General features: G+C 41.5%; 1 protein-coding gene across 7 annotated transcripts; it reads right to left on the bottom strand.

Moving 5' to 3' along the window:
* Window positions 1-21,336: 21,336 nt before the first annotated feature.
* LOC148029391 (Mitochondrial substrate carrier family protein) lies at window positions 21,337-62,933 on the bottom strand. 7 transcript variants are annotated; one of them, XM_087688203.1, is made up of 10 exons: window positions 62,811-62,906; window positions 62,221-62,364; window positions 39,766-39,876; window positions 39,612-39,673; window positions 39,220-39,456; window positions 38,962-39,132; window positions 38,812-38,861; window positions 22,429-22,558; window positions 22,307-22,344; window positions 21,337-21,672 (listed from the first exon to the last, which is right to left on the bottom strand). In XM_087688203.1, the coding sequence occupies exons 2-10, from the start codon at window positions 62,258-62,260 to the stop codon at window positions 21,576-21,578; spliced, it is 936 nt and encodes a 311-aa protein (XP_087544329.1). In that variant the 5' UTR covers window positions 62,261-62,364; window positions 62,811-62,906; the 3' UTR covers window positions 21,337-21,575. The 7 variants fall into 7 exon arrangements, with proteins under 7 accessions (XP_087544329.1, XP_087544333.1, XP_087544334.1 ...); XM_087688207.1 differs by lacking the exon at window positions 62,221-62,364 and adding an exon at window positions 40,076-40,237 and having other exon boundaries at window positions 39,220-39,463; window positions 62,811-62,901; XM_087688208.1 differs by lacking the exon at window positions 62,221-62,364 and adding an exon at window positions 40,124-40,237 and having other exon boundaries at window positions 39,220-39,463; window positions 62,811-62,901.
* Between the last annotated feature and the right edge of the window lie 9,156 nt (window positions 62,934-72,089).

Raw genomic sequence — 72,089 nt, 5'->3', positions numbered from 1 at the left:
GGTAGCTTTTCCCATGTCGCTTTCATAATCCACATCTTTACTCTCATTATCGTCCTTTTTGGACTCTGTCTCTGCCTTTGTAGTAGGGACTTTGTAAGAGAAGAATATGCTCTCTGTTTTTCTGCTTTTGCTTCTGTCTTTGGCTCTACTATGGCCATGTAATAAGGAGAGTAGTACATCCATGCATCTATCTCACTATTAGAGGTAATTTCAAAACTCATTCCTCATGTATTTCACTATATGTATACCCTCTATATCACGTGCATTCAAGGTCTATTTATAAATATGCGAGTAGTATTCATTTTCACTGTCTACACTTGTTATAAAATCACATCCATCATCTCTTTCTTGATACTTGCAATGGCTGAATTGGACAAATAGTCCTTCAAATTTTCTTCTCCTAGAGTACTGGTAGTAGGATTTTGGAAAGTCTCTATAATCATTATATAGACTGGTTGGATTGGTCCAAAGGGTCCTCTATTTTTATTATGATTTAGAGATCCTATTGAGATTGTTGGTTGTTGGTTCCAATTAGTAGGGTTCCACTATTGTTGATTTACCATTGGGAGAATTGTTTAAGGCCATTGCTATTGTGGTTGAACCATCATTTTGAGACACTATTGTCTGTGGCCAAAATAGATTTAGTACACTATATTGTGGCACTGTTTGCATCTGAGAGTAGGGGTAGGGAATAATCCACGGGATTGAATTTGGTGGATATACCATTCCTAGCCTTGGAGAAAGTAAGCTCCTCTTCTTGAGGTCATCAACAGCCTTGCTTCAACTTCATCATACAGTCTTGTACCTTCCATTATAGCTTGCAGGTTGACTAGTTTTCTTAGCTCCACAAACTTATGAACTTTTGGTTATAGGCCTCTAAGAAAAACTCTTTTCCGAATTCCTTCATCCAAGTTATGGTTAGTCCATCTCTTCACTATGGATTCCATTCTAAAGATATATGTTTCCACCCATTTTCCAAAGGACCTGTTTATGAACTCCTCTTGCATCCACTGTTCAAAACCTTCATGCTTGAATTTGGTGAGAAAGGCCACCTTCAGGTCATTCCCTGTTTAAAAAGTTATCATTGCTTGTCTCTCATACAACTGAAACATTGCATCTTTGAAAGTAGCGAGGAATATCGCCAACTAATGCTCCGAGATTTCGGCATTGTTGGCTACGCACCCTAGCATGAACTCAACTACATGAAGGGGACTCTCTTTCCAACATTTCTTATACTTCCTTCTTTTCAATGTCTCTTAATTCAGCTTTCGTTCCACTACATAGGGAAGGATATTTAGTTTTGAAGGTATCAAAATTCGTTCTTCTGAGGGTCGCCATAGCAACATTGTCCTAATAGGACGACTAACTTCAAAGGGTCTCAATAGCATAAGTTATGAAGAACGCTCTGCCTACTAGCTTAGAGTGGATTGCCAATTGGACAAATAAAAGGTTATCAGTATATAAGGCACCCCACATATCTTACTCTTGTATATCCAAAAACAAGTCTAAACTCTTTTTCTTCTTATTTTTGTGAACCTCCATTGACCACGACTCTTGAAGCTTCTTCACAATCTCCCACTTGACGATACCTTGAAATTCTTCAATGAAGACCAAATATTCCATTAGTACTCATTTTGACTATTTTCTCTTTAGTTTTGTGGGAAACAATTGGCTATAGTGATACAACTTTTGTACATTTAGAAGACAGTGGGATCAATCTATCACATAAAGCCTGCATCAAGATATTGACATGTTTTTGCTATTGAGAAATGTATTTGTAGAAAGTGGCTTAGGCAATAAACATCTCTAATTATTGAAGAGTAGCAAGAATTTTACAATTTTCATCTTCTTTTCTAACCACAAGGTGCTCCTCAAATTCCTATCTTTACTCATTGCCCATTTATCCTAGTCTAGCTCCTATGAAAGCCAATACCACTAATACCCAACAAAAGACCCAAGAGCTTGCCTCCAACTTGGTGGAATTGGAAGTTGTCACAATAACATGTGCCAAGAAGAGAACCCACAATTCCAAAAGAGAGCATTCCCTCTGTCAAAATGGTGAAGTTCAATCTTCCGAAGGAGAAACAGAAAAATACAAAACTAAACGATACAATACAAAGCGGTCCAATACTACAAAAGGATACAGAGACAGTTACATAGGCAGGACCAGAGGTCCAAGAGATAAAGGATACGGAACTACCCCTAGTGATAAAAGAACTATAGATGTTGCTGCTTTTAGAGGAAAAAGGAAAGATAAAAGTGGGCATTGTCCCATTCCCTAGCCAATTGGCCCGTGGATCCTATCAAAGAGTATGACTTAGTTAAATACCTAGATACCTTCAAACCATACCTAACATTTTGATAGTTGTGCTAATGATGTCCCACAACTACCAAAAGGAATTTAAAAGTATATTGATAAGAAGACATGGCCTAAGAATTTCTCCTACAGCTGCCTCTAAGTCCAATAAAGCCCCATAGCCTGTCCACTGAAGTGGATGTGACTAATGCCTTTCTGGATCCTAACACCCTGGAGATTGGCATGTGGGTTGAAGGATGTTTTATAGTAGATGCATTGATTGATAGAGGCTCATCATCAAACATAATGATGGATGTGAAAATAAAGGATTTAGGCTTGCAGGATATGCAGCCTACACAATGGCTTATTAGACTAGCAGACCAAAGCAGAATTAAGCATTTGGGCATTCTTATATATGTGAAGACAACTCTCGCAAGACAAGATTATTGGCTAGCCTATTTGATGGTAAAACCTAATTCCTACGGGACCTCATACCCTTTGCTTTTGGGAAGACTATGACTTTTTGAACTAAGAGAATGGAAAGATTGGTTCAAAGGAATCCTAACCTTAGGTAGAGAGCCTAAAAAAGTAGTGTTGAAGTTGTATGGCTCGCAAAAAGGTAATGGGTCCACCTCCATTGAAGTCTTAACAAACTCTTTCAATGAAGTAATGAGTGGCACATCAACAAAGATGAAGCAACTATCAAACAGAAATAAATGCACATTCCTTGACAGTGAGCACAGTAAGCCAACTCCCAAAAGAAGCAAAGTCCTTGTCGATGGGTGAATGCCTGCTACACCTGAACTAGGAATGACTTCTGAAATCACCTCTAACAATGAGATAGAGGCATGGATTTATTATTCTCCTTGTTACATGGCCATAGCAGAACTAGAGACAAAAGCAAAGCCAAACAAAAGGAGTAGAGCCACATGCAGAAGTAGAGGTAGAAGACAACATAGAGAATTTATTCTTCTCTTACAAAGCCCATGTTGAGGCCAGAGACAGAGTCTAAATATATGCACTTCAGGTTTTATGTGGATCATGAAGCTATGTCCTTCCTAATGAATAAGGCATCTAGAGTCTAAAGATATGCACTTCAGGTTTTATGTGGATCATGAAGCTATGTCCTTCAGGTTTTATGTGGATCATGAAGCTATGTCCTTCCTAATGAATAAGGCATCTAGATGTGAAGGGAAGAATGATGAGATGGTTACATCCATTCTAGAAATTTGATTTCGAAGTGTTCACTAAACTTGGTTGTTTCTATGTCCTATCTAATCATCTTTCATGAATCCCTCAAAGTGATAAAGGGGAACAAGATGATCCCGACCTTCCTAACACAACTCTATTTCTAGTAGAGACTGTGACTCCATGATATGCACACAATGCCAGCCTCTTAGCCACACAACAATACCGCCTTGGTATGTGTTGTAGAAGATAAGATTAGGATTGTGTTGAAGGCATGCCATGATGAGCCACGTGGTGGATAGTTGGTAGGAGAAGCAATAGCCAAGAAAGATCTACGTGTGGGATACTGGTGGGTGGCCAACCCTCCACAAAGATGCATACAATTACTGTAAGCATTGTGATGCCTACCAACAAATGGGAAAGCCCACAAAAAGTAGTGCCATGCCACTACAGCCCATCCTTTCCTTGAAGCCATTTGAGAAATGGGCATTGACTTCATGGGTCCCATTGACCCTCCAACCAAAAGGTAGTAGAACAAATACGTTCTTGTATGTACTGATTATGTGACAAAGTGGTATAAAGCCAAAGCTCTCAAGCATAAATGATAGTAACAACATGGATTTATTTCTATATGAGAACATTATCACCTACTTTGGCAATCCCTTCGAGCTTGTCAATGACAGAGATACTTACTTTCTAAACAAGATATGGAAGGGTTAACAGAGATCTACAAGATCTACCATCGTAAGTCCACATTTTACTACCCCAGAGCCAACGGCCAAATCAAAGTCACCAATCACATCCTTTCTTTCATCCTAACAAGGACAATTGCCACACATCATCGTGATTGGTATGATCAACTTATAGAAGCCCTCTAAGCATATAGAACCTCCCATAAGGCCACAACATGACAGAGAAACCTTTCGAGTTGGTCTATGTTATAGAAGCCATCTTTCCGATTGAGCTAGAATTGCCCTCTTTGAGAGTGCATATCGCCAAATGGTTAGGAGATGCAAAGTCCCTACAGTGCCATCTCCTACCCTTAGATAGTCTAGACGAGACTTGGAGGATGGCCTTATAGTGCATGGAAGCCACATAGGCCTGATGCAAAGTTTACCATGATAACTTCATCAAACAAAAAGAATTCAAAGAAGGTGATCTCATCCTTGCTTGTGATTCATGCTTTGGCAAGTTCCCTAGAAAGCTCTAACATCTCTGGATGGGCCCTTACAAGATACTTGCATTCAACCCTAATGGCTCTATTCAGATTCAAGCTCTGTAGATGCCTCTGATGATCCCTTCCTAATAAATGGCTATCACCTGAAGAACTATTACCCTCCCTACGGATCTTAACAATCATAACCAACAATCCCTTTTCCTCTTTGGCATCGCTCTTTAATGCTTCTCATGTTGCTTTTGATAGTCATCCTCATGTGGATTCTATTCATGAGGTGAATGATTTCTATTATACCTTCTATTTCAACTCTTGTCCTTCTTCTATTTTCTTTCCTTCCAATCCAACAAATGTGGCAGGGATGGTTTTGAACATTGGGATTTTTGTTATTGAAAATTGGAAAAAAACAACAATAAGCTAGGATGTCCACATCTATGGAAATTAATGTTATTCAACAATAAACAACAAAGAAACTCTATATAAGAAAAAGATAAACATATAAGCCTTGGATTTTTGAAGAAGCGGGTTTGCTCCACTTTTTGAAAGCTTGCATGCTTTGGATATTAGCACTAGCACATCATAGCACCTCAAACAAGCTCTCTCTCTCTCTCTCTCTCTCTCTCTCTCTCTCTCTCTCTCTCTCTCTCTCTCTCTCTCTCTCTCTCTCTCTCTCTCTCTCTCTCTCTCTCTCTCTCTCTCGGAGACCCCCCTTGGTCCCCATCACCAAAACACACACCCCCAAACATGGGTCCCACAAACTCCACCTAAGGCATTGAACTTGCCCACAGAGACTTGCCCGTTAAAATGTCGGGGTCTGCCAAGAAAGACCGGAGAGTGTCCCCACGTACATGAGGGGAAAAGAGTGAAAAATAGTCAGCCCTTTGGAATAGTGCCGCCACACACACCCCCACTCCACCCCTCCTAGCAAGAATGTCCCGCAGAATAGTTGGTGTGAGGAGGAATGCAAGGAAACTGCCTCCGCCTCCAACAAGGGGAAGTCGAAGGGAAATACACACACCGCCAAGCTCGTGAAGGAAGAAGCGGGCATACCTATCCAAGCTAGAGTACAAGTTTTATTAGCTTTTCCTAGGGCAGGACATCAAGGAGGCATGGAAGGCATTCCAAGCACCCCGAGTAGAGACACACATTACCTCCCCATAGACATGGCATAGCTATGCCACCTCACTATACCACGTGCCAAGACAACCCCCCTACCTCGGCCACTAGAGGACATGCCAACTACCTCCACCTTCTTCAGGACTGAAATAGTCCGTGATGCCATTGACAAACTCTAGAATGGTCACAGGCCGAGGATCACGCGGGACTAGTAGCAAAACATCTCTCATTTGGTAGAGATATCATTGCCCCCCTCTTAGCCCACCTATTCAACAAGGCACTACGTGAAGGCTTCCCAGTCAGTTGGTCAACTAACACAATAGTACAAATCCTAAAGGTCGGAGACCCCATGGTTCCCACAAACTACCAGATGGTCATGGTCAGCCATGTGCTGGCTAAGCTCTACTTATCCATCCTAGAGCATGAGCTAAGAAAATGAGCGCAGACACACCAACATCGGGCACGAGGGCAAGCCGGCCTTAGGAGAAGCTACTCTACACTTGACCACATCCTCACACTCTAAGCCATCATTAAAGAGAACATGGCACAAGGAAAGCGGGTGTACTACTACTTTGTGGACTTCTACAAGGCCTTTGATATAGTTCCTCAAGCCAGACTCATGCAGACATTGCAAGCGCTCGAAGTCCCAACAAAGATGAGATGGGGAATCCTAGCTCTATACGAGTTTGTCACTGGACAGATCCAAGCACCGAGAGGGCTGTCAGAGAAGATTATTAGCACTATTGGGGTAAAGCAGGGATGCTCCCTCTCCCCCACCTTGTTTGGGCTCTACATCGACGAGATATCAAACTAGGTGGACAAACTTGGAGGGGAGGGGTCCTGCGCGCCTAGGGGGGACACTAATACCCATGCTACTATATGGGGATGATAAAGTTCCCCTCTCTAGCACACCGAAGGGACTGCAGCTCCACCTAAACACATTACGGACCTTCTGCCCACCAAGACAAGGACCTCATAGTGAACTTGGGGAATACCAAGATCATGTATTCAACACATCCACCCAATGGATCCGTCGGTCGCTGCCCCACTTTAAATACAGAGAGGATATAGTCAAGGTGGTCCAAAAATACATTTACATGCAGATCACATTCTCAGGGCCAAGATTCACCCTGAGGAAGGCCGCAATGGACAAACTGACACACAGCTATGTTGTCCTGGGATCTATGGAAAGCCAATGTGCATGTCTACAATTTCAGGAACCTCGAACAAAGCTATGGCTCTTTGATACCTTGGTCACAATACCTAGGTTTGTGACCATTTGCACACTTCATGAAAGTACAATTCGTTCTTGCACTTTTCCCTCAACCTACTATTAAAGTCATGTTGGAAATCTTCAAATAAACTATGAACAATTGCATGTAATCATATTTGTCACATGATTGTCGGAGGATTTGGGTGGTGCCATGTTTTTAAGGCTCTTGTGCACAATCAATACAAGTAGTTGCATTGCCATAACTGGTTGTTTAACAACTTGAATTTCAATATTGACCAATTTTCTCTCTAATTGCATAATCTTGCTTTCCTTCTAGTTGACTCTAGCTACAAGTATTAAGACTTGCAAAATCAACAGGTGCTAGTGATAATGTTTTTTCTTATAAACTTTTCTAATCTCTCTAAACCATCTATCAAAGTTTGTTAGCATTGCCCTAAGAGAAATGCTTAAGCAGTCGGTGCAATTAGAAGGGAATTGGCATTCACTCTACATCCAATTCACCAAAGTTTGCTATGTAGGATGGTAAAAGAGTTTTTCCACCCTTTATTTTGCCAAAAGAAATGTTGCTTTTCATGGGTCTTTTGTTGTGGAGATAGGATTTTTGCTTTTCTTTTTGTGGAAACAAAAAATTATACTAGAGAAAAAGGTAAAAAGATTATGTAGATTGAGCTTCCCACCAAGATTTGCGCTTTTTTTAGCTTCAAGGGTTAGAGATTCTTAGGTCATGTTCCTATGCATGTACTTTCTATCTTTACAAACATACGTGCATCAATTGTCCATGGCTTCATTTTACTGTAGTAATAGCTAGGTTTAGCATTCAATTCTTTCGGGTAAAAATGAAATAATGTCATCTTTCAAATAAATGAGGATCATATAAGAATTGCAATCTATCAATCTCTCTCTCTCTCTCTCTCTCTCTCTCTCTCTCTCTCTCTCTCTCTCTCTCTCTCTCTCTCTCTCTCTCTCTCTCTCTCTCTCTCTCTCTCTCTCTCTCTCTCTCTCTCTCTCTCTCTCTCTCTCTCTCTCTCTCTCTCTCTCTCTCTCTCTCTCTCCACAGACACACACACACACCCCACCACCACCCCCCCAACTAAAGACTACCTCTCTAAGTGATCTTCAAGGCAACCCTCATACATGTCTAGGGTTCTAAACACCATGTAATCATGCATGGTGCACTTAAGAGCCATCGTGCTTGTATAATGTGGATACGATATACAACGTGATTTTTAAAGGCATGATTGTCTCAATGCCAATGGATATAGAGAAGAATTCTATGGAACAAAGACATGATATACAAGATAAGCATGGATGCCTAGAACAAATGTGTGCCTAGTCCAACAATAGGTGCTTAGTGTGCATGTTGCATATTTATAGACAATGGTTCATTATTAGGGTCTGTGTCACGAGGACGTGAAAATTTGATACTTTGCTTATGTTTAATTGACATTTGATTAAAGGATTAATCAAATGTGCAATTAAAAGATACACATGTATTGCACATGTGAGGTGCAAGCTACTTTTTCACAGTTGAAGGCCTAAGGACCCTGTGAAAAATATGGGTGTCAAAGGCAAAAGTTGTAACAAGTTACACTTGTTAGATTCTAGGTGAATTTTGTTGTCAGTTTGCCCCTAGGACCATTAATTGGCCATTAAGTGTCAGTGGTGGTGACACTAGGGACTAGGCATTAATTAATGGATTAATGCTTGTCCAAGGGTCAACTAATACATGGAACCACTTTGGGTTGCAAATGACCAAGCCAATTAATTTTTGGATGGGCAAGGTCAATTTTTTGGGGATGGATTAAGGGCTGAATAAATTTTTGGAATAAATTAAATGGCTGGAAATTGCTGAAAATGGATTAAGAAAGCTACCACTTGGCAAAACTTTCCCATGCAAGTGGAAAAAAGGCTAAATAGGGCTGAAGGAAGAGGGAAATCTCATTTTTTCATTTTGGAGCTGTTGGAAAGAGGTGTTGGACTATTATTGCCGGCTTTTGGGGCCATTTCCCAACCATTGGAGACCGTTTTGGTGATGGAGATTGCATATTCTTGACCTTGGGAAGCTGACAATTGTTGTTGATGCACTTTCTCTTCAAGATCACAGTCTCTGATGCTCCTATTGTTGTTGGTGCATCTGTTTGGGAATAGTACAGCAAGGCAGCAAACTGATTTTGATCAGTTCTTTGTGACAAATCTCAAAATTTTCTCTTTACATCATTCTCTCATCTCCTTTAGCCTATGCTCAGCTATTCTTAGCAATTCTTAGCCATTCGGAGGATATCTCAACCATTTTTGGTGGGCTGATTTGTAATTTCTGCAGTAAATCCTAATTTACAGTAGAAATTAAGGTTTAGCGGCCACCTTGGGATCCATGCCAGAGATTGAAGGCTTAAGGGATTGAAATCAGCAGCTAATAATTGAAGATTATCAAGGGAATTCAAGAGCCAACCCATCCCAAATTGATTTGGGACAACATTTGGCCAGCCAAGGGTCAAATTGGAGAAGTCCTGGGTGAATCAAGGGGCAAATGACCCAAAAGGCTTGCTTGTCATTTATGATAGCAAGAGCAATTGGTTAGAAGGAGGAGATTGAAGAATCTCAAGTTGCACTCCTTCCAATTGAATGAAAGCTAAAGAAATACCGCAAGGGGTGCCAGTTTTGGAGCCAACGAGGAGTCTACTGTCCAAGAATGTTATGATAAAGTGTGTATTTCACTTTATGTGCATTTATTTATTGCTGTAATTAACTCTTAAATCAGGTTATCACCACCTATTCCAAGAAGGAAGGCTAGTTTCATAGTTCCAATTCCGGGATACATTAAATCTCTTGATCTAGTGGGCCTGAGGCACCTGATTGCAAGCCAAAGCTTTGTGCTAGTGTTGATCTTCATGCTCAGCTGAGAAATTACAGCAAGATGTCTTCATACAGTGGGATGCAATCAAGCAGTAATGATGCCTCTCATGATGCACATTCACATGGGGAAGAAGGAAATGCAATGCCTGATCTTGGGCAAGGCATGAATCATGGATAGCATGCTGAAAATGTGGTTGACGGCCAAGATGTTGGACCCTCAATGTCAAAAGAGGATGATGATCAACAACGGGAAATGGAATTCGATGATGCATTCAAGAATCGAATGAGGGCAGCAGCCAATATCTTTGCTGAATTGGCAAAAGATCCTCAATTTACTCGGTTTTTGAACACTCCTACAAAGGACAACAAGGGCAAGAAGAGAAAATCCTCTTCTAGTACTTCGAGACAGCAAGATGCACCAATGAAACAAGCCAAAGCCTTCTCAAGATGCTCATGGTGAAAAGCAGTTGGTGCCAGTTGGGCAAGAAATGCAAATGCAAGTTCATGATGTAAATGCTAATCCTATGGTTTTTGGACAACAAGGTTTGCATGAGAATTTGGGGCAGCCAGCTTACTTTGGTGATAGCACAATTTTTCATGCTATGGTGGGTGAGCAACCGAATGTGGGAATGTATGGCACACCTCCCCATAACTTTCAACAACCAATGCATGGCTTGCATAACCCAATGTACTCCGGTATGGCTCATGGAATGCATAATCTGATGTATTGCGGCATCGGTATGATGCCTAGTGTGCAAAATCACGCATATGGGAAAGCATTAGTACCCCGTCGTACTTTTGGGGCTCAAGGAATAAGTGTTAGTCATGCAAATGCTCCGTTTAATGTTGGCTATCATGGAAATTGCCTCTACACTAGCGAATACACTATGCCTTTCATGTGAGCTTGTTGAGGCCTTTTTATGCTGATGTGCCTAAGGATGTATCTGCTGAAATTTAGTTCAATGTAGAGGAGCTGAATGAGATATTGGTATCTAAGCAGATTTTGGCACATACAAAGAAAAGGTCAAAGGTAAAGCTTCCATAAGCTATTGAGTGAAGTTTCACAACTATTCACCAATGGATGCTAAATGGATGGAAGAGGATGACTTGGCAAACCATCCTCAGTTATTGCAGCTTTACCTTGCTGCCTTTCAATTAGAGCCGACTTTGGATCAGGCTCTTTTAGGTTCATTAGGGCAAGGGTCCAGAGTACCACTTGATACTCAAGGGGGAGGTAGCACTTTCACTCCTCCAAGAATGGACTGCTCTTGTGTATAGTGGATCTCGAATGTATTCAGTATGCATCCAAGGTACTATGCTGACAGTATGTCTGCCATGAGGTCATTATTCAATGTACTAGTCACTGTGGTATGTATGCAGATGGGTATGGTTTTCACTGCAACTCTAAAACTGTACATTTTCATCAGGTTATAATCATGAGAGACTGATTATGGAGTGTTGATTTTCAGTGGTGTATGATCATCAATTTCAATGGCATTTAATTGGTTCTATGGATAGCAGCATGTGTATTGAATGCCATTGACAATTCAGCCATGGTTTTGGCTCGGTTTATGCTTTACTATGGTTGTGTAGTCAGCACTATTGAGAAACAAGAGTTTGGGATGCATCCGATGAGTTTCTAGCAACAGTTCTGAACTATTGTTGAGCTTTATGCGATGTTTATGCTAGTTGGAAATTTTCAGCAAATGGTGGGCATATGAGATAGTTAGCCAACAGTGGCCAATGTTGTGTTGACTATGATGCCTTGTGAAAATTCTAGTGCAATATTGTTTGCTTTGACACATTACAGTGCAATCGAGGACGATTACAAGGATTTCAAGGGGGTGGTCTGTCACGAGGACGTGAAAATTTGATGCTTTGCTTATGTTTAATTGACATTTGATTAAAGGATTAATCAAATGTGCAATTAAAAGATGCACATGCGTTGCACATGTGAGGTGCAAGCTACTTTTTCATAGTTGAAGGCTAAAGGACCCTGTGAAAAATATGGTTGTTAAAGGCAAAAGTTATAACAAGTTACACTTGTTACATTCTAGGTGAATTTTGCTATCAGTTTGCTCCTACGACCATTAATTGGCCATTAAGTGTCAATGGTGACACTCGGGACTAGGCATTAATTAATGGATTAAGGCTTATCCAAGGGTCAATTAATGCATGGGACCACTTTGGGTTGCAAATGGCCTAGCTAATTAATTTTTAGATGGGCATGGTCAATTTTATGCGCATGGATTAAGGGCTGAATTAATTTTCAGAATTAATTAATTCTAAAAATTAATTAAATGGCTGAAATTTGCTAAAAATGGATTAAGAAAGCTGCCAGTTGGTAAAACTTTCCCATGCAAGTGGGGGAAAGGCTAAATAGGGCCGAAGAGAGAGGAAAATCTCATTTTTTCATTTTGGAGATATTGGAAAGAGGTATTGGACTGTTGCCGCCAGCTTTTGGGGCCATTTCCTAGCTATTGGAGACCATTTTGGTAATGGAGATTGCGTATTCTTGACCTTGGGAAACTGACAATTACTACTGATACACTTTCTCCTGAAGATCACAGTCTCTGATGCTCCTATTGTTGTTGGTGCATCCGTTTGGGGCTGGTACAGCAAGGCAGCAACAACTGACTTTGATCAGTTTTTCGTGACAAATCTTAAAATTTTCTCTTTACATCATTCTCTCATCTCCTTCAGCCTATGCTCAGCCATTCTCAGCAATTCTTAGCCATTTTTGGTAATCTCGGTTATTTTTTGTGGGCTGATTTGTAATTTTTGCAATAAACCCTAATTTACAGCAAAAATTAGGATTTAGCAGCCACCTTCAGATCCGTGCCAAAGATTGAAGGCTCAAGGGACTGAAATCAGCACAGCTGATAATTGAAGATTGTCAAGGGAATTCATGAACCAGCCCATCCCAAATTGATTTGGGACAGCATTTGGCCAGCCAAGGGTCAAATTGGAGAAGAAATCCTGGGTGAATCAAGGGGAAAATGCCCCAAAAGGCTTGATGGTCATTTATGACAGCAAGCGCAATTGGTTAGCAAGAGGAGATTGAAGAATCTCAAGTTGTACTCCTTCCAATTGAATGAAAGCTAAAGAAATACCGCAAGGGGCACCAGTTTCGGGGCCAACAAGAAGTCTACTGTCCAAGAATGTTATGGTAAAGTGTGTATTTCATTTTATGTGCATTTATTTATTGGTGTAATTAATGGAAGGAAGGCTGGTTTCAGTCTGTCCCAAATTACTTGCTCACCGTGTGTTCAAAATTCAATCTCCACTACATACCGCTTTTGTGACTCTTGGTGTGAGAGGGAAGATCAAACCTAGAATGTTGAATGTAAGCACCTTCATTCCAAACCCAAAAATGTTGAATGCAAACATCCATGCACTTAGTATGTATGTTCGTCTATGAACCACGATCCCGAAAAAGTATGACATTTGAGTAGAGCTATGCATGTAGGCATGTGCCCTATGCACAAGGCAACTATGTACTACATAGCCAATGTCATGTACTTTGCTCCACACGATACAAATGGTGGTTCATTGCCATGAAGGGGATGCAATGGCCGTGGAGAAGGAGAAGAGGAAGATGCAGGAGAGAAAAGAACATACAATGTAGGTGCTGTCCAACTGAACTGACAGCCTTATTGCACTATCATATTATATATGAATAAAGAATGGGTGGTCACAGTGTACACGGGGAAGCCCAGAGACCTTTTACCCCAACAACCACCCACTAAAAGGCCAATGTGGCTACCGAGCGAAAACAAAGAAAAGAAAAAAAAAAGACAAGGTGAGGAATCATGACATCTCACCCAACGCCCAATCGGAAAGCAAGCTATGCAAGAAGTGTCGGGAACCTCTGCAGAAGAAGAGTCAAGCATCCCCGAGTCCATGACATCCAGGAGATAAGCGATCACGCAGCTCCATACAATGGAGTGATCCAAGAATGCTTCTCATGAAGCAAGCACAACTCATCAATGCACAGCTGTAAAGCATTAGAGTCACGCATATCATCAGCATGGCGCATATAAGACTGTGGAGAGCAGTCAAACTCTCCAAAGTCAATCACTAAAAGAGAACCAACATCTCGGACACTCGTCCAACAGGGTCTCAAGACTACATATGGCCTGAACGAAGCGGAAGACTGACATATGGCTAGTTGTCCAGCCTGCAAAACTACAAGAAAATAGCTCTCATGAGCCTGCAAGGGGTCTAGCTACTGACCACCAACATCCTGACCCTAACTGTTATGCATAGCTATGTCATCTAGGTCAATAAGTACCTTGTTTTTAGCATAAACAACTTGTTGTAATGGCACTATAGCTGCTGTAAAATCAACCATAAAGCGTACTGAATGCTCATCAAGAGACCTAAGAGGTGTCCGCATCTCATAAAAGACAGCATGACGGCTGCATATGACTTGCTGGGCATCCAAATCTCATAATCTATAGACCGCCTTAAAGTCACCATCTCCATAACCAAGTAGGATACATCTACGTGACATAGGCTCATGTGGCATACGTACAGATGCCTGGCAGCCAAACATCCTCAAGTAATCATAGGAGGGTTGCATGCCATTCCATGCCTCATGGGTTGTAATACCATCCAAGGTCAAGCATGGCGTCATGTTAACCAAATAGACTACCACCATAAAGGCCTCATCCCAAAAGCCATAAGACAACCCAGTTGTGCTAAGCATAAAAGCAACCTTTGCTTGTAAGGTCAGGCACGTGCCATGAGCAATCCCATAATACTGTGGGCACAAGAAATCAATACCATATTGCTAACAAGAGGTCCAAAAGCTGGGAGAGAGAGCATGACTCTCATAATCCATCTACAACCACCTAGGCCTGCTACCAGCAAAATCCATAAACCTGTCAAGCATAACTGCAGCATCCTCAATCTGCACCAAGGGAAAAGCCCAAACACGGTGGGTAGCATGATCAACAAAGGTCACAAAGTACGACGCTCCACCAAGTGACTGGGAAGGCATAGGTCCATATACTGCACAATGGACAAGATCTAGAGGAGCATGCCTCATACGATCGCCATAAGCCAAGGGGGCTCTGCAAGGACCAAGAGAACAATCAGGGCAAGCATCAAGATCTGTAAGTGACATATGAGGCAGCAATGAGTCTGAACGAGACAAGATCTCCATCTCTCTGTGGTGCATATGGCTTAGGTGATAATGCCATAACAATGCATATAGTATCCGGATAACTGCAACCATAGAATCTCCCACATAAGAGACATGCACTGGGTAATGAGAACCAACTCTAGAATTGCTGGCCAAAATCAAGCAACCACGACAGATCTTCCATGACCTATCCTGAAGAGAAATAGAGTAACTTGCATCATGCAACTGACTAACAGAAATCAAGCTCTTATTGAGTATGGGAACATGTAAAACATCCCTAAGCATAAGAAAAATCCCATTAGGCAAAGCTAGGTGTATGTCCCCTATACCAAGAATAGCATTAGTTTGCTCAAGGCCCAAAGAAATGCATCCATCAAACTCCTTATAAGTAGAGAACCATGCTCTATGTGGAGTACCATGGCAAGATGCCATAGAATCTAATAGCCAATCTGAGGCGTAGGCCGTATCACTGAGCAAGAAAGTTGTAGGGAAACTAGATGACAGGAGTACATGCTCAACTGCATCATCATGGGTAACAACATGTACCTGAACACTAGTAACAGTGGTAACACCCGCCGCATCTCCTGTATCTCTGACTCTCTGCTCATGTCAAGTCTATCTCTGTCTCTACTGCTCTCTAATCCATCTGAAACATTTTCTTTCAACATACGCAAGATTTCCACAATGGAAGCATACATTTGTAGAAGAAAAATCTATAGAAGACGACAAGGAATCCAAGTCATCATGAATAGGGCTATCCATAGCATCCACGGATCTCAAAGAGTCGAGGGCTGTCCCAATATAGGGAACCCGCTCATCAAGACAACTATTAGTAGAAGCACAAGCGGTATAAGCATGCTGCTGCAAGTACTCTTCCATCCTCACTGGAGAGGGAAGCACAGAAGCATCAACTAGGGATGCATAAGCTCCCACATGAAAAAGACTCGTAGCTAAGTGCATTACATAACCAACCACAATAGTGTAAAGACCAAGACATTTGTCAAAAGAGCATACAGTATTCAGTCATGAAATCAACACATAACCATAATGGCAAACATGACTCTGTAGTACATCAGACCACATAGTAGCATCCAAGTCAATGCAAGACCAGTAAGTGGCATAAGATCCTGCAATGGTCAAGCTCCAGGAGAAGCCTAAGTATCTGTACAACAACATCCAAATAAGTGGCTTTGTAAAGTACATGATAGTAGACAAAGTGCATAGTTGGGTAAGCATCAAGAGCAACTGCTCTCTAACTTGTATGGGCAAAAGCAACCCAACTAGCATAGAAGCTAGGCAACACAAAAGCAACAAAGTCATAACTGCTAAACCCAAGCACTATCAAAAAATCCACTTACCAAAGAGTAATCCGCAAAGAAGCAAGCATCAATGAGCAATGAAAGCTCAATAACCAACTGCCAAGACAATGGAGCAAGCACTACTCAAACATGTATCTGTATCCAAGTAAATTCAAGATCCATAATCGTGGCATTAAGAGCCAAATAGCATCCAAGTTGCATAAGTGATAAGCCAACCAAATGCAAGCTGCTTCACAAAATTCTCAAATGCAAGTCGATTCAAGCCCAAACATCTGCCATACTGCAGCCAAACCCAAAAGCATCCACATCAAACATCAGTCCCATAATGGGTAGCACGGGGCATAAACCTTGTCAAGTGAAATACCAGCTGTAAAAAAAAACAGTGAACCAAGAATTGAGCTCTACTCTTTGCTCAAGAAGCATCCGAGAGCATAAACATCAAAGTGGCATCATCCAAATACATCAGCATATCATCTCGAGTAGTCGGGAGCACCCATAAACCATAGGCATAACCAAACTGGAGGTAAAATAATCTGTCAACCAAGGTAGCATAAATCCCAACCAACAACGAAGTCTCCGCATCCAAATCAAGGCTCAATAGCTCTCAAATAGCATATCCAGGCATAAACCATGATGATCAAGCATCAATACATCCAACAGGACACCCGAATGTCAACAAAGAGCATTATGCATAAGCCGTCCTTGATATAAAACATTGCTACCTAAACAATGTACAGCAGTAAATCTCTGCATAAATCGAGCTATGGAAGCTCAAACCAAGTCCCAAAGCATCTCAAAACATTGGGCAAACATCCCCAAAGCATTTGGGCATCAAATAACAAGCCTCGAGAGCATCACATAAGCTAAGAGCATGACATTTTCTTGTTGTAAATCAACTCAGATCTGTTAAAGAAAATTTCTGTGATCAAAATTTGATAGATTTGACATCACCATTGTGTTCGGAGAGTGTCAAAACCCCAAGTTAGACTCTTACCTTGCCTAAATTGGGTTCCAGATGCCCGAGATATGAGAAAAAATGGGATTTTAAAGCCAGATTTTGAAGCAGATGCAAAAAACGTGAGCTGCTTCTGTGGAGCCTGCTAGTTATCCTGAGGATAAGGGGCGAATGGGAGCATACAAGGTGCCCAATGAAGCCAAGGAACACATGCAAAGAGCCTATGAGGACCGAGGAGAGGCGAGAGATAAAATCTTATCTCGAGGGGAAGAAGCCATGGCTGGCATTGAAGCTCCAAGCTCTAGGTCTTCAATCCGAGCTGAGGGCCAAGCTCCACAATCAAGCTCTAATCCAAAGCTCTGATACCAGTTGAAGGGGATGCAATGGCAGTGGAGAAGGAGAAGAGGAAGATGCGGGAGAGAAGAGCACACATAATGTAGGTACTATCCAACTAAACTAACAGTCTTATTACACTATCATATTATATATGAATAAAGAATGGGCGGTCACAGTGCACACACAGGCAGGCCTAGAGGCCTTTTACCCCAACATGCCTGACTTAGTATATTAAACAAGCTTCTCATCTCTCATTTGGAGGCGGAAGGAAAGTGCACGCTAACCATCCCTCATATCAATCGCCCTCACAATGTTTGGTTGAAAAGACTTTCTTTCACCTCACGAATATCTACCGTGAGAACAATCTATATGAATCTCTTTTAGCCTCAACCAACCTTTCTCATCCCAAGAAATTCTTCTGTATGGAGCAAATGACTTCTTGTGAGTGCATAATAGACTGTATATGTTGGTCATGGAGACTTCGCCAAAAGCTCAAAGGTGCATTTGAGTGCATGGACACACGGGCCCCCATGTGCAATTTTATAATCAAGCATAAAACCTAATCAAACAAGTTCCATTTTACTACAAGGTTACAAATATACCTTGGCCTTGGGGTCAAATCCTAACTACTTTTTATTTCCCCCCTTTTCTCAATGCCTAAAAAGCCTAAGTAACCCCTAGGGCATCGATTCTTGACTCTCGGTAGATCACAAGTAGCTACTAAAGTATGTGCACGCATTCTAATGAAGACCTATTGACATGGCCATACTAGTATGGCCATCAAAAATAGCCATTTGCTTATCTAATGAAGCAGATTGATGTATCTAGTTCCACTAGTGGAAGAGCTACATAGCTCAAGGAGGGGATCAAAGTGGTAAATCTTCATAGGGTAGTCTATGAGGTTGCTACACACTACCTAACGTACAAAATGACATGCTTCAAGTTGCTCAAAAGTATCATCTAGAAGGGGAGTTGGCATGTGAACTAGCAATTTTGGTGCACCATTCATTGGTATGAGCATGTTGTCCAAAAGCCATAGCTTTCTTGGGATGATTTTGTAATCAACTACTCACTGCACATCCAAGAATGTAATACTAGGATTTTAGGATCATGATGACAACTGAAACAATGCACTATATTTATGGAATGACCTAGGATAAAGAGCAGGAATCCAAGACCTACGGATAAGCAATAATGTTAAGAAACCAATTAGTCCATTGTTTCCTGTCTAGATAAGGTCCTTGTAAAGCAGTTCAAGTCTTTCCAAACACCCACAAAAAGTATTATTATTATATATGTTGGATTCTCTTTTGCCACTAATACACTCTTTCCTCCTCTCATTTGGAACCATGGCTATGATGGCAAGATGTGAGTTTCACTCCCCTTCATTATGCCCCATTGTATTCCACTTCTTAAATACCAATGGGTGTTAGATAAGCATGAGCTCTAAGTTCTAGTGTGGTGGAGCATTGACAATAGCCTCTTTTCAAGGGAGCGAGAGCAAGGAGGGAGTAGACTATAACTACAACAAAATAAGCAAGCTATGTCACAAAGATTTGTAGCTCAATAATCATAGGATTTATTGAAGCAAGATGAAGCATCATGCTATTTAACAAGCATGTAATTCAAATGGATCAAGTAAGAATGAATGTTAAGCTCTCTTTTAAGTCCTTTCTCAAAACAAGATGGAGCACCATGTGATTCTAATGGATCAAGTAGGAATGAATATTAAGCCCTCTCTCAAGTGCTTTCTTGAAACCAAAAGATAGATATATTTGGCTTGCCAAGGCCACCCTATGCGTCGAAATCAAGAAGAAAAAGGTTGTTTCTTCAAAACCAAACCTAGAAAGTTGTAGAAAGAGCTTAGATGCTGCATGAAAGATTGTGAGATATACGTATAAGCTATTCATAGCAAGATTAATGGTGATGAATGAAGCATTTTGAAAAGTGAAGTGATGGTACAAATTTCAATGCATCATTTTGTCCTTAGTATATTGAATAACGTGTTGTATTAGTTATTGTCGTTTACTTGTTGAAGATTTAAAGCTATTCTTCCTCATGTTTTCAAGTGAACCATACATGGAACCTTTGCATCAAACATTGAAAGGGTATTTGAAATCTGGATCGGCGATTTCTCTATGTTCTAGGAGCTAGTTACATACATGGATCAAAAAATTCGTTATGTAATTGGGAAATTACTACTAGAATTACATAGTTTTAAGAATGTATTTTTTCTCCTTAAACCATATCGACGAGGGCTATTCCAAATTTAAGATGGCTACAGATCCTTGGCCAACTACTATCATTCATGAATTTCTCCACCAAAATTTCACTCCAAGGGTTGTGCACTTTATGATTTCCATACCAAGTATGCTATTGAAATACATTTTCTATAAACTTCATATATTAATTGCAAATGTATTGAATACAATTTGTATTTACCCAACCTGCAGCAGGTTGTGCAAGGCTTGATTTATGATGCAAATTGCATAGATTGATGTAAAGCTTCTTCAAATAGACCATAACTGGAATGTCGTCAAGGCTGAGCTAACTTCGGTACTGATCTTTATAACAAAAGGATAAATCTTGATTGGCTCGGTCTTATGGGATTAAATGGAATTGCCAAAGGAGATTTCATTTGCTATTTGGGTTGCCCCTTTGATCTTTGACATGATTCAAATGGTTTCTCAACAGGTTCAGACGAAAAGTTAACAAGAATGGGCTAGCTAGCAGATTGACTTTCTTGCGAACCATTCCCACTCATCATGGTCTTTCAAGCAATGATATTGCTCGTACCGACAGTTTTGTTCTAGCAAGCTACCAAACCAAAGATCTATAGGAGTATGCATATTAATAAAGGACTCAATAGGTGGCTTGGCATATGGGACCATTAGGGCCATGCCATGCCTAAGTTGGCACACTTAAACAAGGAAGTAGTGAAAGCACCAAGCCTCAAGACCAACCACACATTGACTATGTAAGGCCCCCACTATGTAAACATGTGAGTGAAATTTACTCGAGCATGCTTCGCCTTTCTTTGAATTGAACTCCCAAGAAGAAGAGTGGCTGCAGCTGATCTTAAGCAAACTTAAAAGATGTATGGCCTACCTCTTGAGTTATTGTCACTAGCGACTTGCTTAAATACTAGCAATGAAGAAAAGGACAGACTTTGAGGAACCTAACTCTTGATGGATGATGGTGAAAGGTTGAACACAAGACTTTTGAGGAACCTACGACTGCTGATGAAAGCATCAAACACCTATTTTTGGGAGTGCAGGATCTCTGGCATAACTTGATGAAAGCATGGAAAAGATTGGGCTTCTTCACTCTGTTAGCTGGAAGCAGATGCTTGTTGGAAACAGAATTAACTTCAACCAGCATAGAAAATTTTGGGTTATCTTATGGGGAAAGTCAAGAACGTCAATAGCACATTGGTAGTTCATAGTTCTAAAATTGTTGCTAAGGTCCAGGTTTTGTTTAGATTATCAGGTAAAAAGATAGCCCTTGTCGAGCAGTGAGTAAGCTTCTTAAGCACCTTTTCTGAGTGGACTTTTGCTGATATGCTGCTATAGCTGATTTCGAAGGGTAACCCTACATTATCTTCTGAAGGGGGAAATCCAAACATACTTTTCATTGCACTAAATTGGAGGGTACCCTCGAAAAAAAAAATGTAATGTGACCGTTCTTTTGAAGGGCAGACATTTCACACCCATCTCTGAAGGGTAAAATCTCTTTAAAAGGGTTCTGCAGTCTTCAAAACCAAGGTGACGATGCGAATAATTACAAGTTAATACAATTCTTTCGCCTTTTTTTTCAAAAAGGCTATTCAAATGTGCATGAATGATACCATTAACCATTGAGCATGTTCAATAACAATGACGCCAAGGTTGCTTCTCCTTTCTCTCAATTTTTTACAAGAAACAAAATTGGCTTCAAGATAGAATGCAAGGTCTCATTACAATGCCTTGATACCTGCAATCTCACGCAGCTTCTCATACACCAAGAACGTGATGGCTGTCTGCGGGCCAAGTCTTGCGAACATGGCAGACCACCTGTCATGACAGTGAACCCATCACAGATCTGTTTTTCAGTTTTAGGATGCAAAGAATGAAGATTTGTTTTCCTAGGAGATTACTGTTTTACTTTTAAGATACAAAGAAAACCTAAAAATACAGATTTCTCTTGAGGTTTTGAAGTTTTCCTTCACAATTTGCCATTCAATTGACACGCAGGCAAACTTGAATGAGAAGCCAGTCAACGGAAGAGCTAACGAATGAAAACAAAAAAATATACGATGTGGTCTAGGTTATGCATATATGATGTGGTCCCAAACTAGCCTTATTGTAACCCCATTACTGCATGCTGCTACAGTGATGCGTGTGCATCTATTGATGAGACCAGTACATCTATGTCAAATTCAAAGCCTATAAATAGAATGCAAACATTAGATAAAACAGTCTTTCCACATCTAACGATCGTGAACAGAATTGCCGTTACTCATGCAATTGGGTTTCTCTGTCTGAACTCCAAAACCTTTAATCAGAATGCAATGATGCCAAACCTTTAAAACAAAGGTTAAACAAACTTGATCTGACACACGCACAACTTTTATAGAGAATGTCAAGATTTACTGGAATAATTAAGAAGCGGAAATGCTGGTGAACATTATTTGGTTTGAGCACATACCCTTTATATAGTCCCATCAATCCTTCGAACTTGCATATCTGAAAGCACAGTACAAAAGACAGGGTGAGTAACCTAGATATTAGCAGCATGTCATCAATGGATAACAACTGATATTTCAGCACCTTGTATGCACAATCAAAAGCATTTTTGTACACCACATTGGCTGTTTCTCTTTGAATCATCATGCGAGTTTTTACAGTATCAATTGGAGCTGTTGCAGTGGTCCCAACTATCCCAGCTGAAATGCTAGCACTGCATATAAATTATGTGGAAGTGAAAATAATTTAGAATTCCTACACAACTTTATGCGCCCTTAATATATATAAACTAAATACCTGTGTGTTTACTACAAGCATATCATAAGGTTTATAACTATACACATCAAGCCTTCAAGGACATCTTGTCAATGCAAAACTTTGCCATTCTAAACCCAGCTCCACACAGTCCACACAGTTGGAGAATCGAGCTAAAAGAGCTGCTTGCCTGATCGTGATCATCTGAGCGAGTAAAACTGTTTCAGATGTGGATCCTACATGGGCATCTGGATTCTGGCTAGCTAGGAAACTATACTGTATTCCTCTGTGTCAATCAGCTGTAAACATGGACATCACAAGATCCCTTAAGGGTCAAGCTCACAAAATATGCATCATGAAACCCAGAGCTACCAAGATCAGTGAGGTATGTATTATTAATCATCCTTCATCACAAACACATGGAAGTTTTGGGGAGGATTACAAGCCCTTCAGACTTGCTGCCATTAAAGTGTGTATAGATTCCTATTCACTTTCATAAACAATATGCATTTTCCTGTATCAGGACTTACGGTTCATCCAGGCAATATTTGAATGGTAAGACTTGTAAAAGTCGGTGCCAAGCTGCATCTACACATGACTTGTCCTTAACGGCTTTGATATAGAGGTAGAAATGCCCGAGCAAGAATGGGTTTAATAGAGCTTGCTTGTTCACCTTCCGCGAGGAGGTGAAGGCACCCCTGTTGACAGCTTTTGAGGAGATCTCAATCACGGGGGGGGATCACAATGAGGCTCTCAGCAGGGCTAATTGTCTATCCCCCAAGGAGCAACACTGGAACACTAACAAGAGCTCAGCTAGTGGAGCTACATCACCTTATTATCAGTGCCTACAAGGCTCTTGCAAAGATGCTCAGACCTCTACTCCCACACTTCAATCATGAGCATAGGCAAGGTCTCCAAGGTTGGAGCATCATGAACACCTCCAAATTCACCTTCTTTGAGGCTCCAGGGTGGGCCCAATGAAACTAGCCTTCCTCCTCGGATAGGGTGGTAAATCCCTGATTACAACTTAATTACAGCAGCAAACAATAAATGCAAATCTGAAAATACAAATTTACCTACTGATCTTGGACAATGCACACCTGATTGGCCCCAAAATTGGCGCCCCTTTCGGTATTTCTTTAGCTTTATTGAAGAAAAAGTTGACTTACAATGGGATTCTCCCAATCCCTTTCGGTATTTCAACTCCCCTTGCTGTCCAAAGTGACCAGCAAGTCTTTAATTTATTTTGCCCCTTGATTCAAGCACTCACTTGGCCTTCACCAACTTCATAGACAATGAAAATGCCCCAAATTCAATGGCTGGCTAGTCCTCCACCTGAATTCAGCTGAAATTCACCTTCAGCCTTGTTGAATCCAAGTCTTGAAGTTTTTTTTTTTTTTTAATGGCACGCTTCCCAAAGCTGCTGCTAAACCCTAATTTTTGCTATAAATTAGGGTTTACAACAGAGAAATTTGCAATTTCTCAGCCTCCAAGGGTCCAAATGCTGAGATCTTTGGAGCAAGGCTGTGAAATGGTTGGGAGATGAGAAGGAAAGCTGTAGAGAGAGAAAAGTCAAAGTTTTGTCGCAAAGAATGACTGAAAATCAATCAAGTGCAGCTGTTGCCTGCCACAACAGCATGTAGATGCAAAGAACTGAAGAAAATCAGTCATTTACTGCTGCTGCCCTACCTCAATAGCTTGTAGATGCTGTCTCCTGCTGTTGATTGGTTTTCTTTTGCCCCTGGCTGCCTCAGAAGGTCCTCCAATGGCTGCAAATCAGTCAAGTGCAGCTGCTGCCCTGCCACAACAACATGTAGATGCAAAGAGACTGAAGAAAATCTGTCATTTACTGTTGCTGCCCTACCTCAACAGCCTATAGATGTTGTCTCCTGCTATTGATTGGTCTTCTTCTGCCCCTGGCTGCCTTAGAAGGTCCTCTCCAATGGCTGCAAATCAAACCAACAACCTCTCCTCCCTCTCTCTTGCAGGCTGAATTTATAGAAATGCCTCTCTCCAGTCTGTAAAGACGTTTTTCAATCTTGCATGGGCATTTTTCACCAGTGGTAGTCTTCCCAAATGGTTTTTCCAACATTTTTCATAATTAAATATTAATTTTCAGTCATAAAATGCTGAAAATTAATCTAATAATTATTTCGGTGCCCTCAAAATAATCTGACTGGCCAATAATTAAATTGGATAGGCAACTTTCATTCCCGAGTGTCTCTATGCCATCTTTGACCATCAGATTGACATTAGGTACCATTAAACGCCACTTCTTTAGTACCACCTAACACTTATGGCCAAATGGATGACCTAGGCCAACAACTGGCACAACATACCACCAAGTACCTGTGCAACATAACTTATAGCAACTTTTGCCTTTAACATTCCGTGATTTCTTCCAGTCCCAGGCTCGTAAATTTACTTTAACCCCAATTGCACCTCACATGTGCATCATTTACTTAATCATGTGATTAAAAATTAATCCACATATTAAGTGAGATTTCAAAAATACATGTCCTCATGACAGGCATTATAGTCAACACAACATTGCACACTGCTGTTCAACCATTCCATATGCCCAACGTATGCTGAAAATTACCAGCCAACATAACATAACATAAGAGGGAGAGAAGAGTGAGAGAGAGTGAGAGACTTAAGCCTTGAGAGGGAGAGGGAGAGGGAGAGGGAGAGGGAGAGGGAGAGTGAGAGGCTTCAAAGTTTGAAGGTTATATATGGTTGAAATACGGACTTCAAATCTTCCTTCGAAGCATTCCCTCACCACAAATTATGTGTAGAGATTTTTTATTGTTAATACCAAGAGCAAAAATGGTGATAATAGTTTTCCTGTATACTTTGGATTGTAAAGGTCGAGTTTACTTGTCTGTCTAGGTTTACTTTTGGGTTGGGCTTACTTTTTGTCTAGGCAAGCAAAGTATGTTGTCACTTGAATGTCGAGAGCCAACATAGCTCCAATAAATGAAAAGGTGGATCTCAACTTTCAATAAGCTGGATTTACTTTTGCAAAAAGTAGCAATCACATGATTTATTGCACGTGGAAGATGCACTTTGGGCCATTGATCCCAACTCTCGAGGGTCTTAAAGACCCCATGGAAGATAGTCATGAGGGCCCTACCTCCCTCTTCCTCCTCTATCGCATGTGCTACTATTGATATTTACAGTAACAAACCTCCTATCATCTATATAGTTCACACTTTGTAGAAGGAAAGAGGTAGCAAAATATACCCTCGAGTCTTAGGAATCAACATAGAGCTTGAATAGTAAGTATTGTGCACCATAATTGTCTTGCTTTGTTACTAAGCACATGATATTGTTTGTGTGTGTGTTTGTGTGTGTGTACGCGCGCACAAGCACGTACATGCATCTCTCAACATATCATGTCTCTTAGTCTATCCTATCATCACTAACTCTCACAGCTTGTTGTGATTGATACGAGGAATTTGATATCTATCATAGCTACACATGTGACTAATATTCTTTATAGTTAATGGCCTGTCAAATTCCTATCATCAATAACCAAATACATAATCCTGTGATAGCCAACAATCATTAAATGCATTCGTCCAATACTCCATGGGTATACCTAAGCATTTCCAAGTTTGTCAATAGACACTACCTGTCATTTGCCATCCACTCACCACTAGGTATATCACCCATCATACCCCACCCACCCACCAACCTAATAATCCTCTCTCTCTCTCTCTCTCTCTCTCTCTCTCTCTCTCTCTCTCTCTCTCTCTCTATGGCGTGAGTGATGGGATGCTAGCATGACAAGACGAGCCTGGTGTGACGAGCGCGTCTGGCGTGAGTAACGGGATGCTGGCGTGACGAGACGTGTCTGGCATGAGTGACAAGAGCTAACATGACTGTCATGTCTGTCCTACAAGAGGTGGCAGTCCCGTGGGAGCAATGGTAGTGACAATAGTCTGGCAGGACCGGTGTGAGTGCTGACTCGAAGGAGCTGCTCTACAAGGCCACGTCTCTGCACAAGGAGACAGCCACTGTCCTGCAGGGACACAAATGTACTCAGAATGACATGAATGCAGACCTAGGTGAATATATTGATGCACTGGCTTGTGGACTAGGCAATGATACATTGACTTTGATTTTGATCATGTCATGGAGTATACAGTGATACATAGACTAGGGCTGCAATTTGTATTTCTGCAGTGACTGTAAACAGTGCGAAGGCATTTGGGCTCATAAAAGAATACTGGGCTTGCAAAAATTTAGTGAGGGCTTAGGGAAACCTTGGAAATTTGCAGGAATCACAAAAATTGCTCTGATTTTGACAATACAAAGCACAAGCTGAGTGGCTTTGCACACTGTGTGAGAGATGGATAATGTAGACAAATGCAAGCATCAAACCGTGGAAAATGAATATCTGGGAGATGAATATAATCAAGAACTAACACAACCGTCCATGAAAGCAATGTTCAACACCCCTTCTAAGAACACATGGTACAAGACGTATGGCCATAGGGTCCGTGATTGGACCGTCTCCCCGGCATCTGATAGACATGGAAAGACCTCACGTACCATGAATGAAAAGAAATACGAAGAAATTCATCTCATGATTCGCTTTGAACTACGAATTATGAGACAAGAATTGGAGAAAGAAATACGAGAGTAGGTAAAAGCCGAACTGATAGTAAATCAAAGGGTAGAAATGCAAGACATGCAAATAAAGATTAAGAATGACTTACAGGCATAAATGCTATCCGAAATGCACACGCTGAAAACTGAAATGCTGAAAGCGGTAGATGCCTACGAATCTGAAATCTTAGAACTAGGGGAAGAATTGAATACATTTAAGAAAAAAGAAATGAACGTGCAAGAAGAACTACAAAAAGAGAAATAGGCTTTGAAAGAATGTGAAAGGGAGGTTCACTCATGGGCAGAAGTGGCAAAGACAACACAGAAGCAGATAGAAGAAGCCAGCCCATGGATTGAGGTAGTAAAAAAGAATAAGGGAACATCCGTGAACAAGACTGAAGTAATGAATGCTACCTTGGAAGAAGAGGCTAGGAGACAGGCTAGGGTTTTACACGTACGGGTAGTAGGATGGGAAGAGAAGAGCAGCCCACAGGAAGATGCTAAGACACTTGCTGACAAAATTGGGACTTTAGACGTACCTATCACTTTGGGGACATAGAGAAAAAAAAAGCCTTCCTCTCCAAGAGGAGAGCCCTCAAGGGTGAGAAGATTTATTTGGATGAGGACCTTACCCCAACACAAATAGCGCATCGCAAAGAACACATGCCCAAGGTATTGGAGGCTCACAAAGAGGAAAAGTGGACTATTTATAGGGATGGACGAGTCATCATCACTGACAAAAAGTCTTCATGACGATACGAGGCCTATGAGACACTTCGGATGTCAATATGGAATTGTAATGGAGCCCTACGCTTGGATGTTGGTTACTTTGAAGATAGCTTGTGAAACATAGATATAGGAATGTACACAGAAACACACCAATGTAAAGGTAGCCGACTACCAAACATGCGAGGATACAGGTGGAAAAGTGCATTTCGTCCAACAACTAGAAAACCACGAAGTATTAGGGGTTCTGGAGGTGTGGCCATACTATACTGGGAAGATCTCAAAAGAATAGTGCAAGTAATGAAAAGAGATAATGATGCACGATATTTATGGATTAGGATACATGCAAGAAGACCACAAGATATATTCATCGCAATATGCTACTTTTCTCCTGCAAATTCTACCTATGCCACATGAGATGGATCTCCCTTTGATGTACTTTAAGAGGATATCATGAGATATGCTAGCATTGGGGACATATTATTAGTAGGAGATTTTAATGCACGCACTGGAGATAGATAGAGTGGCTTTTATATGCATGATAATGCCATGTTCAAAGAGATTGACATAGATGAAATAGGCCTACGCAGGAGAGCCCAAGATAAAGAAGTGCGTACCTATGGGACACACCTATTGACTTTGGGAAGTGCAAATAGACTAGCCATCTTTAATGGTCTACCACAATGGCCAAGATCTGACAATTTGACATGTTGGAATCACAAAGGAGGGGCAAGTATTGTGGTCTACTTGATAGGCTCACCAGTATTGATACCAGACATCCAAAACTTTAAGATATCTAAGAGACCAATTGGCATCGCAACAGATCATGCTATTTTGGCATTCATGCTCTCTTGTGTACATATGAAACATGAAACACCATCCTCCCTAGACATCCCAAATACTACTTTACAAAAGACACCTCACACATCTACAGTGGTTCTCTACAGACCAGTTTGCATACATTGGACTTGAGTAGATCGTTGGAAGAATGTACAAGGGATTTAGCAAAGGCCATACATGGATCAGCCATGTATGCATTCCCACACACCTTGTCCCGATGTAGACCCACACAATCTACTACTCCCCAAAATAGCTAGTATGATGATGAGTGTAGAGTCACGCGAGCTCGCTTACAGAGACAAGTGGAGCTAGGCACTCAGACACATCCCTAAGCAAAGGCATTCTTTAAACGCCTTGTGCGGAAGAAGAAGCAAGACTACTTAGCGAAAGCAGAAGCAGAGATATATCAGCTATTTTTGGGGCAGGATAGCAAGAGCGCATGGAAGATGTTTCATGAAAGACAGCCCCCCATACAGATTACATCACCAGATTCTTGGCTTGACTATAGGAGACAGTTGTATGACTTGCCAGGACAGCCGTCTATGCAGCCCCCACAAGTTTGTAGGCCAACACAGTGGTCTTTCTTCACATGGAAAATGGTTAGGGATGCAATTTATAGATTACAAAATGGGAGGGCACAAAGTGAGGATGGACTAGTACCAAAAAATTTCTCACATGCTTGTGACATATTAGCACCCATATCAGTACATATATTCAATAGAGTAGTATGTGAAGGCTTCCCTATGAGTTGGTCAGACAATACTATAATCCCGCTATTTAAAAGTGGTGATCCCCTGATTCCTAGCAACTACAGGACTATCATGATCGGTCATACTTTGGCCAAGTTATATGGATCTATATTGGAGCATGAACTCCATGAGTGGGCTGAAATGAAAGGCAAGAGAGCACAAGGACACGTAGGTTTCAGACGAGGATATACCACGCTGGATCATATTCTCACACTTGGAGCCATTATTGAGGAGGGTCGAGCCCGAGACAAGAGGATCTATTGTTGCTTTGTAGACTTTTGCAAAGCTTTTGATACAGTGCCTTGTACATGCATCATGCAGAGATTGCATTGGAGTACCAGAGGGTATACAATGGGGTGTCTATGCATTATATGAGGCAGTGACACGTCATGTACGAGCACCTGCGGGGCTATCAAAGAGGATTGACAGTACCATAGGAGTGAAACAAGGATGTCCACTTTCACCCACATTGTTTGGTCTATACATAGATGAAGTATCTGATTACATAGACCGAGGAGGAGGAGCTGGAGCCAGCCTGGCAAGGGTGCTGATACCGATACTACCGTATGCAAATGATATTGTTCTCATTTCAAATTCACCGGAGGGATTGTAGTGCCATCTAGACGCTTTGCACATCTTCTGTAGAGATAAAGACCTCATAATGAACCTTGGGAAGACCAAAACCGTGATTTTCAATACTTCAGCAGTATGGGTGACTAGATCTATGTACCAGTTCACATTTGGGGGAGACGTACTGAAGCTTGTAAGAGAATATGTCTATTTGGGAGTCGCCTTCTCTGGCCCACGTTTTTGGTTGAGAGGGGTATCAGAAGCACGTCTGGCACGTGGATACACAGCACTAGGGGCACTCGAGAGTCAATGTGCTCACATACAGTTCCAAGAGCCCCGCACCAAACTCTAGTTGTTTGGCACCCTAGTCACACCTACATTACTATATGGAGCAGAGGTATGGGATTGCAACTCATACCACAGGTGTCTTAGCCCACTCACTGATTAGATTGGAGTAGAGAGCGATTATTATGATGATTGGGATAGCATGGAAAGGCCATTGATCATGATGATAGCACGCATGATTAGGAGTAAGCCCTCCACCCCACATCCCATTGTCAGAGCAGAGTTAGGGGCAACACCTATAGTAATGGAGGCACTCTTCGAGGCAATGACCTTTTGGCACAAACTATGGAAACTTCCATGCCATAGATACTCTAGATTGGCACTAACCTCATCTAGACAACTAGCAGCATGAGGCAAAAAGAAGTCTTGGTTTTCACAAATGGCTATTTGGATGAGCCTACATGGTTTCGTCTTCCACATTTGGATTATAGCCTTGATTGCCCTACACTTTATCTCAGCCGATCACAGCTGAACCAGGTGATCAGAGCTGATATCTTGAGGATTGAGACAGCAAGGACATGGATCCATCCACTACTCCCTCTAGGATCGAGGATGGAATTCTACGAGAGTCATTTCTTGTCTCTCTCTGATGATAGTTTCACTATTCGGCCAGCATATATGGACACCCATCTCTTCCATACGTACGGATTGCTATCGGACAAATTCGCACCTCCTCACATAGGCTTCGGATGGAGACAAGCAGATGGACAAATACCCTAGCAGAGGATAGGACTTGCCAGCTTTGTGGTTGAGAGCCTGAGACGGAAGAGCACTACATATGCAGATGCACATTATACTATGACATATGAGGACGGTACCACTGCCTCTTCCGTGACGGATTTGGACCCCTTCATCGCGTCATGGAGTACGAGGACTAGAGATGCCTAGTTCTTTTCCTCCTAGAGCTCAAGAGACGCCGAACTGCACTACTACGAGACAGGAGGCCAGCTCATCCAGAAGGACACACACAGAGAGCAATGACAGACTTCTTCTACAGAACCGACCCTACTGACACTAGCAGCCTAGTAGAGACAGAGCCACCCCGCCAAACACCTTACAGGCCGCACCGTGGAGTCACATTGGATAGAGCCATTTCCCTTCGTCAAGCACAACGACCTCGTCTACCAAGACCACGTTCGAGGAGGCCACACCACAGTCAGATTAGAGCCATTATCACGAGACACTGAAGGCTCACCACCAAGCTTATCAGTGAAGCAGCTAGGGACTGCATCATAGCTAAGATCATGTGCAGATCTTGAGATCAGCTACAACCCATAGTCTCCACCACACTTTTGTACATGGCTCTATCAGATCTGGTTCTTCTTTCCTTTCCTTTTTCTTTTCTATCGATGGAACAACACTACACATGGTTCAACCCTAGTATAGTCCCATCGTATAGTTATTTTCAGTATTGTTTCATAGGCTACCCACTTATTTGTAATGTTATCTTTACCTTACTGATGAGATGACATTAGACATGGATGTACTCTGGATTTTGTCTCATAAGCCACATTGGCCTTATATAGACGTTAATATTTCTTTCTTTCTGTGTGTGTGTGTGTGTGTGTGCGCGCGCGCGCGCGCGCTCCGAGAGAGAGAGGATTACTAGGTGGGTGGGTGGAGTATGATAGGTGACATGCCTAGTGGTGATAAAAGCATATGCAGCCTTAGGTGCATTTGAGAGGCAATGTGTTCACATACAGTTTCATGAGCCGCGCACAAAACTATGGCTTTTGGACACCCTAGTTACACCCACACTCCTATACGGGACAATTATTTCGGATCCAAGTCTCTTCGACACAAGGAGACAACCTTTGAGAGACTAGAATGGACCAAAGAAGGAATACTATGACGGGCGGAAGCATATAGAAAGACCAATGGTCATGATGATCTCATGTATGATACGAGTGAAGAGTTCGACCCTACATGAGATTATCAAAGCTGACCCACAGCTAGACCTAGCCTCTTCTAGGCAGCTAGCAACAGATGGTTGTTGAGAAATCCTTCACCCTTAACCCACATTTTTGCATTTCTGTCTTTTGCGTTTAGGGTTTGCAGCCCCAAAAAGGAGCACCATCCTAGACTAATTGTGCCTATTTATAGGCCACTCTCTCATTCATTCCTCACGGCTAATTCATTCAGTCTGTCACCTCTTCTCTCCAGTCTTTCCCCTCACACCCCTTTAGGAGAACATTGTGGTTCGTGGTTCGTGGCTGTCTTCATCATCTTCCTTATGCTACAACACCCTTGTTCCCTTGTATCACATTCACTCCATGATTCAGAACTTCGTCATTCCATTCATCAGAGTTCCTTCTCTCTTCTCTTCTCTTCTCCATGTTTGCCAAGTTCATCCGTATTCCTCTCCGCAAAACCTATTGTCTCGTTGGTACGTCATCTTTTGACATGGTATCAAAGCTGGATCTGCTCAAACAGCAGCAGAGATCCTCCACTCCAGTGAGGGTAAAGACCGGTGGCGGGTTCGGAATCCACTTCTCTTCTTCTTCCACTGCATCAAAATCTCGTTTTTGCAAGGTTTTAGGTGTTTCCAACTTGCTGCCCACACCCCTTTCCCGGAGGACATCGCAGTCTCAACTGTCACTTGCTGTCATCTATAGTCTAGCGCCTGTTTTCAGCCTTCCACCCACAGTTTGCAGCTGTTTATAGCAGAGCGACTGTTGCTAATCACTCTCCATTCAGAAAATAATCTCGTTTTTGCAAATTTCTGGTATTTCAGCTTGCTGCCCACACCCCGGATACGGAGGACATTACAATCCAAGCTGGCCATTGCTGTCTATAGCAATCTGGCGCCTGTTTCCAGCCTACCACACACTGTTCGGAACTAATTTTAGCATGCTGACTGCTACTACTGGTTTTTCCTGCGTTTTTTGTCTTTCTCTCTCTTGCAGCCTGCGTTTGTTGTTTTCTCTCTCTTGCAGCCTGCATTTTTAGTCTTTCTCTCTCCTTATCTGCATTTTGTCTTTCTCTCTCCTGCACTATCGTCTACATTAGATCCAACCTTCCTTGGCTGTGTTTGCCCACAAAGATCCTCCTCATCAAAGAAGACAAAGACCGGTGGCGGATTCGGGATCAACATTCGATTTCTCTATTATTTCTAATGCGCATTGGGAGATATCCTTTTTCTCCCTCCCACCCTTCCTTCTCCAGTTTGCCACACCGGTACCATGGCATCTCCACCGACAGATTGTCCTTCTACTGGGTACTACTATTGCGGCACAAAGTCATCCCATCGAAAATTACCGACTTTGACCTTTGCTCCCCATCCCTCTGGAGTATATGCATCTTCCACCAAGCACTCCTTGTGCCACCTCTCCTTTCTGAGCCACAAAGATCGTTCTGTATCGACTATCAAAGTATTATGCTCGAGGCAATAAGCCGCATCCGATACGCACTAAGTCCTTTCGAGCACACCGAGGCTCTAAGACCTTAGGAGGTGATAAGCCCTCCTAGAGACCACCCCATTGCCCGCAGGTTTCCCCCACCCACTTCCGAGTACGCTGGCTTCCCCAGCCCACATCTCCTCCAAAGTCCACTCTCTTGAGAGCTCGCAACTATTCCCCACCCTTGCTCATCCTGAGCCTCCTTCCTCCCCACCCTCTTCCACTCAAGTTCAAGGAGCCACTTCTAGGTGCTTTCCAGCTTTTTCTTCCGAGCCCCAAATACCTTCTTCGGCACGACCGGCGGCACTTCCTTCGTCATCGAATGCTTCATAGTCTGTGAGCCATGAGTGATTGGATTCCCTTTCTCTCTCAGATTGGGATTCAGAGGGGTATTTTCTTACTTCACCCTCAGAGGGGGCTTCCAGTTCTTTGGCTTCAGAGGGGGCTCCTACTTCTACTCCTTTCGATTCAAAGAGGGACCCTATGTGCCATCAAGCTCTTCACACACCACCACCTTTCACTTTCGAGGAGTGGCTCTCCTTTGAGCAGTCATTTCCTCTACTCATACCCAGGATCTAGAGGACCTACTTAGATCGGGGCCCTTGGATCTTCAGCAGCAACTTGGTGGCTAGTCCTTTGTATTCTTTCCAGCATGCAATCACAGAGCTAGTGGCTTCTCTCCCAAGGTTGAGTTTCAGATTCTATAGCTCATCCAATCTCTTGACTATCTCCTTTCAGGAGGTATTCTCAGATTACAAGGTGGATCTTCGTCGTCCCTTGGTCAGCATTGAGCCAACTCCCAAGATCGAGTACGAGCGTATCCTTATGGTTCTCGGCACCACACAAAGTCTGACATTCCTCCTATGCATTGCATGTTTTCATCATCTTTGTACTAGGGCGCTTAGGCAAGTGAACAATTTCCCCACAAGGGACACTGTCCAAGTGACACCTGCTGCATAAGCATTCTTCAACATGTAGCATTGCATCTCCACCTCACTCTTCTCTTGTTCCCCCTTTTTCGGCCTAAGAGAAGAGGGGGTGTTGAGAAACCCTTCACCCTTAACCCACAATTTGCATTTCTGTGTTTCTGTGTTTTGCGTTTAGGGTTTGCAGCCCCAAAAAGGGGGCACCATTCTAGACTGACTGTGTCTATTTATAGGCCACTCTCTCATTCATTCCTCGCGGCTGATTCATTCAGCCAGTCACCTCTTCTCCAACCTCTCCACTACCCTCACACCCCTTCAGGAGGACATTGTGGTTTGTGGTTCGTGGTTGTCTTCATCATCTTCCTTGTGCTACGGCACCCTTGTTCCCTTGTATCACATTCACTCCATGACTCAGAACTTCATCATTCCATTCATCACAGTTTCTTCTCTCTTACCTTCTCTTCTCCATGTTTGCCGAGTTCACTCAGTGTTCCTTCCCGCAAACCTTATTGTCTTGCTGGTACATCATCTTTTGACAATGGTAATAGACATTGTTGGTATGCTCAAATGAAAACATGGATGAGTTTACATAGGCTGCAAATTGACAGACTACCCCCCTTTGACTATAGCTTGGACTACCCTACACTTGGCAATCAGAGATGAACCATGTGATCAGACCAGACATACTGAGGTTAGATACGGATAAGCCTTGGATCCAACCCCCTCCCCCTATGGCACAAGGATGGCACACTACCAAGACCCCCTTCCTTCAAGTATCTAAGGATGGTTTCCACCCGACCAGATTACATGGATACATAGCTACCTCATGGATTGCGCACAGTTATTGGTCAAATCCACACCTCATCCCACCACCTGAGGATTGAGACACGCAGATGGGAGGGCATACGGACAAAGGAAATTGGAATGCATATGCCCACTACGTGATAGAGAACCAAAGACAAACGAACACTGCATCTGCTGATGCATGGTATATTATGATATACAAGGCAGATACCACTGTCTATTTTGAGAGGACTTTGGACCCTTGAGACGAATCGTGCAGTTTGAGAATCAAAGATGCTTGGGTATCTTCCTCTTGGAGCTACAGAGGCGTAGAGCAGCTATTCTACGGAGTAGGAGACCCCCTCCACTCACATAGACAGAGAGTGGTCAGTGACTTTTTCACTGCTACACAACGGAGTATGGCACATACCACTACTACTGTCACACAACCTACACAAGTACATCATCACTGGACCTCATCTTCTATAGGTATTGCTTTGGATAGAGCAGTGACACTCAGCCGGTCTAGGCGCCTACGTCCACTTAGACGAAGGCCTATACATCCACACCACAAACAAATTAGAGTCATCATTGAGCGCCATAGGAGACACATGTCCAGACGCCTCAGTCATGCAAAGATACATCTCCCTAGAGGATAGACGTCTCATTAACGGAGAGTCTCCTTTTTCTACTTTTACTTTTGGATCATTGACATGATTTCTTTTTATAAGATGATATTTCACTTTTCAATCTTATATGCATGTTTTTCATCTTTTCTCGTTCCAGATGAGAAACACACCATCATTATGTGTATTGCTTTGGTCTCATAGGCCATATTGGCCTTTTAGAGACATAATACTCTCTCTCTCTCTCTCTCTCTCTCTCTCTCTCTCTCTCTCTCATGTAGTCCTGATTCACCCAAGCATTTTCATCCTCTTGCAGGCACTTGCACTGCTGCCTGCCACATGAACACATCTTCTTGGCTATATTTTGGGCCACTGGTGCTGCTATTGACTGTCAGATATCTCCAAGTTTCCAATTTTCAAAGCAACTACCCTCTTCATCACCTAGAGGGCATCACCATGCAGTTCATAGCTGCATTTTGGTCATTGCAGCCCCAAACACTGCTGCATTTTGACAATCCACTAAACGCCTTGCTACCTTCAGCCCCTTACATCAGCCTTCTTCTTTGACATTGGTGGTTTGCTGCGTACTTGATCTGTTTCTGAGAACAACACTATCCAATACTCCCTACAGAGTGAATAGAGGAGACTGAATGAAATGCATGAGAGAGAAGAAACAAACTGACTAATGGCTGAAGATACAAGGCTGCAGTGGTCAGCCTCAACATGTAGCATTGAGCATTAGTGTGGGCACCAAATAGAAGCAGGGGGATGAGAGAAGAATGAGGATGGCTGGCTGAATGAAACTGAATAGAGTGAGAGGGCAGATTGCCAATGAGGAGGGCTGGATAAACAAAAACTAAATAGAGTGAGAGGGTAGACTACCTATAAATAGGCAAACAGAGGCCACAACCGGTATACAACTGGCCAGGCCCAAAATATGGGCGCCGAAGTCAGCCTGCCCAATTGATTAAAATGGTCACCATGATAGATATGAATTGCACTAGTGTACCCTCTATCTAAAATGTCTAAAACAAATAAAATACCAAACCATCACAATGTCAGAGCTCCTAATGTCCTCATCTGACTCAGATTGAGGCTCCATCTAAACATGCAGCCACTATATCATCATCATCATCAACCTGCACTTTAATAGATCCAAGAGCGTCAACAATGCTCTTAATCTTCAATGCATAGTCACTAATAGACAAATTGCCACGCTTGACATTGTTTAACTTAGACTTCAACTACAACTTTCTAGCTTCGGTATTTGTACTAAACAGATTAACCAAGGCACAATACATGAAGTATTTCAAAGCCAAAAACAGTGCGGAGCATAAAATTGACTTTGTGAGCAGTGGAGAGTATCCAACCATGACATTTCCATCAAATTTGCATGTTTGGAGCAAAAATATATGTCAAAATGACCTTAATTTGAAGGGAAAACAGTGGGGACAGGTAGGAGACAACTGTGCATGACACATGACTACTAACAGCGGGGAGACTTGTCTCTATCCCTAACTTGCAAATTCCAGATGATTGGCTAATCTCCTCTTGACAACATGGGGGCCTTTGCTCTAGCACTCCAGATCAATAATCCCAAAAAATCCCTCTACGCGATGTCTAATGATGATCTACCAAGCCACTTTAGCTTGAAATCCCTAGCCCCATTCGAACTGGACCACACGAAGTTTCAAACTAAGGAACCTAGCTACAAAACACAAGATGGATAGAAGCACCAACTAGAAGCTATATACTAGGCGACACAAGCAGGACCTGGTTAACCCCACTAGGGCTCAGTAATCTAGCACATGCACAAACAGCTGGTTGTTGTGATGTGAACTCCCACCTTGAACCCAAGGTATCTTTCTACCCCCCTATTCACCCACCTAAAGCCCAAGTGAACACCCAATGATAATAGAGTCAAGGTTTGTAAGAACCCCACCAACTTACGCCAATTAATTTTTGCACGTACTGTCCTGCAAAACATCTCCAGTGCCAATCTCACTCTATCAACTCATCATCGTCGACACATAGGGCAGTGTCATCTGCATACTAACTCCACCAGCTCCACCTCCATCTGCACAGGCAGCTTGAGACCCCTCAATCTGCTGACCTTCTAGCAAAGGAAATGGGGCATCGCCGCCACATAGAGCAGGAAGAGATTTGGATCTGGAGGACAGCCCTGCCTGACTGACTGCCCAAGACAGAACTCTGCTACGTTCCCCTCCTATGATCACCCTGCTTCTAGCTGACTTGTGAAGTCTGCAGTAAAGCAGAGGAAGTGGCATCATCAACAGAGCCAGGGCTGCAATGGCCAAGATCATTGCTAGCATGCAGAGCACAATATGCTGTAGGAGTCCAGGAAGAGCAGGTCCTTGCAGACATACGATTCTGAAGGCTGGAAAGAAACAAAATTGCATGTATCAAGCATGTGGAGACCAGCATAAACATGGCCTGCTACAGGCTGTGACCATGTAGTGCACAGCAGTAAACCCAGAAAATAGATTTTTTCTTCTAAGCAAATTATTATTGGCACCAATCATTCGGGGATACTAAATTAAGATTTGGTATTCTGTCACTTGGTTTGAAAGCAAGGCAAGCATCATTTTCGAGTAGCATGAGATAGGTGTACCTTATGTGCAGCCAAAAACCCTCTTCTAATTCCATCCAATGCCTTATGAGCTGAAATATAAACATGCAAAAAAGGTGTTCAAATTTTAATTGTGCAAGTTGGGTAAAGTATGAATGAAAGTGTGTACTATTAATATGCAGGCTAAAACACCTGTTTAGATTCATCATATGTTGCTAGCTGAGAAGCTGTTAATGCTGAAGCTCTTGCCATAGAAGGACCAACTCCCCTCCATAATCCAGTTACACCCTCAACCAGAAACATACTCTTTATCTCCTTAACTAAAGCACCATGTGAAGGCTGCTGTGAAACTTGCAGGCGTACCTGTCCAGAGAAGATTGCGAAATTGAATGAGAGAATTCTTCAACTGCATGCAGAGCTGAATTGATTAAAGGAGCTGAAAAAAGAAACCTTAAGGACTTCCATAGGATTGGTTGTGGCTGTGGCAATTGCACCAGAAAGAGCTCCTGCTGCTAACTTTGTAAAGAAGTTTGTGAAATCAAATGCCCAGTCAAAGGTTGCTTTGCAAGGTTCGTACAAGCCCAACCGGAGGCCACCATAAACAGCTGACCTCAACAAAGAAGGGGCAATACCTTTGTATAAAGATTTTGGACCTTCATTATGGACCATATGCAGTAACTTCTGCATCTGCAAGCTGCTAATATGAGTTGGAATCGTTTCCTAGTACGATAGCTTGATAGGATTGGTTTGTTTAAAAGGCAACTAGATAATGTACACAACAGACAGAAATTTATAGAAGACACTTCGTAACAAAGATTAAGTATATCAAGGAGAGTATATACCATGCTACTTGAAGATGCTCTTTGACCAACATGTTCCAGTTGTAACCTCACTTTCACAACATCTGAATTAGTTCACCAAGTTAACTTCCAGATGTCAAAAAGCATCAAATGCACACCATTTTGGCTTTTAAATGCATCCATGTCCCATACTAACCAAAAGGATGAGTCAATCCTGTTGCAACACACACGGCAGCACCACTAGAGGAAAAGTGATTCACAATATCAGCTGTTTTGGTGAATGTGACAATTTTAGCCTTGTCAGGCCCTGTATATGTAAACATGAACCCATATATTAAAAGTTGATGAACAAGAAGGACCTATGCCAGAAACAAGAAGTCAGAAGCATATTGCAGATTAGCAAAAGGTCCCGTTGTATGCTCATATGAGTCTGGTGGTGCTTATCCAATTATAGACACATCCGGCAGACTGATTAAATGGCAATGCTTTGAAACACTGTCAATTACCCCTTGGGATGTGAATCTAGTCCTGATTATATTTCTTAAAGAAGGCACCTCACGACTGACAGCAGAAACAAAACACTCCCATATCATGCGCCAAAATCGGTCTTGGGGTCTCAATCCATATGCTTGTACCAATCTATGTAACAGTGCCTCTTTAACCGCTGCCTGTAGGACAATGAGAGTGGTCAATTCACATGTTCACAGGCGCCCAAACTCTAGTCCATGGGCAGCTTTTCTTAAAAAATTCCTAGCACTTGCTGAAAATCAAACCAGCAAAACATTAAAGTGTCTTTGTTCTGACAATGGTGGGGAATATGTGTCCAAAGCCTTTCAGCACTTTTGTGACAGCAAAGGGATTAAAAGGGAGCTCACCTTCCCTCACAATCCACCCCAAAATGGTATTGCATATGAACAGAACCGTTCAAGACAAGGTCCATACCATGCTGTCACATGCTACTTTACCTCATGGATTTTGAGCAGAGGCTGTCATGACAGTCATACATTTGATTAGTTGGTCACCAAATGGGGGGGGTCCCCTCAAGAAGCATGGTCGGACAAGCCATCTTCGTATACTCATTTAAAAGTGTTTGGCTGTGAGGCATTTGTGCACATTTGCAAGGAAGAACACAACAAACTTGAGCCAAAGTCCTATAAATGTATTTTCCTAGGATATGGTGACGAGGGTGAAATGGGGTATAGATTATGGGATCTCGAGAAAAGGAAGGTAGTGCGCACACAATGGGAGTTGTGAACAGGTTTATGTCAAATCCTGGCAAAGCACATTGGAAAGCAATGAAATGCATCTTTCGGTACCTTAAGGACACACAAAGAAAATTTATTTGGTATGGAAAGGGTACGTTAAATCTGCGAGGGTATAATGCAGATATGGCAAGTGACTTGGATACTCGCAAGTCTGCTAGCAGGTACATATTTACCTTGACTCGTGGGGCAATTTCTTGATACTCTAGATTGCAAAAGATAGTACCACTTTCTACCACTGAGATGAATATATTTCAGCTACTAAAGCTTCAAAATAAGTTATTTGGCTTGGTCATTTGGTCAAGGACTTTGGGCTGCCCAACAAAACACCTGTACTTGGATGTGATAGCCAGAGTGTTGTATGTCTGGCTAAGAATGCCATGCTTCATACACGCACCAAACATATTGATGTGCAGTATCACTTTATTAGATAGGTTTTGGATAATGGTCTAGTCACACTAACTAAGATCAAAACACAGGATAACCCTACAAATGTTCACACTGAAAGTCTTGCAAAGGCTCAACATGAGCATTGCATTCAACTAGTGGGAGTTGATTAAAGGTTCGCTTAGGACCTTTAAGTGGGAGGTTGTTGGGTGTAAAGACCCTTACGCTACTCCTATGTATATATTAATTTACACATGTGAGCACACCCTTGTGGATGTAACTGTACCGTACCCTAAGTATAAATACATTATTTTATTCTTTGTGTGTACCACACTAGTATCATCTCTCAACTCTTCAGTCTCACACTGCACTAAACAGCTCCACACACCTCAATTGATGCGCACATTTCCTGAGTATTTCCTCTCGCACTCATCATCATCCATATTAAACCTATCAAGTACTTTGCTAATCTACTTTTCCTATGAGAGAAACAACAAGTGCTACTCTCTGTCTCTTTTAATGTGCATGCCCAAAATGTATTCAACTGCCCCCAAATCTTTCATTGAGAAGGTTGAACTCAACTCCCTTTTAAGAGCATTCAAAGTACTCTTATGCTTTCCTACAATCAGCATGTCATCCGCATATAAGACCAGCACAATAAGGCTTCCATCATCAATCTTTTTAGTGTATAAGCAGTGATCTGCATGACTGTGTTTGAAACCATGGCTGAGCATGAAGGTATCAAACTTTTTGTACCACTATCTAGGGGCTTGTTTCAAACCATATAAGCTACGTTTCAGCTTACAAACCAAATGCTCTTTCCCTGGAATAGCAAAACCTTCTGGTTGTTTCATATACAGCTCTTCATCCAGATCATCATAAAGAAAAGCAGTCTTCGCATCCATTTGATCCAACTCTAAATCCAAGGAAGTAGTGAGAGAAAACAAAACACGGAGCATAGTCATCTTCACCGCTGATGAAAAGACCTCCTAGAAGTCTATGCCTTCCTTCTGCGTATAGCCCTTAGCAACCAAACGTGCCTTGTACTTGGGCTTCCCACCAATATATTCCACTTTATAGACCCATTTATTAGGGATAGCTTTCCTATCCTTGGGCAAAGGTACAAGCTCCCATGTGTTATTTCATAAAGAGACTTCATCTCTTCTTGCATAACAAGCTTCCACTTTCTCTTGTTTTCACATGACTGTGTCTCTCTAAATGTCAAAGGCTCACCCTCATCAGTCAACAAAATGCAATCCAAAGATGGCTGAAACCTCTATGGTTGCCTTCTGACACGTGTAGACCTTCTTACCCATTGATCTGTATTGTCAAATAATGAGTCTACATCTTCAGGTATGTGTTGCTGTAACCTGTTTTCAACATGTTATTGCTATCCTATTCCATCCTATGCATTTATTTGCTATCCATTATCTTCTAGCTGTAGCACAATGGGTTACTGCTGGTTTTCAGCATCAAGAGGAACAAAATCTTCAGCTAATGGCTGCTGAATGGCTGGCTGCTCATGCTAGCTATTCATGCTGAAATTTGACCTCCTTTTTGTCAAGGTCATCCTATGTAGTATGTTTCAACAACTTTGCCTCGTTAAATACTACATCCCAGCTTTGTACTATCTTCTTGCCCTAAGGGAGCCAAACTCTATAACTCATCTCTCCCTCATCTCCATATCCCATGAAGATGCCCTTGATGGATTTCATGTCTAGTTTGGTCCTCTAATCTACAAGAACGTGCACAAAGGCATCACAACCAAAGACACGCAAATGGTCATATGAAGCAAGTTTGCCAAACCAAACCTCTTTAGAAATGCCATTTTCCAATGCACGATGGGAAGAGCAATCGCATACATGAATTGTAGTTTTAAGAGCCTCTCCTCAAAACTGCTACGGGAGATTAGCTATGGATAGCATACATTTGACTCTCTCACAAAGTGTGCAATTATATCTTTCAGCCATGTCATTTGATGCAAAGATTATAAGGGGCTGTCAACTCCCTTTTAATGCCATGCATCTCACAAAAAAATTTGAACTCATTAGAAATATACTCACCCCCATTATCCATTCTTATAGTTTTTAACTTAAGCTTTTTCTGTGTGGTAACAAAAGCATGAAACCTTTTAAAGACATCCAACACTTCCTTTTTGCTCTTTAACACATACACATGACTTTTTACTGAAATCATCAATAAAAGTAGCAAAGTATTGTGCACCACCATATGAAATAACACACATAGTGCACACATCAAAGTGTACTAAATCAAGAGCATTGAACTTCTTAATGATACCAGGGTAATAAGGAGACTTAGCATGTTTTCCATATATGCAATCATTATAAAAATTCGAGCCCACAGTCTTTTACATCAAATCTCCCTGAAGAGAGAGAACTAGAAGGCCTTTCTAGCTCATATGGCCAAGTCTTTTGTGCCAAAGTTCCATCCTTGAATGAACTTCAGCCATAGCCAAGAACTTGCCAGATAATGCTTTACAATGCAAATAGTACAAAGTCCCCTTTCTGCTACCTTTAACAATCAGTATAGAGCACTTATGGACCTTCCAAGATCCACCACCAAAGGTAGTAAAATATCCTCTTGCATTAAGCTGCCCAACTAGACTTTTCTTTATGCCAAGTACATATTTGATATCCTATAAAATCAGCTCTTGGGCATTTTCAAGGGCCAAGTGAATGGTACCTACATCCTCTATCTCATAAGCATAACTATCCATGATTGGGACAGCCCATCATGGCTGAAAGTAGCATCAACTACCTCCTTTTTGGTAATGTGCAAATCACATGTTGCTGCCATAATATCTATATCATTGCATGAGGCTGCAACAAGTATCTCTTCAGTGTCAGAGAGCTCTTCAATGACCACACTAGATGCAACATTTGCCTTTATAACTTCTTTTAAGGGAGAGCTGTCGTCATCTTTCTTGTCGTCCTTCTTTTTATTTTCTTGTTGTTTCTTTCTTTCTTGCTCTTTCTTGTAGTACCAACAATCGAGCTTTTTATGCCTTTACGCCCACACTAATAGCAAGTAACATCTTGCTATTTGCCCTTGCTTTTACTTCTACTTTTGCCTTTATTTGTTGCATTACCCCTCTTCTCTAACCTGCCTCTAAGATGATAGGATGAACCACCGCTTTCTCCATTGGACTTTCTACTTATCTCCTCGTTGAGGATAGAGCCCCTAACACCATCAAAGGTTAAAGCAAGGTTGTTGCTAAGTGAAACAACCAAAGACTCCCAACTATCACGCAAAGTCATTAACAAGAAAATAGCCTTCAATCTATCGTTGAAGAGCTGCAAACTAAAGTCTTGCAACTGACTCAAAATCCCTGTGAAAGCACTCAAATGCTCAAATGTTGGCTTAGACTCATCCAACTCCATGGGCACAAACTTGTGCATGAGATACACTTAATTTACTGGACTTATATTCTCATAGGTATCCATTAACTTTTTCCATATAGCATAAGCTATATCAAGATGCTTAATGTTTGAAAGCACATCATCAGATATAGCCATTTTAATGTATGCAATGGCCTTCTTGTTGGAGTCCAGCCCAATCCTCATATGTCATAGCTGCAAGCTTAGTTTCTAAGAGAGCATCATCACAGTCCTTGAGAAACAAAATGCCTTGCATCCTATCCTTCCACAAATCAAAGCCAATGCCATCAAACCTCTTGGTTTCAAGGGGGGATTTAGTGTCACTGCTGCTAGAAGCATTAGTGGTCACTTTTCAGCAAAGTGCCAAGTACCAATGTTGTATCTTATGAGAGCGAACAATAGGCTGAATATTCAGCTAATTTCAGCCCAAATTTTCAAGAAATAAGAGCAAGATTTGGTCCAAATACATGTACAGCAGTAGAAAGGATGACTTTCATCAATATTACTAAAATTTCAGCATACATTCCATGCATACATCACTGCACGGTGACTCCCACTTCAGCAATATCACCAAAAATACAGCTGCAACAATCCCAGATCTTCAAATGATCACTAAGACTACTACACCATGAATATTCACCAATACATCAACTCAAAAGGAGCTGCCTAACATGTGTACTGCATACATATGTGCCCAAAAACACTTCTGATACACAAAAAACCACCAAAATTCTCTACAATTTCTTCAAAATCTCACAAGTGAGAGATAATAAACTCGAATCACACTGCTTACAACACCAAGATTGCTTCAACAATGTCCCCAAAGTGCATTTCACACGTCAAGTTTGCCAAAATTCACAAATTTCAGCAAAAGCCCCAAAATTTCACTGACCAATCTGCCTCGATTGCATTAACAGATATTCTCGAGAGCATAGAACAGGCAAATTCAGCAAAATTTCACAAAATTTTGCAAAAGCCCAAATTTCTTGGGTCCAAATGTGCACAATGTCAGTGAATTCTGCTCAACTAAGCAAAATTTCATGATACATGAAAAGCCACAAAAAATTTCCAAAGCCAATGTGCACAATTTCTACAATTTCCAAGTCCAATATCACTGTTATGCATGAACAGCACCAAATATGGGAAAAGCCCCAAATTTTTAGGCACAAATCTGCAAAATGTGCTTGCACGCGCGAACTCTTGTTAATGAGTAGGGGGCTTGCTTGAATGTATTTTTTTAATTGACGAATGAGACCCGAAATGTGCCAAGAGCATAGAACTAGCAAATCTAGCAAAATTTCACAAAATTTTGCAAAAGCCCCAAATATCTCGGATCCAAGTGTGCACCAATGTCAATAAATTCGGCTGAGCTGAGAAAATTTCACTCTGATACATGAAAAGCACCAAAAAATTCAAAGCCAATGTGCACAATTTTTGCAATTTCTAGGTCAAATGTCACTGTTATGCATGAACAATACCAAATCTGGGAAAAGTCCTAAATTTTTGGGCACAAATCTATGATCTATGCTTACACATGCGAAGTGGGGCTTAGGTAGATGTGCCAAGACACCAAAAAATGTCGAGTTGATTGTCGACTAGCTGTCACGTGTTGCCGCCTAGGTTCCGCTAACTATCAGCCGACTCCCACCTGCTATCGCCTGCTTACCACGTTGCTGCCTGGTCATGATTGACTACCGCCTGCTATCGCCTACCTGCAGACTGCACTGCCAAGACAATTACGCCTGCATAGGCTTGGCACACGCTAACCTACAGAAGTGACGACCTACTGCTATTTTCACACACGAGCTAAAACTGACCCACACGTACTTTGGGAAGCGCACACACCTTATGCGCTGCTCTGATACCAATTTGAAAAGAAGAGTGCGCAATGAAAGTGCAAGTCAGAAGTGCAAGCAGCAGTGTTGAGAGTAAGAGAGAGTGAATCCTAAGGTGAGTGTACCAGATCATGATGGTACACAAAGAATAAAGAATGTATTTATATGTTAGGGTACGATAAGGGTGTGTTCACACCCGCATAACTTTATACACGAAGACAAAGGGACTTTACACCCAACAGCAAGTGCTACAGCTTTGTTGTCCACACCACATTAGAGGAAGAGATCTCGGTCACAGCTTCCCACCATTGCTATCCATCACCTAATGCATATTACCAAGCCTTCTACTGCTGTACCGGTGCTGTCTAACTGCTTCCGACTTCTATTCCAGGCTGGAACAGCCTGCATTTACAGTTTTCTACCTTCCTGTGCTGCAGTATAGCATCCTTGCTGCCGCCCAGCTGTCCACAACCTCCAAACAACTGCATTTTGCTGCTATTTACTCTGCTTGCCTGCCATGTCATATACAAACCTGCATTTTACTGCCTGCAAGATCCGTACAGCTGCCGCATCATCATTGCTGCCTGTGTTTGCTGCTGCCAAATACCTTCGAAGGCTGCCTTCTTGTGTTTTGGGATCTGTCAAGAGTACGACACAATCTCTAGCTCATACTCTCTACCCTGGTCATTGAGACATGGAATTTCAAGGACCCCCAATATCCATTCACTACATAGTGTGTTTTGTGCTTTGTCATACAATTGTATTTGAGTTTTTGTATTAGGGCACTTCTGAGAGAGAGAGAGAGAGAGAGAGAGGGATGCTTCAGTCAATTAGATATATCATTTGCTTATACACCATAAGGATTGGCTTGTCCAAAAGGGCAACACCACCTAGGGTCTCCAAAATGGTCGAGCATTGTCTCTAAGTTACTCTAACCCTATCTGTATTAGGGCATTTCTTTATGAGTGAGAGAGAGAGAGAGAGAGAGAGAGAGATGCTTCAATTAATCAAATATACCATTTGGTTATACACAATAAGGACTAGCTTGTCTAGAAGGGCAACACCACCTAGGGTCCCCAAAATGGTCAAGCATGGTGGAAATCTATGGTAATGATAAGCTAGCTTAACAAAATCATAATGCCTTTCTAATCCAAGGTTTTCATTTGACAAATGTGGATTGGTGTGCTTCCTCTTGCCTCTACACCCTCCAAACAAAGGATTTCCAATGGTTGCTACTTCTTTTGTCAAATGTCTATAGAAACCCCCTACCACCATCGGTTCCTTACTTGCCTGGTGGCATAAAAGGTTTGGTCACTACTATCGGCCATTTGGTTCCGAGTGGTTGGGCTATTGATGCTTCCAAAAGATTAGGTCTTTGGACATCCCAAGTTTGGTGATTTTATGCAAGCTAATATAACAGTGCTATTTCACTTCTTACACTTCTGGGGTTGTTGGTATATATGGACCATGCGGAATGCATTTATCTTTGATGCTTCACTGTGAGTGCAAAGTCATATAGTCTACTTGAAAGGACTCCTTCATTGGCAACTCAACTTGATTGAGTTAGCAAATATCCTCCCTAGACAAGATTTGCTCTTTTTGGCATGTTGCAGTTTCCTCTACCCCCCTCTAGTCACTCTACTTCCTTTGTACTTTGATTGTGATGTCTCTAATTTTATGCATGAGGGCCTAGAGGCATCCTGCATCTTATAATCATGTAATCTTGTACTTTTTTCATAATTAATACAATTACCTCTTACGAAGAAAAAAGAGAGAGGGATGATGGTAGGTGCAAACAATCGAGAAGAGAATAGGATACTTGAGACAAAGCATGCATTAATGGAAAAAATCTTGTGAAACAGCCGCCAAATTGCCCCACAAGGTGGAATGCCATGTTCTTGATAACATTCCCTGATTGGGAAATGTTTCAAGCTTGGAATATGGTAGCGAATGAGGAAAGGAAACATTCCAAGGTCTAGGAATGCATTTCTCATTCCATTCCATTATGAAACAATGTTTCTGTGTTCCAAGGGCATTAGTCAAGAGAGTGTGCTGATTTTGGCAAATGGAGACAGCTTTGGATGCAATCATGGCATGGGAGGGTTGTGGCTGTTTTACAGCCGGCATTTTTCTCTCTCTTACCCGTGAGCATGCATGCAAAGGCACATTTTGAATTTTCTCATCTCCTCCAAATGTGGTCAAGGAGGAATAGTAATGTGTGTACGATAGAAGAGGTCATGCTATGCTAGTAACTACTTTGGATCGCAGACTTCTTGTCTAGGGTTGCATGCAAGCTGTGTACAGCTCTCTCCTCTCAGTGGGCACCAATGTTACTATTGGCAGCTGTCTTGCACTACATGCAAGTACTTTTTCCAATTTCATAAAGTTTGCCGTGAGAAATAGGTTGTTTTCCCCCACATGTGCATGTATATCTAGGTTGGGAAGAATCATGCAAGGCTGAGTTCAAGTATTTGGCACTAGTAGTCTGAAGCTTCTTTACTCAGCGTAGACTTCCTGTCTAGGGCTGCGTACAGGCTGTACACACTCTCTCTAGAGTACAAGATTTGTTGTTGGTAGTGGACCCAATATGTGTGCAAGTGTCTTTTGGGGGGGTTTATACAAAAATTAGAGATTTCGAGTCAGTTCTGGTGTCTATCAATTATAGTTGGTGGGAGCAGCTTATGGCTTAGTAAGCATGCATGCCAAGACTGATCTTTGAAGAGCAAGTACGAGAACATTGGCTAGAGACTACTAGTGACGAAAACTTGGGTTTTCAAACAAAATTGGCTACTTTATAGTCAAATTTAACAGTTCTAGGGACATAAAGGGTTCCCAAGTGACTGCACTATGGGAGGCCACCCATTTGGAGGAAAAGTGCTAGAACTATCCTCACCTTTGTAATGAAGCAAATTAGCCACATTAGTTCACTTTCCTTTACCAAAATAAACTATGTAAATACCTTAGCCATGATGGTACTAGGGTTTACTATAAAAAGCCAAGAAGTGCTAATGTAGGGAGCTTTTGACACTTACACTATTTTTCTTGAGAATTCTTGTTCATCACCATCTTGGGGTGAGTACCAAGCTTTGTTTTCTTGAATCTTGATTTCAACTTCCATGGCTACGTTGTGCTATGGTATAATGGAAGATGTCTATAGCATGGCCATGATTGAAGCATTGCATGTTATTTCTTGTTATTTTCTTAGTTCAATTCATTAGTTTTTATGTTGATTTTCATGGTAGAAGAGACCTTCTTTACATTGGTATCAGAGCATTGGTTTATCTTGTCAAAAGTCATTTTCATGCATTAGATCTAGTTGCAGTGACTAGGGAGGGAAAACCACAGTTCAAATTTAGTCACAGAAGTTATTTCCTTCATAACCGTGGTCAGACATGGAGATCTGTCACAAACTGTGACTAAGATGGAGGTTCTTGGCATGAACCAGTGGAAAATGGCAAACTCCAGCTATTTTGGCAAGTTGTGACCAAATTTTAACCAAAAATTTTGAGCCAAATTGACGAAATGGAGTCCTCAAGACTTTAGAGAAAACAAAAGCTTCGTTACTTTTTCTTAAAGAAGGATCTATTCTTCTTCTCTAGGTCTACTCTTTTCTCCCATGGAAGATGTTTACCTTGAATCTTCCTTCCATGGCAATATCTCTTCTCTAAACTTCTGTAGCACTAATCCTTGCATTCCAAGTATCAGTTGGATTACCATTTTGACTATGGTGCCAACTTTGTCAAAGTTGTTGTGGAATGGCAGGCTATTCTTCTAAACTGCAAGCCTACGAGCAGGCCATTCTTCTGAACTGCATGCCTATGAATAACAATTGAGAGAGTCATGTGTGCGTCTCTGATGAACCCTAACTGTCCAGCTCTTTCCAATTATGTACTAAGACAAGCTTGGTTGTTCGGAGAATAGGAAGTCTGGAAAATCGAAACCGTCATCAAAGAGCAAGTTGTTAGAAGTTAAATGAGAGAGCCGGTCCAAGTTGGAGGGTGTTATCTCATCAGAGAAAACATGTCTGGGCAATAAAGTCTAGACAATGCTCTAGTGTGGAAGATGGTCTGTGCTTGAGGCATGCAACGGCTCCATTATGCAAGCCTTTGACAAAGGAGGAGCTTGAAGTTCACGTAACAAATTCTAGTATGCATGGCTCACTTCCTGCATACCAGAAAAGGAAGCCAACTGCCTTGATCCATCAAAATCTATGACCTGCTCTTTGGACTGCAATCCAAAATGCAATGAAAACTCTAGAGCTCAGGGAAGCATTTGATGCACTTTTTTTTTCCAGAGGCTACCTCAAAAAACAAATCTATACCATAGATACGAAACGCAGGCTGCCAAAGCTAGATCCTGGGGTGTGTCCTTGGACTACAATCCAGAATGCAGTCAAAACTTTGGAGCTCAGGGAAGCATTTGATGCACATCTTTTTTCCAGAGGCTACCTCGAAAAACAAATATGTCCATAGATGTGAAACGCAAGCTGCCGAAGCTAGATCCCGGGGTGTGTCAAGACAATCAAGGACATGTATCCTCCTCCAGCTTCTCTGTGAGATCCTTGGAGGGGAGAATCCGATTAAGCTTCAAGGTTTAATCAGCCTTCTCTGCAACACGAGAGAATCAAGAACTGCAATGGAAGAGAGTGAGCTACATGAACCTTGATGAATTTTTCAAGTACCCAATCTAGATGATCACGAAGTAACAGTGTCTTTTAACATAAAGTTTGCTGCCAGAAGTAAAAAGCACTGTAGCAAATGGATGAGATCAAGAACGACCAGCAAATTGTAGTGAATGAACAAAGACTGGAAAGATGGTTGGATCAGTTTCAATAGACATGCACCATGGAAAGACCTTCAAAAAGCCTTGCAAGCCTTATGAGAAGAAGCGGTTTGATGTTGTACTAAAGCTTATTGTACACACAACATAGGTCTATTGAGGCTAACATAGGTCTATTGAGGCTGAATTGAAGCCATTCTTGTTAAAAGGGATTCTTCATCAATAATATACTTCAACTCCAAGTACAAGAGGTATTTTCAAACATCTTTTAATCTCTCTTGAATATCCTATTGTTGAGCTTGCCCAATTGATGAAAGAGAGGTTGAATTGATAAGAAGTTCATCCATATTCTTAAATGTATTACATGATTTTTCCTTAGAGCTTTCATAGATGGTAATGATTACCAAACAACTCTGATTACATTGCCATAATCATACTTTAGCTTCCAAATTTCTCATCTATTTCCATAACATTGACATTGCCTTGTTTGATTGTTGTCTCAAATGTTATGAGAAAATTTGAGCCCAATGGTAAGTGAATAAAATTTTGCAAGGCAACAAGTCATTGCTGAAGGTATTTCCCACCTACTCCCATTCAATTTCCAGTTCATTTCACTCAAATTCCTACATATCATGAAATGGACACCTATTTTTCTTCAAGCCATGCATTTCATGCTATTTTATTAGCCTAGTATTGATTTGCCATGTCATTTCCCACGAGGAAAAGTGGATGCCAAGCGAGTTGGTAGGACAATAGAGAGGTGACCCTCCCCTACTGACGAGGACCCTGAAGGGGAGTACAAACCGGCTTGAGAGGGAAATTTGCAAACCCCTCAAGTCACGGATCCCACGCATTTTTCAATTTAGGTGCAGCATGATACAAGGGCAAATGTATGACAACATGAAACACTTGGCAAATATGGATAGAGAGAGCAACATGTATGCTTATTGATGCATTGAAGTACTTTAATTTAGTATTGAAGAATTTGGCAACAGATGCAAACAAGGATTCATTGTTGGATTACTTTCCTACAGTCACACTGGGATTAGTCAACTTGTTTTGGGTATTTGCAGAGATTATTCAATACTTGTAGGATACAGGGAACTGCAGACAACCACTGAAAATTGCTTATAGAAATTTCTGTACTGAACTAATTTCAACGTTTGATAGCTCATTGGAAAGGAGACATTCTTAGTTTCAAATAGAGCCAAGAAGTTCATCATTTGGATCATTGAAGCTCAAGATATGTGAGTTTTACTACTGCTGTATATTCAGGACAGATCATCAACTATGGCCAAATACAAGAAGAAGGATCCCATTATGGATACCATCAATGAAGGATTAAAGGATTACCAGCAGGAAAGAGAGTATGAAGTCTCCCAAGAAGCTATTTACCATGTGAACCATGATAATGAGGTGGCAGAAATGAGTTCAACTCATGTTGCAGTCAACAATCGGGTGAATGGGGCTGGCACAACTCATGTATCTACAGATTCTAATAACTTTCAGCAACTATCCAATGATATAAGGGAAATGAAATCGGACATTGACAAACTTGTGGCTCTCTTAAGCAAGAGAATATTACCTACAACAGTCTCAAATGTTCCAAGCCCTCCCATTGTTGAGGAGCAGCCAAGAATCACAACGCCTAAGGTTATGGGGCATTATGAGGTTGGAGAACCATCTAGAGCTCAACCATCTCAATTTCAGTCTTGTTATCAGCCAAAGTTTTACACAAGCTCTCATGGTCAAGACCCACAAGAGAAGATCCATGCTAACCCTAAGCATGATGAAGACACACATGGGTGTGATCCTTTCTACAAATCTTTCTATGTTCAACCATCAACCATCCAAAACCAATCCATGAAGAGAAGTTTGAAACAAAAATCATATCATGGTCACGCAAGTGGGGGCAATAATTCTCATGGGCAGTACCATTATAATGGACATGGTCATGTCAATTCAACCCCAAATTTTTATGGGCAGCAGCAACATGTCAACAATAATCATGCTTACAATCAATCTTCTAAGCAAAGTCCTCATTCTAATCAATTTTGGCCTCATCAAATTAGTGGGCAGCAACCACAACAAATATTCAGTCTCCTATGTATGGACAGCATCAAGGAGTATATGGACAACCACATATCAAGGGTAATTCCTTCTCTCAGCCACAAAGACAATATAATCAGCCACAAGGATTTGGAAACCCCCATGAACAGCAACAACCATATGCTTATGGAACATGGATCAACAATACTCAAAGGCAAAATTCATTTGGTGCAAATACTTATGGGCAGCAACATTATAATAGCCAACCTCATCAATTTGAGAGGGAATACAAGGAGAATATTACCATTTCTAATTTCAAGGGCAATAATCCATCCCCAACTGAATTAGAAGAATGGTTTGACAAACTTGATATGTATTTCTCTTTGTATCCTAGACCAAAAATGCTAAAGTTAAGTTTACAGCCCTACACTTGGAGGCATATGCACATACTTGGTGGAGGTACATGTCAAGGATCAGTCGTGAGTTCTTGACATGGGAAGCATTAAAGAGAGCAATGATTGAAGTATTTGTATCTCCAATCGAAAAATAGAGGTTAAAAAAGAAGTGGCATGCTCTTGAACAAAGGGGATTATCGGTTAGAGACTATTCTAACCAGTTCCTTAACCTCTCTACGTATGTGGATAGAGTATAAACTAAATAAATACATATTTGGGGTTGAATCTTCTCTATCTTTGGAAGTAGGAGCCATGAAACCTTCTTCCTTACAAGGAGCTATATACTTGGTTGAAAGGTATGGTCAAAAGTACAAGAATTTTCTGCCAAGAGGAGGGCATCATTTTCAGCCAAACCAGACCACTAGAACAGTTGCTAATTTTGGGCAGACAAAGATTGATTTACAATATGGAGGAAAGCAATCAAATACCTACAAAAGAATTTCCTTCATTTCCTACAGTTTATGGGTCAAAACAGGGCACTAATTTCAGATTTAATGCTGAAAATAGGTCAAATGGAAAAAGGACTGAGATTAGTGGAAAAGTTTCAGCTCCTTTGGTGCAAGGCAAACATCTTTCCAATGACAAGCTGAAGAACATGTACGCAAAAGGACTATCCTACAAATGTAGAGAGAAATGGTCTCCTGATCATAAAGCAAAATGCAAAGCCAAGAATGTCAAGGTAAGCATGATCTTTGAGGAAGATTCAGATGTTGAAGCAAATGACGGCAATGTATTTCAGCTTGAGAGTCCATCCACTCTTGAAGAGATGCATGACCATGAAGAAAACAGCCATGAGGAGTTTTACGATCCCATGCATGGTTTTCCATTTGACCCAGTGGATATTATAGAGTTGATCCTTGGACTGTGATATGGATTCTTTGAGGTTATGCTCTATTTCCCATGACGCATGGAATGGTTCTAAAGTTGATAATACCCTACGCCTTAGAGGCTACATCAATGAAAGAACCGCTCATATTCTTATTGACACCCGGAGTACTCATAGCTTCATAAACACAAAGTCTCTTGATGGGCTGAAATTGAGCATTCAAGAAATGCCTTCCTCTTCAAGTGGCAAAACGGAGCTTATGAGAGCAATAACCAGATTTGCTCTAATATTCCTATCACTTTATCTTCATCATTTGTCACTTCAGTGAGCCTTATTGCTTTGGAAATGGGCCCCATTGATGTGATACTTGGCTGTAATTGGCTGAAGAGTATTAGTAGATTTACCATGGATTTGGAAAGGCTGCAAATGGAATTCCAATGGCATGGACAGCAAGTTATTCTTCAAGGGATTGAGAAGAAGAAGTTCGAGGTGATCAGTCCCAAGAAGATTAAGAGGAAAATCAATGCTAAGGCATATATGTTCACTCTTCTCTTATCTAAGATTGATGAGGATCAGTCCTCTTCAAATCAACCCTCTACACTTCCCAAGGACATGGATCATTGCCTTTCCAAATTGTTGAAAGATTATGATGATCTATTTCAGCCTCCCTCTTCTCTTCCTCCCAAACGTGAAGTGGATCATCCCATTGACTTGCTTCCAAATACCAAGCCTATCAATAAGCCTCCGTAACATCTCTCAAAGGTGAAGAGAGAAGAAGTTGAGAGCTAAGTAAAAGAATTACTTGAGATGGGTCTCATACAACCAAGTCAATCTCCATTTGCTTCTCCTGTTCTTTTGGTAAAGGATGGATCATTCCGTATGTGTATAGATTATCATGAATTGAATAAGGCCACAAGAATAGGTATCCAATACCAAGAATCGATGATCTCTTGGATGAGTTGAAAGATGCCGAGGTCTTTTCAAAAATCGATCTACAATCGGGATACTATCAAATACGTATGGAGGAGAAAGATGAATATAAAACAGCTTTTAGGACTAAAAGGGGATTATATCATAAGGTTATACCCTTTGGTCTTTCAAACGCTCCAGCCACATTTCAAGCATTGATGAATAAAATACTTCAATCACTCTTATTTAAGACAGTTCTGGTCTTCTTTGATGATATATTGATATATAGTAAGAGCAAAGAAGAGCATTTACAGCATGTTAAAGAGGTGTTTGACATCTTGAGGAAGCACAAATTGTTTGCCAAAGCATCTAAATGCACATTTATGAACAAAGAAGTAGAGTATTTGGGGCATATTGTTGGGAAAAATGGTATTAAGGTTGATCCGAAGAAGGTCCAATGTGTTAAGGATTAGCCTACACTGACAAATACCACATCATTGAGGGGTTTTCTTGGCTTGTCTTCTTTCTACCGAAGGTTCATAAAGAATTATGCGCATGTGGCTGCCCCATTGACCGACAGGTTAAAGAAAGAAGCTTTCTTTTGGGATGAAATAGCCGACACAAGTTTCAATGAGCTTAAGCAACTCCTCATTTCAGCACCTATATTGGTTTGCCCCGACTTCTCTAAGGTCTTTACTATCTATGTGGATGCTAGTAGAAGAGGATTGGGGGCTGTTTTAGCCCAAGAACATGGTATCATAGCCTATGAGAGTAGAAAATTTGATGAAAAAGAAAAGCAAATGCATGTATATGAGCAAGAGATATTGGTTATATTACATGCAATGAAAAAGCTGCATCATTATATTTATAGGAGCCACTTTAAGTGAAAAGTGATCATAGGGTGTTGAAGTTCTTTCTTTCTCAGCCCAACTTGTCTCCTAAACAAAGAAGATGGTCGGCAAGCCTTCAATCTTATGGATTTGAGATTGCATATATGGCTGAAAAAGATAATATAGTGGCAAATGCATTCTCTAGAATGTGGGCTTGTAATGTATCTACCATCTCTACTATATACAAGGATTGGATAAATGACATACAAGAAGAATATTTTATAGAGGAGCATGCTGCTACAATTATGCAAAAATTACAACAAGGGAAAAATAAAGACCATCCAAATTTCAAATGGCATAATGGTCTCTTATGGTATAAAGGGAAGGTCTACTTGATCCCTTAAAGTAATTTCAAGCTGAAAGTCCTTCAAGAAATACATTTTTCGCCCTTAGCTGGTCATCTTGGCCTCTTCAAGACCTTTGACAAAGTACATAAAAGTTTCTATTGGAAGGGATTATGGCGGAATGTGAAGGAGTATGTTTCCCATTGTTTAGAATGGCAACAAAATAAAAATTCTTCTTTATTACCAACCAGCCTTCTTCAACCCTTGCCAATTCCACAAGGAAAGTGGACCGATATCTCTATGGATTTCATTACGAGCCTCCCTACCACAAGGTATGCTTGTAATAGTATCTTTGTTGTTGTGGACGGACTAACCAAATCAGTCCATTTTCTTCCTACAAAGACGCAGTTTTCAGCCAAGCAAGTAGCCAATCAATTCATGGAAGGGGTATTCAAGTTACACTAAATGCCTTTGAGGATTGTGTCAGATAGAGATACTAGATTAATGGGAAATTTTTGGAAGAGTTTGTTTACTTCCATGGGCACTACTCTTACTCCAAGTATTGCTTACCACCCTCAAACCAACGGCCAAACTGAGAGGGTTAACCGTTGGGCGGAAGTCTACTTGAGATATTTTTGTCATGACACTCAATCCTCTTGGGATAATTGGTTGCATCTTGCTGAATTTTGTTACAACAATACATATCATATGAGTATTAGGATGGCTCCATTTGAGGCACTCTATGGATACAAGGTTCAAAATCCTTCAACCATGTTTCATGAAGAGATTAATCCACAAGCAAAGGATGAGCTAGAGAGAATGGAGATGCTTATGAAGCAATGTAAAGAGAATAAAGGAAGGCACAAGATGTCATGAAATCCTATGCTGATGATAGGAAGGAGGCACATAGAATTTGATGTTGGAGATTGGGTCTTTTTTAAAGATCCCAAGTCTCATTATGCTACTCTCAAAGGAGGGCACAACAAGCTGGCGCTCAGATTTTATGGCCCATACTTGGTGTTAGAAAAGATTGGAGAGCTTGCATATCAGCTCCAATTACCTTCTACTACCCGCATACGTAATATTTTTCATGTATCACAATTGAAGAAATATGTTGGGCCAATTACACAAGTTATTGAAGAGCTTCCACCACTTCATAAAGAAGGACTTATTGTTTATGATCCTAAGAAAATCATTGGAAAGCGTAAGAAGGTTCTTAGGAACCGAACACTTATACTGAATTTATGATTAAATGGAAGGGTCAACCTATGGAAGAGTCCACTTGGCAACCCTCTTCATACTTGGATGCTTTTCCATGGCTCTTACAGGAAGAATTATGACAATCTATACAAGAACAGCTTGCTGTATAAAAATACTGTCCTGAATTAAATTGCCTTAATGATATCAAGAAGTGGTTTTGATGGTATGAACTGATGTTTTAGGTTGTGTACTTCATTTCTATACCTCAAACACTCAATTTGGACACTCCAGTCAAAAGTTATGGCAGTTTTATGAATTCAGCCTAGTTTGGACAGCAAGCAGTCATTTCACTATTTCAGATTCATTATGAGACTTCTTAATGGAAAGTGCTTCCACATTCTTCTCCATTTTCATCGACATGATTTGCTTCATTAATGACTTGTCTATCGCCCCATTATCTTAAGTTTTGAGGACAAAACCATCTTTGGGAAGGAATGGTTTGTAATGAAGCAAATTAGCCACATTAGTTCACTTTCCTTTACCAAAATAAACTATATTAATACCTTAGCCATGATGGTACTAGGGTTTACTATAAAAAGGCTTCTCTTGTTACCAGCCCCTAAATCAGCTCTAGATCAGGTCACCCTGCTGTCGTGATGGTGCAGCTGTCAAGATATGCAACGGTGCAGAGAGACAGTAGGGTTTGCAAGGAGAAACACAGAGTGTGTACAGCAAACACTGAGAGAGGAGAAACTCAAAAACACAAGAGAACACAATGATGATACACTGAATCATGCTACGAGAAGAAAAGCTGATACAATGGAGCCAAAGCTCAAAAGATGATTGCACTGTCCTATCTAACTCACGCAGCAGCAACAATGGGAAATTTGCACGGTGAAGGGAGTGAAACACAGTCCTCCAGGCAGTGAGCTATCAAAGTAATCATTGAAGGTGAAGAACAGATGTCGAGAGAGCAAACCACATTCCTCAGATGTCACGGGAGATTAGGAAGATGATCACCAGCTGTCAAGGGAGTGAAACGCAGTCCTCGGACACTAGGAAGAGGACCAAGTACAAAACGGAGTAGTAGAATGCCGCAATAGAACGCCACAATAAAATGTAGTAAGGGACAGTAGACTAGATGAACTGTAGAGCCTGATGCCACCTCGGGAGAGAAGCCACTAGCTCCATAACTCCATGCTAGAAGGAATTCAAAGGCCCCATCATCAAAGTCACGACTGAACCTCCAAGGCCCCAAACTAGGTGGTACTTGAAGATCCTACATATCAAGAGAAGAAATGACTGCTCAAAGACAACCATCCCCAAAGTGTAAATTATGGATGATAAACTTCATGATGAGGGTGCCCCCTCTAAGGGTGGAGATGCAGGGGCCCCCTCTGAAGCCAAAGAAGTAGGAGCCCCCTATGAGAGTACATCCCTCTTTGAACCCCCCTCAGTGAGAGAGAGGGAATCTACAAACTCATGGATCGTAGACTCTCGATCTTCAGATGACGAAGGAAGTGCCACCAGTCGTGCTAAAGAAGGTATCTGGGGTGTTGAAGATGTCAAAGAACTCCCAACGATGGCCTCTCGAACTTGAGTAGTCAAGGGTGGGGAAAGGTGAGGCTCATGTTGAGCCAAGGGTGGGCAACAATCGCTCTCTCAATGGAGTGCACTCTGGAGCTGAAATAATGGAAGGAGTCGAACAACCATTGTCTCTTGAAGGAGGGAACTACCGAGGGGATGGTACAACAAACATTCTCTTGATGAAGTGGGCTGCAGAACAACGAGTTGTCAAGTGGCATTGCTGAAACCGTAGATGTAGAAACAACCTCTGTAGCACATTGCATTAATCATGAGGAGGCCGTGGTGCCTGACAATCCTTTTGCTCAAGAGGACTTAGTGCACATTGGATGCATCTTATTGCCTTGAGCATAGAAATCTGAAAGCCAATGTAGAATAAACTATATGGCCCAAAGGGAGGGGTGGCACAATAAGTGCCTAGGGGGACACACACCCTAGCGGTGTATGAAGTAAAGGTTCATGTCGGCAAGCATCAGTGGGAGGTCTGGTGGTGATGCCGAAAGAGGAGCACCTAGTGGTCTATTCATCTGCCTATGGAGAAATCATAGCACCGGAGTGTCAAACTCTAACAAGGAGGGTGGAAGGAAGAGGAAGAGAAGGGTATCTCTATCTCTTAGTGATGCAACGGAAGGAAAAAATCAATAAATGATGCCAAACCCACAACCTATCTTTGCCTTCTCTGATGAACAAAGTCTTTAGCTCTCTGAGCTCCTACGCTCTAATACCATGTCAAAATAACATGTATGCTCTAATACCATATCAAGGTAACACGTATACTCTAATATCATATCAAGATATGTGACAATGCAAAGAGGAAGTAGGGTTAAAAGAGAGAAACACACAGTGTGTATGGCAAACACTGAGAGAGAAGAGAAACTTAGAAACACAAGAGAACACGATAATGATGTACTAAATCGTGCTATGACAAGAAAAGCTCATATAATAGAGTTGAAGCTCAAAAGATGGCTGCACTATCCTATCTGACTCAGGCAACAGCACTTGTAAGAAATCTACACAATGAAGGGAGTGAAATGCAATCCTCTGGGCAATGGGCTATCGAAGCAATCATTGAAGGTGGACACTTGTCGATAGAGCGAACCGCAATCCTCAAATGCCATCGGAGATGAGGAAGATAATCAGCAGAGCTGTCAAGGGAGCGAAGCGCAATCCTCGAATGCCAAGAGAAGAACCAAGTTGCAAAACGCAACAATAGGATGCCGCAGTAGAACACTGCAATAGAATGCCACAATAGAACACTGTACTGGAATGCAACAATAGAACGCTAAGTGGAGATGGTAGATGATAGCCGTGAACTGCAATGTCCTCCAATAAGGGTATGAGCTGCAATGGCAAGGAGAGAGAAGAGTGTCGGAGTGACAAAAGAAGAGGGGTGGAGATGACTAAAGAGATAAGGAATGAATGGAGATGTAGTCTATTTATAGGCCTCAGCTATCTAGGGTGGTGCAACACTATGTGGGTGCCCACTGAAAAAGTGACCAGAATGAGGACGCTAGCCCTTTTTGGGGAAGTCAGTGCGAAACCCTAACTTGAGTGTGAAAACTCAAAAAGTAGTTTCTCAAGAGCAACCACCATCTCTCTACTCACAACTAAGTTCTCCATCCTTAGATTGGCTCAAAATAACCTTACACAGTCTTACCTGCCCATGCAAACTGAGCCTCTAGACTTAATTTCTAGCCAATAATAATTCAATAAATTGACAAGTAAATGGTCCTTGCCAAAACTTTGACCATGCCCAATGCCAATTTTAAATTCCTAACCTCTTTGAACCTCAATGAGTTGAAACTTTTCACAAACCTTAATTAGAGACATTAAATGATTTAAATGCCTAATCCCCTTGACAACAAGAGGGATTATTCAATGTCCATGCCCAAGATCTATCACCAAGCACCCCACTGGATTTTGCATTCAACCAATCATTCCAAGATACATTTGTCCATGCCTTCCTCGCTGCATACCAAATACATGTGTGCCTTGCATACCAATGGAAGCAATACCATGACCAGCCATAACATGAAAAATTGATCCTCCACCAAAGTACCCCAAATGTGCATACCTTGCTATCCAAAAAACATAGCGTTTACATTTCCAAGATTCCCATGAATCCAATGTCCTTGTCCCAAACCAAGCATTGCATGCAATGCATCGGGGTGCATTTAGTTGTTGTACCACATTTACTTTTGATCCACATGCAATCCCAAAGCATTGAGAGATGCTTTCTCCTCTTTCCTTTTGCTGTCCTATCATTGGTGACTATGTAAACTCAACAAAATGTGGGTCTTTTGTCAGCTTTAACAAACTACCCTACCACTGTTGCAATCAATTGGACCTTCAATTGAGCGTCAAAATCTCCTTCTTGGTAAATTTTCAGCATCTTCATGCATTGCAATTCCAACTTCTCATATCAAAGAAACATATCTCTACCACTTCTCAAAAGAAGAAAAGCCTAAGTTTTGAAAGCAATGTAGCACAGCAAGGGTTGCATGATAAATATTTGATACATTCACACGTACTTCAATATCACAAATAGAACTGAAAACTAAGAACAGCAGAGACACACAAATACAACACCACAATGACAAATGCCAATAAAGAGACAATTGTCTCCTCCTTGATCTCTTAATTAATATGCTGGGCAGCTCTCTATTTAATATTCTAAAAAATGGAAACAAAAAGTTGTGATGAAATTCTAAAGGTATTCTGATATTAGAGCCTTTCACAATGTCTTATGGACCTGTGTTGCCCCTACTCATGGCCGATTTGCCACATATGGACCTGCTTGACTATTCAGGACTGCTGTTCCTGGTGCTTGCATGCTGTAGCAATCAGATTTGCTCCCGTCTGTCTGGAGCAGATTTTTGAGCTGTTCAGGAGAGTTGAGGCGGCCATGTCAGAAAACGTGCCCTCCTGACCTATGTCCTGTACGATCGACAAGAATTAACAGAGACTTTGGCTTTGAGTACCCATACTGTGACTTCAGAAGGAACATTGACACAGATTTTGGCCCCTCTGTGACTTTTAGTACTTATACTCTAACTTCAGAAAGCTTTTGGAGGCCTAAGTCCAAATTAAGTTGTGCAAGATCAGACCGAAAGGCTTCAGAGCCTCATACAGGGACTTTCAGAGGAGATAAGATGCTCAAAATCAACATAATCCGCTGATTTTTTTACTGTTGTACATTTCAATGCACTGGAAAATAATTGTGAGATCTCAAAAAAGATGTGTACTATCAACCTGTGCCACAAAGGGACGCTAGAAATTGGCAGGCAGGTTATGAAATCAGATCAGAAACAGGTTCAGAATTGTTAAGGCCGAGAGCAGATTCAATGTTGAATTGCAGAAACTACGAAGCGAGAGAGGCATACCTGCGAGCGAGGCCATTTGTTTTTGTTGGAAAGGCGAGGAGTCGAGGACCTCGTCCTTTCCCCGAACATGAGAAGAATGAACCGAAACTCTGTATCTTTTGAATTGTTCATGTTAAAAGTATTGTATAGAGCCGAATTCCTCTCGCTCTTTTGCCCTTTTTAGTGGGCCCAATGTTTTCTTCGTGTTGCTATTTTGGCTTGGGGCTCCGGCTTCGGAAGAAACCCAATGGAGCAATTCACACGAAGGGGTTTTTTGGGGCGCGGGGGAGGGGGAGGGGGAGGGGGAGGGGGTGGGGGTGGGGGTGGGGGTGGTCGTTGTCGTTGTCGTGATCGTGGTGTAAGAGTATGGCCTTTGTAGCTATATCATTGCGTTGGAGTCAAAAACACCTCCATAGGGAGTAGTAGTGACTGAGCTTTGTTTGGTTTTTACTCTATGTGTGATTCTCTATACTCAGTGGTGCCCTTACATGTACAGCACCCCGAGGGTGTAGTCATGAGATTTGGCTCAATGTTGTATCTTTTGATATCACGAATACAAAGGATTCTTTATTAATATATATCTTGTGTGCCTTTTCATTATGTCATTTTTGTACTTCATGACAGGTAATAACTTGAAGTCCCATGAAGGTCTGTAACACTTGGTGGTATCACAGCAACTCTAGCATGAAGCATACTAGCTCGAGAGGGGAGTAGGCTCACAGACACAAAGGAATCCTACCATAGCACATCGTGCAACGCGACACAATGACCTCGACACGACATGGCACAACGCCCCCTAGGCGTGTTACCTACTAAAAATTAGAAGAGAACTTGATGTGCCAACAAAGTTAAGAGAGAGTCGTGACGTGATAGGGATGCATGGCATACCATTTAAAAATGTCTTGGAGAGAGCTAAAGTTGTGGAAGGACACTTTCTTTAGAGAGGAAGACGTGATGTGTCATTGACTCAAACCAGATGTTGCACGGAATACGCGGGGGAGTTCGTGAAAGTCGCTTGCCGCAAGGACACTTTGCGAGATGAAAGCCCTCCTTCACGAGAATCGCTTGTCACAAGGATGCTATACAAGAAAATTAATAAGAAGTGGTAATGAAAAAATCTCTTATTAAATTTCAAGAAGCCTCTTTGAAAGAATACAAGAAGAAGCCTCTTCGAAGATACGAGAAGCCTCTCTCAAGATTCGAGAAGCCTCCAAGAGTAGAATCATATCAAAGCACCTAATCACATACAAGAAGAAAGAGTTGCGGCTCAAATTGATTGAGCAGACAAAGAAGACCATCAAAGTATTGGAGAAGTCCCATAAAGGAATAAATATGTTGCACAATCTCGAAGAGAAGCTTGAAGAGCTGGATGAAGATCTAGAGAAGATTGACTGCTAGTTGATTATGGTGCAAGAGAGAGCCAAGTTGTGGCAAGTAAAGATGGCCCAAGACTTCAATATGGAGCTACAAGAAGAAATCATGTTAAGGTGGAATTTGGAGACTATCTCTGGACTTGAAGAAGCTAAAGAGCGGGCCGAACCATATTGGAAGCTAATGAGAGCCAAAAGAGTCCAAAAGCTAAAGAATGGAGTGAAGCCAACTAAAGAAGAACCAAGGAGCCAAGAAGAGAAGAAACAGGTGAAAGAAGAAGAGGACTGTTGGTCGGATGAAGGTGAAGGAGAAGACAAGGGAGAGAATGAGCTCAACCCAGATCTTGGAGCACCTTGTCCCCAATAAGAAGGAGCCAACTGCTACTACCTCGACTACTATTCTAAAGACTACTACCTATAAGGCTACCCTGAAGACCGATACCTCTACAATGAATACACCCCTAAAGGAGATGGATACTACTACCTTGAAGATTTTCCTACTGATTACCACCTAGAAAAAGAATACCCCTACACCAACTACCCTTATCCCAAAGAATGCCAACCCGAAGGAGTTCAATAAGAAGAAGAAATGATAGAGTATTATGTGAAGGAAGAAGGATGCAGAATAGATGTGCATTCAAAGGTAGGAAATATTATGATGAAGTTAGGATACAAGAAAGAAGATGAAGCTAGTGGACATGTCAGAAGGATGAACCACTAGCTGAAAGAAGAACTAGTGCTAGAAGAAGAGAAGGGAAAGGATGAGCTCAATCCCAATCTTAAAGTACCTCCACCCATTGAGATTAAGGGCCGAGGCCAAGTTGGCCTCCTCTTGTGAGGCACAGGATGCCTATGATGAAGAGGATGATGATGAAGTAGATGAGGAGATAGACTTAGCAGGTGAGAATGGAAGGGCAAAAGCACCTTGGGAAGGGCATCCGCTACATGGAGCCAACACTTCTACCTTAGATGATGATATAGGCGAAGGAGAAGAAAGAAGTGAAGAGTTAGAAGAGAATAAAAAAGAAAAGGGAGAGAATGAGCTCAGCCCAAATCTTGGAACACCTCTATCCGAACAAGCCAAAGAAGAAGTGAAGGGCGAGGATGAGCTCAGCCTAGATCTTGGAACACCTCAACCCCAATAGCCCCAACCCCAACAACTAATGAAGCCCATAAAGTTCAATGATGTTAGGCTAGGAAGAGAGTTGAAGGAGGAAATCATGAAAATATGGGATGAGATAGAAGAAAATGATAGGAAAGAAGAAGAAAAAGACTTATTAGATGAAGTCATAGAGAAAATCAAGGAAAAGATGAAACAAAAAAAGAGATACAAGAACAAGTAGAGTTAGCTAAGAAGAAGCTAGAAGAGAAAGAGAAGTTAGAGCAAGATATGTGGAAGCAAATAGAAGAAAATAATAAGAAGAAAGTTATGAAAAAGATTGAGCAAGTAGAAAGAGGCAAAGGAACCAAGTTAGAAGAACAAGTATGGAGAGCTAGGAAGCCAAAGGAAGAAGATAGGCTAGAACAAGGAAAGGAAGAAAAGATAGATCAACGCATGAAGGCCAAAGAAGAAGAGATAGAAGATGACTTTGACTCGGGCAAGAATAAGAAGGAAGACAAGGAGCAAAAGATAGATCACCCTGCATATTGATCTCTTCAGTAATCATGAGAGAGATCAGCTCATCAAAATTTGAAAATGGCCTATGATCGTGTTCTTGCTATGTGATGTAATGAGACGTTGTTTGATTAACTCCTCAGCTGCTTTGGAAGCCTTAACAAATAAAAGTTCTGACTACTCCCAAGAGCAAGCGAGTGTTTGTACTTCCATTGCTATAGGTTCTTCCAAGAGGCCTAAGTCTAATTGATCGTAGCTTTTAGCCAATGTCATGAAAGTAGTGTGCAAGCATCAGAGGCAAGCAACCAAGTCGTCCCTAGTATTTTTAGCTAAGTTCATGACCAAGGTTAGAATTTATTATTGCTCATAAGAGGGTCTAAGCTGGACAAGGTGGTCGAGGTTTGACAACACTTCAAAGTTCAACAACTAATGTTTGCTGCTTGGTTTGCTCCTAAGGTTGTAGCTTGGCCTTATGCTCAATGGACTCGGTTATAGCTGCGGTTGACATGCCACTAGGTGCTTTTAAGATTTAACAAGCATCACTAGGACTAGATGTGGTTGGCTTGTTAGTAGCAAGTTGTGGTTTTGGAAAATAGATTGGTTTATGCCCTACTGAGCTAGGCTTTGGAGGTTCTATAGATGTTTGAAGGGTTTATGTTGGTTTTTGATGAGGATATGTTGTTCTAAAGGGTTTTGTGATTCTCTGTAAGGTCCGATTTTCTTCTGTTTTGTTTATGTTTTGTTAGTTGAGATGGTTGAATGGATGTTTTGAGAGATGATTGAGGTTGTATTAAAAGGTTTATGAAAGATTGATGTATACTCTAGGAAGAGCTGTCCTTGAATCCCATATGCACAGTGAGGAGAGTGAAACAACCCAACTTCTATAAAGCATTGTACTTAACTATCTTTTTCACAATGATGAATACAATATCATAAAGCTTTCATCTTTCAGTGTGTCATTGACATTATCAATCCAATACACAAGATTGTCTTTATGAGTCCAAGCTTCCATCTTGGAACCTAATTCACTTATGTAACTATGGTCTACATTGTCTATGCCAATAAGAATTTAGTCTTCATCTTCCAACCTACATAGCTCCTACCATGCTCTAGATCTGACACTCTTAACATGGTATCAAAGCTCAGCTGAGCTTAGTCAGCTCCTCTCTGCTTCTCCATCTCCCTTTCAACTCTGCCCAGCTTGGTATCAACTCTCACCTTCATTGGAGCTTTCATGGCTTCCATTGATAGTAGTACCCTGTCTACTTGTAGCACCTAGATCTTCCTCCACAAGCCAAATCTCATCAAGAATCCTTCTAAAGAAGTGTTTCTTGACTCAATAAGGATCTTTGTGTTACTTTACAGTAGACCATTGGGGTCTCTGCTATATAGCATTGCACAAATTATTACTTGTTGTCCCTGTGTATGCCTGTAGACTGTCATACCTACTGACCTTGGAGGAGGTAGTGTGAGCAAAGCAAGCCCTTTCAAGCTTTGCATCCTTCTGGAGACTTCTTTTGCAAGTCAAGCGCACCATGTCAACACCTCAAAGCTTGACATAAGTGACAATAGTGGCCGCCATTGACGTTTTTGTCTAGATCTTGCGTAGTTTGCGTTGAGCAAAAATTCGTGGATTACTCCGACCTGTAGGCGTTGCAATCTCTGCTATCACCATAGGACTTTGGTAGCCCCCCAAGTGGGCTAACCTCACCCAAGAGGGTTTCCCAAAATACTCTCTATGTTGACCACAATCTGAGAAACCCTAACTGTCATCTGTGGGCAACCATAGCCATTGACCTTCAAGGTCATAAACACTTCATTTTCCGCTTCAGTCCAACACACTGAAGCCTCAAACAGTTAGGTCTGATCGGTTTCCAGTAAGAGAAATTCTCAAGAAGAATATTTGGAACATCAAGATTCAACTATCAAGCTCAACATTGAGTCTTCAAGGCATAGTATCTCTTGATACTCCATTAGTGCTTCTTAGCACTTGGATCATAAGCTCACTCAAAAACAACTCATTTTTTATCCCATTTCAAATGCTTATTATAATGCCCTAATTGATCAAATCTCTTGTAAGTCTGAACCCCTTTGTAAAAGGATAGACACTACCCAAGTACGCTTGTGGTAAGACCTCCTTCAAAATGAGTAAACTTGAGCAAATATCTAAATTCAATGGTGAAGGCTTTCATGCCTAGAAGGAAAAGACCATGTACCACCTCATGAGGAAAGACCTCTGGGATCTCTTTGAAGATGATGAAGGTGATGCAGATGGCCGGAAAGAAGAGTCAGAAAGCGGGATCCTTGTAGTAGCTCCATAAAAAACCAAAGAATGGAAGAAGATGAATAACAAGGCACTAGGAATCATTTCCTAGGGACTAAGTGATGATGTGCTACATCATATCTCTAGCATCAGAGATGCTAGAATTGCTTGGGAGGAACTTGATAGGATCTTTGGTACCCAAGCAAAGAATTCAAAGATAAAATTACTCATGTAGTTTTATAAACTAGATATAAAAGATAGTGCCTCCCTCACCATACACATCAACAAGTTCAAGAGCCTAAAAACCTAGCTTGCAACTCTTAAGAAGAATATTGATGAAGATGAAGCAATAGGCGTACTACTAATAAGGATCCATATGAGAATCTTGTGTCCTTCCTAAGTAATGTTCAAGTCTCTCACTTAAAGATATTGAGCACTCACTACTTGATGGAGAAAGCAAAGTTAAAAGCAAGGATGCAAAGGAATACACCACCAACAATAGTCTCTTATATACCAAGGCCACCTATGGAGCAAGAGGCCGTGGTCGAGGACTCAACACCAACAACAACAAGGATCAAATTCTATGTCATTACTGTGGCAAGACTGGCCATATAGCCAGTGAATGTTTCCACAAGAAAAGAGCATAGCAGATGTAGAATGATCACCGCCAGAACCAATTCATGAATGAAGAAGAAGAAGAAGAAGATGCTTTCGCTACTATCAACAACTCTGACAAATTATTCTAAAGAAATTTCAGTGTATCTTTCATATGTTTTTTCCATAGTGGATCTCTATTTTTCCCTTAGTGGATTTGTTTTGAAAAAACCCTTGCCAAATATATAAAGTTTCAAGCTTTAACTTGACTACGCTACCTATGAGCTAGTCTCCCAGGCCATGTCATCGTGTAGGGGGCAAAAGTGAGCAAGTGTAGGAACTCATCATTTGAGGGGGGTGTTGAGAAATGACAAATGATGTATGCTCCAGGAAGCGCTATTATGAATCCCATCTGCATAGTGAGGAGAGTGGAATAAGCCAGCTTCTAAAAAGCATTGTACTTGACTATCACTTTCACAATGATGAATACAATATCACAATGCTTTCCTCTTTCAGTTAGTGTCATTATCATTATCAGTTCAATATACAAGATTGTCTTTATGAGTCCAAGCTTCCATCTTGGAACCTAACACTTGTGTAACAGTGGTCTACATTGTCTATGTCAATATGAATTTAGTCTTCATTTTCTAACCTCCATAGTTTCTACCATGCTCTAGATCCGACATTCTTAACAAAGGTCACATCCCATCATAGCCAACTTGGACCAAAGTAGGAACCAAGTGCACTTTAGTAATGAGGTCATTGGCTACACCTTTGAGCCTAGAGAGGCAAACCCTTATGAGCTTGGACAGAATGAGTCAGAGAAGGATAGGGCCTCAAACAAGGGAGAGCATAAGGGAGTGCTCACAATATGGTCCGATCAAGATAACTTAGTACCATGGAAGGTAACCTTGCTAGTTGAGTCTTGAGAATCCTCCAAATCACTCTTAAGGTGAATGTCTTTGGACTATGGAACCCATTGGGGCCATACTTGATGCTGATAAAGATTGAGATCTTGGCATTTAGGTTGCAAGCAGTGCAAAGGAGTTGTCATCCCAATCCTATGGATGTGCAACACACCAAGCACTCCAAATATGGGCATCGCCCCAAGAATTTCAATGATTCCTCTACTTTCACAACCCAAATTTTGGGCTAAGTGTGATGACTTAGTCCATTCCCCCCTCGCCCCAACAATTTCAACTCCAAAAGAGGCTAAGAAGAGCCAAAGAGGTGCCATGCACCAAGATCGTACCTTCCTTGCGAGAAGGCAAGCTAAACCAACTGGTTTGTCTAAGTTCAAGGTAAGCAAGAAAGATCTAGTAAATAGGCCAAGGAAAATAGTCAACATTCCTAACTAGGCGATGAGGACAAAGCATCTTGGAAAATGAACCAAGAGACCCAAGTCCCCAAGGCCCAAGGCGATGGTGTGGAGAAAGGGAGAAACGGCACAATGAGCAACTCAATAGATTGCCTCCCTTAAGGCATGGCACAACATGGCTACTACTGTGCCACCATGCCTTGACCCCAACAACAAGACAACTTGGGATCGTGCCTACAAAGCTTGGCAAGCAAAGCCATAAGTGCCAAGTCCCATCAAGTTAGGACTATGAAGCCTCCACTCCTCAAATGTAAGTGATGAGGATGGACTAGAATGCAAAAGAATAAAAAGAACCAAGTCTAGATGAGCAAACCCTAGCCAGCTTGATAGAATAAGCTGTGTTAAGATCCCCAAGTCGTAGTGCAATAGACATTGACCAGCTTGATAGAAAAGGATGTGTCAAGACCCCGAAATAAATCAAGAAAAACACCTTTAGATTATTAAGGATAGCAATTCATTAAGCGGGGATGAGTGTAAGGGTATGGGCTTCGTAGCTATACCATGGTGTTGGAGCTAGAACCACTTACAAATGGAGTAGTAGTGACTCTGAGATCTACTTGGTTTCCACTCTATGTGTGATTCGCTATACTCAATGGTGAACCCTCACATGTGTGGCATCACAAGGGTGTAGTCCTGAGATATGCCTCAATGTTGTGTCTTTCGATATCATGAATAAAAAGGATTCCTTATTGATATATACCTTGTGTGCCTTTGCGTTGTGCGATTTTTGTGCCTTATGACAAGTTATGACTTGAAGTCCCATGAAGGTCCGTAACAAGGGGGGGGAGGGGGGTTCCCTATTGTTTCCCCCAAAAATGGGTTCCACTAGATCACCTGGGGGGGTTTTCATCCCCCCCCCCCCCAAACCACCAGTATAGGGGGAAAACACCCCATGGCTAGTCATCCCCTAGAACCCCTCCCTCCCAATTTTAGAGGAATGTTTGCATATTTCCTAATTTAGGCAAGGCATGCACTGGCACTTTGTGTAATGGCTTCCTTTTAACATACCCTTTGCCTAGTGTGTAGCCCACGTCCTCTCACATGCTGAACCTTCAAAAGCGTGTGGCCTATTAGTCTTCTTCCCCCTGCCATCCTTTCTCTACCATGTCTACAATCAATGCAAGCTCCGCCTTGATCATAGATTTGTAGGTATAATCTTTGACATCTATCTCTGATGAGTTTTTTTTTTAATGCCATTAGCCTACTCTTCCTTCTCAGCATGCATTATAAACTCAAAAATGACCATATTATTCACATTAGTAGCCATTTATTCATTCTTTGGATGCAATGTTAAATTAGGCATTGATCAATTTTAATATCCATGCTGTCGTCTCTACCATTGATTCAAACATCACAGTTGACCTCCTTTCCTTTTTTGCCTTCCTCTTGAAATCCTACCAACAAGGCTTCTTAGTAGGAATAGGTCATGCACTAAAATTGGGTAGTTTTTGAAGTTCAGAATGCACTCTATTTTTCTTGCATGTATGGTTTTTTTAAAAAAATAAAATCTAAAGGGAATGTTCAATTGAATTATGTTAAAACATCAATACTCCTATGTAATACTCATGTGACTAGCTAGTAGGGTAGAGCTTGCAGCTATATTTATTGATAGGCCCATTATTGAGGGTGCACAAAATTGGAAATCCATTTCTAGTAGTAAATACAATTGATCAATTTTGATTATGACTTTCTAGTATCCAATCTAGAATTGCCATATTTTAGACATAGGGATGGCATGCTATGTTTTTTATTTTCACATTTAGATTTGATTCTGAGGTGTATGCCTGAAATTTGTTGCAATTGGATCTTTGGAAACATTGATGCATAATAGTTTCAAAATTGAAATTTGTTGTTCTCTAGAAAATCAACAAGTGTCCAGTGAAACAAGCATTTTTCCTTTTTTTTTCAATAGCAATGATGACTTGTTAGGCTACTTGTGCAACTAGTGCCGACCATCACGTTTGTCACTACGTTGAAGTTGTGGTGAGTTCTACTATGCCACTTTCATGGTTACACCGGTTCTCTATTTTAATTCTCTGTCCAATATTGTTACCTTCCGTTGGAACAAAAAGGGAGCTTG

Source organism: Lygodium microphyllum, chromosome 11 (genome assembly GCF_053477565.2).
Source record: "Lygodium microphyllum isolate KBCC chromosome 11, Lygodium_microphyllum_v1.1.10, whole genome shotgun sequence".
In the NCBI taxonomy this organism is placed as follows: domain Eukaryota; kingdom Viridiplantae; phylum Streptophyta; class Polypodiopsida; order Schizaeales; family Lygodiaceae; genus Lygodium; species Lygodium microphyllum.
Note: the sequence above shows the minus strand (reverse complement) of the source record. Positions and strands in the feature narration are given on the sequence as shown.

What these genes read in the sequence shown, in the direction of transcription:
- LOC148029391 (XM_087688203.1), bottom strand. Translation starts at nt 62,260, where the DNA reads ATGCAAGCACCAGGAACAGCAGTCCTGAATAGTCAAGCAG. An exon ending in CATATGATGAATCTAAACAG is followed by an intron (nt 38,862 to 38,961) that starts GTGTTTTAGCCT and finishes TTTATATTTCAG; the next exon opens with CTCATAAGGCATTGGATGGA. An exon ending in CTTTTGATTGTGCATACAAG is followed by an intron (nt 22,345 to 22,428) that starts GTGCTGAAATAT and finishes CTGTGCTTTCAG; the next exon opens with ATATGCAAGTTCGAAGGATT.